At 36.5% G+C, this 72,089-nt stretch overlaps 1 protein-coding gene and 2 pseudogenes across 1 annotated transcript; 1 reads left to right on the top strand and 2 right to left on the bottom strand.

Moving 5' to 3' along the window:
- Positions 1–21,196: 21,196 nt before the first annotated feature.
- Positions 21,197–21,375, bottom strand: LOC121993370 (annotated as a pseudogene).
- A 10,304-nt stretch (positions 21,376–31,679) lies between these two features.
- Positions 31,680–65,893, bottom strand: LOC121985518 (tobamovirus multiplication protein 3-like). Its single transcript, XM_042539020.1, has 11 exons — positions 65,603–65,893; positions 65,313–65,403; positions 65,149–65,201; positions 64,971–65,063; positions 64,801–64,872; positions 46,542–46,614; positions 46,417–46,462; positions 41,070–41,133; positions 40,951–41,004; positions 40,787–40,864; positions 31,680–32,506 (listed from the first exon to the last, which is right to left on the bottom strand). The coding sequence occupies exons 1-11, from the start codon at positions 65,813–65,815 to the stop codon at positions 32,417–32,419; spliced, it is 927 nt and encodes a 308-aa protein (XP_042394954.1). The 5' UTR covers positions 65,816–65,893; the 3' UTR covers positions 31,680–32,416.
- A 1,032-nt stretch (positions 65,894–66,925) lies between these two features.
- On the top strand, positions 66,926–67,100 carry LOC121994322 (annotated as a pseudogene).
- The last annotated feature ends 4,989 nt before the right edge of the window (positions 67,101–72,089 follow it).

The raw sequence follows: 72,089 nt of genomic DNA, 5'->3' as shown, positions 1-72,089 counted from the left end.
CTTCTTAACTCTGAATTTGCCCCCTTTAACTATTTTTTCTTATTTTAATTAATAAAATTATCCTTAAATACTTATCAAGGCCACATTTCATAGGGCTATGAATAGTTAAATTGACTAATAATGTCTTAATGGACAAAAATCAAATTATTTTAACTAAATAAAACATTACAAATCGATTGGTTTCAGTTACCAATTGTTTCTATCTTGTGTCAATCGATTGGCATGAGCTGTCAATCAATTACAACATGTACCAATCGATTGGAAACAATGCCCAATCGATTGACATTTCTGATTTCTCAAATATTATTTTTGCTCGAAATTCAGAAATACATAAATAATTCTATAATATTCGAAAAATCACAAAATTTCGTGTAGACATTACCTATGTCATATACTACCAGAAAAAAAAATATTTTCTATGAAAATACATTCCATTTTCAAAGAATGATACAAAATTATAAACCATTGAAAATTTCAATGTTTTACTCTAACTTTGTAGCTAACTAATCATTGGTGATTCTTATCAACAAATAGATTTCACCAAGATTTTCTAACATAATTTTGAAATGATTTAAAAAATAATTTCCAACCACGATCTTTGGGCTAAATACACATGACTTGCACATAGGTTTTTCTATAATTGAACTTCACAAAATCTATCTATTTTGATAAAACTAAAACTCAAATGGATGCACTAAATTGCACTAAATCGATATCTTGAGCTTTGTTCTTTCTCCTAATATCTCACTTGTATCTAATATATCTCAATACACATACAAGTCAATTCTATGGTCCTTGTAAGATGTAAAAGGTTATTTTTCTCTAAATTAAGGGATCTTGCATCTTTATCTAGACATTTGAACTTTGATCATCCTACCTAGGATGACAATTTATGTCATGGTCCTTAATTTTAAGAAATTAGGAATTTATGCATGTAAATGAATATGACATACATCAATGAGTAATTTTTAAAAGAAAAACTATTATAGCTTAATGATGCATGTATGACATGTAACATTTTTCATAACAATATGTATGTAAGATATGATATCATAGCATGTGATAGGACATATAAAATATAATAATTTTGACACAAAGAACATACCTAGATTTGCTATATATGTTTCAATAACTAATCACTATGCCAAAAGAGGTCTAAGTTACCCTCATCTCCTTATAAACTGTTAAAATCCCAACTTAGCATTCCTTTAAATTTTATTCTATTTGTGTCAATTTGATCAAGCTTAATACTTTAAAAATTATCATTGCCAGACTTTTACTCTTCAAGAGTAAAAATTAACTTCTCATTTTAAAGATGTGACAATACCTTTAAAATTTCCTAAAGTGTCAACTTCACTATGGTTGAGTTAACTACACTTTCGTGTTGACACATTCTAAACTCATTTAGTGTGTAGAGAACACACTCTTAGGAATCCAAAACTTATTGATGCTCTTTGGGTGTTCTAGGTACTCACACTACTAATGACTTTTCTAGAATTCTTATAAACCTTAGTCACACTACTCTCTTCAAAATTAACTTTTGGGATAGTCTCCCTTGTAACTTTGACTTGACTTCTAAACCTATGGTTCGTTCTATAGCTATATGGAACTCTATGATATGATGACACATTATCTTTGGACTTAGGTTTGTATCTCAAACTCTTCTTGTCCATAAATGACTCTTGTCTTCTTAATCCTAATCTTTGCTTCTAAGACCATTTGATATTATTTGTCATTTTCTCTAGATTCTTCTCTAATTTTTCAAGTTTCGACCTTAAAAATTGATTTTCAATCCTTAAATCCTCAAACTTAGATTTTCCATGATTTTCTTGAGCATTTTTCTTTCAAGGCATATATGTAATTTCCTTAGAGTTCTTGCCTAAATTATTTTCTACCTTCCTACCTTTAGATAAGGTTGTTTAGTATGATAGATCTATAATTTTCCTTAGAATTATCATGCTTTCTATTTTCATGATAAAAAAAATACTAAAATGATAACATTTATTTTTAACATGCTTTTTTATCATGACATAAAGAAATACCAATAACTAATGGTACCTTAGGTTTGTTTTTAGAAGCTCCCTCTTGATTTGAACTTCCTCCTTTATTCTTACTTTGAAGCCTCCTCTTTGGACATTAATTTTTTTAGTGCCCCTCGTGATTGCATAAGAAGCACACACAATGTGCTCTTTGTCCTTTCATATCAAAATTCAGGCCTCTTTTGATTTTTTTTTTCCTTTACCCTTGGTGCCATTTGAACCTTCTTCATTATTAATTTGGGACACTTTCTCTTATAGTACCCTTTTTTTTCCTACACTCAAAGTAAATGATATAAAATTTATTTTTAACAATCTAAATTTTTATACATTCTTTACTTGTAGAGGTAGCATATGATTCTTCCTCATTGGCACTGGATGTCGAGACTTCTTCTCATTCTGATGGCAATGGTCTCTCCCCCTTAATCCTTAAGGTGGATGCTTCTTCAATTTCATCTTTGGATAATGAGCACCTCTTAACCTCCGAATCTTCATGTACTTGAAACAAAGAGTTTCTCTCTTTGCCTTTTTTATTACATTGCGTTGAGGGTGAATCTTCATGAAACTTGGAAATTTTGCTCCATAGCTCCTTGGCATCTTTGTAATTTCCTATTTTTCACAATAAACCATTAGGAATCAAACTAACCAAAAAATTGATTATCTTGTCGTTTATTTCATATTTTTAGAGTTGCTCCTCGGCCCACTTCTTCTTGAGGAGCTTTCCTTTGCTATCTATTAGGACTTCTATATCCCTCCATTAGAGCAAACCATTGTTCTATTTTCTTCATAAAGAAATTTTAAACCCTTGATTTTTAAAGATCGAAACTTCCCAATATAAACGGTGGAGGTGCTCGAACATTGTATCTATAGGATCGTAAAGTCGCTAGTGTTGGTGCGGGAAGCATCCGACGATCAAACCCGAGTTTTGATCATGGCAAATGATTCAAAGTTAAGGGGTTTTGTGATCTGACAGCTTTGTTGAGTGTTTCAGGAAAGTCCTAACTGCGGTTAGGCAGGTGAAAACCCTAGGGGGTGGTAACCCTAGGTCCTAGGGGGTGGTAACCCTAGGTGGAGAAAAGTCCTCGCTGCGGTTAGGCAAAGGGAAAACCCTAGGGGGCGGTAACCCTAGGTCATAGGGGGTGGTAACCCTATGCGGAAAGTCTTAGCAGGTCGATGGCTTCAGGCAAAAGTCCTAGGGGGTGGTAACCCTAGGTGAAAAGTCCCGTGTCGCGAACAGTGAAAGACTGGACTAGCCAGCGGATGTCCGCAGAAAGTCCGGAAGCATCGGGTGTTGAGCAAAGTCCATCGATCCGGAGGATCGGTGACAATGTAAATCTCGAGTGGAGTAGGTGAGGACGCGTTCCCAGGAAGGGAACAGTGGCTCGACCTAGGGTTTCCGGTTGAAATCCAAATCAGACTGGATTCAAGACTGTCGTTTATTCCTTACTATGTTTTATCATATTCTAACACTGTCTTGGTGGTATTTTGCTCGACTAACCTTTGTTTGCAGTGAGGAACCGCTGAAAGAGTGTCCGGCGCCCAGTCCGCGACCGGGACCAAAGTTTATCCCCTGCGCGATTTCGCCACGTGGAGCATCCTGGTTGGTTGACCACGTCACACTCCAGGCGCCTGGAAGGGATCTAGGCGCCCGGAACCGCATATAAAAGGAGGGTTGAGGTGCAGCTTCAAAAGAACAATTTTTAAAAGCGATCTTCTGCAACGTGCTGCGAATATGACCATCCTGAAGTGCTGCAAGTACACCCCGACGACCCGGAGCTCAGTCTTTTCGATTCTACATTGTTGTTGGTATATTTTATTAGTTATTGTACTTGCAATCTGTAACTATTTAACGGATTTATAGTTGTTGCCCACCGAAAGCGATCAAGGATCGCGGGCCTTCGAGTAGGAGTCGCCTTAGGCTCCGAACGAAGTAACTCCTTCGTGTCTGTGTCTCTTTACTTAATTTCCGCTGCATTAACTCTTACGTTTTACGATTCCGATAATCGAACGATTTTAGTCACGAGCGCTATTCACCCCCCTCTAGCGCGGTCTCGATCCAACAGCTAGGGGGTGAATAGTGATCTTCGAAAATCTTGATTTAAAATAAGTTACACAGCGGAATAAAGAATATAGAGAAATAAAAACCAAGCACTAACACAAGTAGTTTTTTACTTGGTTCGGAGCCTTCGACGACTCCTACTCTAAGGCTCGTACTCGTCGAGTGTTTTCGTTGGACAATCCACTAATAGTTTAAATGATTACAAAATTTAAGTACAACAACTATAAGAAAATGCTACCAACAACAAAGAAAATAAATAGATCTTGATGACCAGTTGTCGGAGGAGCTTTACAGCATTGTAGAAGCTTTTCTGAAGCACTGCGCAGGAATAAAAGTCATAGCAGATGATCTTCTGAAGTTGCTAGTCGAGGCCCTTATATAAGCCCATTCCGGGTGCTTGGAACCCCTCCGGGCCCCTAGGCTGTTGCTGAATGGCGATCTCTTATCAAAACTTCATCCGTGAAGTTTATCCACTTCCGGGCACCTAGACCCCTTCCGGGCACCTGAACCGTTGACGTGGGTTCAGCCAGTTGTCACGCTCCAACTCAGCTTCAGGATAACTTTTTTAGTCCAGGCTCTGGGCCAACTCCGGGTGCCCAGACCGCCTGGGTGTCTATGGCACACGCTCGGGCGACACTGGTCTGGGCGCCCAAACTTCCTTTTTTCAGCCTTTGAATTCTTGTAAAAAGGAGTTAATCTAGACAGATAAAAATATATTTATCCTGTAAAATAGAGTTTGCACAACATTAATAGAATAGGAGTAGTAATTAGATCATGTCTCCCCAAGAGTAGGATCTAGTCAAGGTCTTAACTTAGGTTTTCCAAATGGACCTAAGTTGGATCGATGCCTACAATTCCCTCAACCGGAAGTGCATCTTCACTGGATCTCTCCTCCAGTTGCTTACCTTCACTTACTACTTGTAGTCGCTTGACTTGCCTTTTGTTGGCGCAGCGGGGCCGACAAGAGGAGGGCGAATTGCCTAAAATAGAAAAATAAAACCCTTCCTCGATCTTCAACTCAGATTAGTAGCACACTTATATAAACGAAGTTAAGCAACTAATAAATAAAGAAAGACACAAAGGAATTACTTGGTTACAACCTAATTGATTGTTAATCTAAGGCAAAGTAAAGTGTTAAAAGATCTCCTTCATGTAGGCAGAGAAGCCTATTACACTTTTCAAAAGCTCAGGAATGTGCTAGGAAATTAAGACTAGAGTTGATACATATTTCCTAGGTCCAGGGGTCTTTTTATAGCCCTTGGAAAAACTTATCCGTAGCTTGAGGGCGCCTCTAGCGAGGTGCAGTGGATAAAGTTTTATCCACTACAAACGACTACTTTAACTAGCCGAAGGCGCCTTCCATACTCATGGAGGGCGCCTTTTACATGAAGGTGGCGGAGGCGCTGGTGCGCCTCGGAGATGCCTTCAACCCTTTTTGAGGGCACCTCCAGCAGTCTTCATCAGCTTCTTTCGCTCTTTTGCTGCTCCGATCGCCCGGTTGATTGCGGCCAACCGAAATAGGACTCACCCGAACCTAATTTCTAGCATTCTCCTCGAGCAGGCTTCCGTTTCGACTCCTCGTCCCTCAAACATCGTGTACATTCTTCTCATCCACCGGTGTACTCTTCTGCAGCACTTTGTCCCTCGAATGCACTGAGCCTGTCGGCTCTCTACCCGTGTCATCCTTCTCGCTAGTTGCATCTTTTGCTCGACTTCCTGTGCTCCTAAGCTCCTGCACACTTAGACATAGGGATCAAAACAAAATATGACCTAACTTTAACTTGGTTGAACACACTAAAATAACCATGGGGACCAACAATCTCCCCATTTTTTATGTTCATCAACCTAAGTTCAAGTTAGAGTTAAAAATGAACAAGTTGTAATAAAAGGAATTGCAAAACAAACATTTTAAGCATAAGTTTGCAAACAAAGAAATTGCAAAAAAAACACAATACAAATTCAAACTGATAGAGTTAGCAGAATTCAAATTTTGAAAAAAAATCTTAACCCCTTAACCCTCCTTGAACTTCTACATATTCCTCCCCCTTTGATCACATAAAAAAAACTAAGGTTCTTAAAAAAATTTAGTAAGGTCAACAATAAGTTTGAGTTTAAGAAAACAAGTTAAACATTTATAATTTTGCTAAATTAATTGAACTGTTCAAACAATTGACAAATATTGAAGGCATAAATATGACATGCTTATCAATTTATCAATTAAATATTCAATTAAGTAATTAGCTTCCAGGCTGTGGCTATGCATTAGACCTTCTTGGTTATTGGATCATCAACATTTTCTAAACAAAGCCTCTTAAAGAATTAAACATTTAATTTCCTTTTCTGAAAGCCCAAAGTAAAATTTAGTTCAAACATGATTTTGAAACCCAATACAGCTTCCTTTCTACTGGGTTAATAAAAAATTTGGGGGGTACATAATTTTTTGAAATTTTCCTAATTTGTCCCTAATGTTTCCTAATGTACCATTTGATTTTACCATAATTTCTAAATTTTGGTTTTTGAAAGTTGTTTAATTTCAAACATGCATGTTCTTTTAAACTTTCAATTTAACTTTTCAATTTATCATTTTCTATTTTTAAATTGTTAAACAATTCTAAGGGACATGTCTTTACTAAGTTTAATTTTAACTCGGCATTTTCTTTTTCTAATTTGACTAAATCTTTAGAAAGAATCTTAATAAACTGAAAGGACTGCTTGGGAGATAGAGCATGTACCTCACTTATCTCATGTTCTGATGCTCCTCCTTCATCATAGCTTTCTTCTTCTGATCCTCCCCCTTCATCGATGCTCATCTCTGAGTTGGTTTCATCTTCTACTTGGTGGTTGGCCAGTAAAGCTAGTCCGGAGAAAGCTTCAACCTCGGAATAAGAGGATGATGGTTCATCCCATGTGGCCTTCAGTTTCTTGTGTTTGGAGGATGTTCGTCTTTTGTACTTTTCCTTTTCCTTCTTCTTTAGTTTAGGGCATTCATCCTTGATGTGCCCTTCTTCATTGCAGTTGTAATAGCGGACCTTCCTTTTGCTTCGATAATCCTTATTTGTCTACGATTTAAATTTATTAGATTGAATAAACTTATTGAACTTTCTTACCATTAGGGCAACTTCGTCTTCATCAATTGATTTTTTGGAGTCGGAATCGTTAGTTCTTGCCTTTAGGGTAATGTTCTGGCTTGGTCTCTTTTGTCCTATACACCGAGATTCATGTAATTCGAAAACGAAAAAGAGATTGTCTAGTGTACTTACCTCGAGATCCTTTGAGATATAGTAGGAGTCTACTATAGATGTCCATTCCGGTATTCTTGGGAACACATTTAATGCATACCTTTGTGTGTTCCGATTCGTTACCGTTTCTCCGAGATTTGATAATTCGGTAATTAGTTTGGATCGCGGTGGCCGGTTAGAAGGAGGGTTGAATAGCCTGAAATAAGAAACAAACCCTTCTCGAACTATTAAACTAACACTTGCATAAATTAGCTAAACAGAAAGTAAATCAGAAAAGACGAGGCACCAGATTTAACTTGGTTACAACCGGGAAGGTTGTTAATCCAAAGAAAATGATCATACTAAAAACTCCTTCAGGCGGAGAAGCCTCTTATAACGATGAAGCGCAGAAAACAGAAGCTTAACTACAGAGAAAGCGTACAAGTGTAGAAAAAATGAATTGCTTGAGTTGTTGAAAAGCTTCTGGACCAAGGCTGTATTTATAGCCTTGGTCGGGGCACCCCGAAGTGGTTCCGGGCGCCCTGGGGGATAAAACTTTATCCCCCAACGTTTAGATCGCGATTGACGCGATCTGGTCAAAAAGTCAACTCTGGACGCCCGGAGGGGTCCGGGCGCCCCGACTGGAAAAGTAAACCCTGTTGACTTTTTCCGGCCCGGGTCTTCTGCTCCGGCTCCATTCGCCTCAGACCGAGTCTTCCGCTCGCTTGGGTGATCTCTGCCATCCGGAATAGGGCTCACCCGAACCCAACTTCCGGTCTTCTCGAGCAGGCTTCCGCTCCGACTTCTTGTCCCTCGGAACCATCGCACGCTTCCTTCTCGTCCGCCTGTGTACTCTGTCGCAGCGCCTCGTCCCTTGGACGCACCGCGTGCCGTCCTTCTCGCTAGCTGCGTCTTCCGCTCGACTACCTGTGCTCCTAAGCTCCTGCACACTTAGACACAAGGTTAAAAACACACAGGACCTAACTTAACTTGTTGATCACACCAAAACAACATTGGGGTTCCAACAATTAGCTCCTTGAGTCTTCTATGTAGTTATGCTATTGTCTCTCCTTCTTCCATCCGGATGTTCATTAGTTGATTCCGGAGCACGTCCCGTCTCGCAAGCTTTGTTTCGGAAGTTCCTTCGTGCAGTTCCAGGAATTTCTCCCAAAGTTCCTTTGCTGAGTTGTAATCTCCAATTCGATTTACTTCCTAGGGTGGAAGTACGTTGAGTAGGTGGAACTCGGCTCGCCCGTTTGCTACAAGGTCTGCTTGCTCCTTTTTGGTTCACTGATATTCTTCTTTTTCTTCGCCTTGGGAGGTTTTTGGAGCTACAAAACTGTATTTAATTATTAGTAAAATTTTGAAGTCAGTTTTGAAGAATACCTCCATGTGTTTCTTCCATGACGAAAATTCTCCTTTGAATTTTGGTGGATAGATCATTTGTCAGACCATCATTTTGATCTTGATGCTTCAGTCGATAGTCAGTCCTTCTGAGGTGGTTGGGCTCTGATACCACTTATTGGCGTAGCAGGGCCGGCAAAAGGGGGGTGAATTGCCTGAAATAGAAACATAAAATTCTTCCTCGATCTTCAACTCAGATATATAAACGAATTTAAGCAACTAATAAATAAAGAAAGACAAAGAAATTACTTAGTTACAACTTAGTTGGTTGTTAATCCAAGGCAAAGGAAAGCGCTAAAAGATCTCCTCCGTGTAGGCGGAGAAGCCTATTACACTTTTCAAAAGCTCAGGAATGTGCTGGGAAATTAAGACTAGAGTTGATATATATTTCCTAGGTCCAGGAGTCTTTTTATAGCCCTTGGAAAAACTTATCCGTAACTTGAGGGTATCTCCAAAGGGCTTGGAGGGCGCCTCTAGTGAGGCGCAGTGGATAAATCTTATCCACTGCGAACGACTACTTTAATTGGCTAAAGGAGCCTTCCATACTCATGGAGGGCGCCTTCTATTCTTATGGAGGGCGTTCTCCACACTTATGGAGGGTGCCTTCCGCCTGAAGGTGGCGGAGGCGTTGGCGTGCCTTGGAGGCGCCGGCGTGCCTCGGAGGCGTCGGCGTGCCTCGGAGGCGCCGGCATGCCTCGGAGGTGGCTTCAACCCTTATTGAGGGCGCCTCCAGCAGTCTTCATCATCTTCTTACACTCTTCTGCTGCTCCGATCGCCTGGGTGATTGCGGCCAACCGAAATAGGGCTCACCCGAACCCAATTTCCGGCCTTTTCCTCGAGTAGGCTTCCACTCTGGGTTCTCGTCCCTCGAACATCATCTACGTTCTTCTCGTCCACTGGTGTACTCTTCTGCAGTACTTTATCCCTCGGATGCACCAAGCTCGTCAGCTCTCTACCGGTGTCATCCTTCTCGCTAGCTGCGTTTTCCGCTCAACTTCCTGTGCTTCTAAGCTCCTGTACACTTAGATATAGGGATCAAAACAAAACATGACCTAACTTTAACTTGGTTGATCACACCAAAACAACCACGGGGAACAACACCTTTGACCCACCAGGTCTTCTTGCTAATTGTCAGGTCCCGCGGACCCAACTGGGCTTCGACTGGTTGTCAGGTCCTGCAGACCCAACTGGACTTCCTGCCAGATATCGGGTCTCGTGAACCTATCTGGACTCCCCATAGCTATCAGGTCCCACAGACTTAGCTGGATTTCAGCTTGGTGTCAGGTCCTTCAGACCTTTCAACTCCTATTCACTTGGTAAAGCAATTAAGTCACAAAATACTCTAACTTTAATCCACTTGTCATTCATCAAAACCTGAGTTAGATTATTAGTGCAAATTGCACCAAGAGTATCCAAATCCATCTCTTGGATTTATTTTGAACTTAGACTCTCTCAATTGATGAGTCTTTTGAGTTGTAATTTCAACTTCTTCTTCTTCCTCTAGCTCTTTACTCCTTCCGATGATTAATCCAATGAAGAGCTGCCTCACTTTAATACTACTTGTTAAGACACGTTTGAGCTAAAGGGGGATGAATAGCTCGCTTTGCTTCTTTGAGCTTGATTTGCAGAGGAAACTCAAAGCAAAGAATCTTCAGAATGCTAATGCTTGGATTTTACTTAGTATCCACCTTCTTGAGGTGACTAATCCAATAGCTCACTCCCCACTCAAAGCTCACTATGAAAACCTCCTTCCCTGAGGCAGGCAATCCTCGTAAAATCTTAAAAAATGAGAAATACAATAAGAAAATAAGAATGTAAATACAAGATACAATCAAGAACGAATTTAGGGTTTATAATGAGGAGTCTTACATTGCTTGCTCTTTTTTTTGCTTTGGATTGTCTCTTGGTAGATGGGAATGCAACACTACTTTGCTCCAAAACTCCCAAGAACTGGCATTGGCTTTCTATTCACAAAACCTCCTTTTCTAGGATTTCTCTCGCGCTAAAAAAACACCTCCCAATCGATTATCCTTATCCATAATCGATTGTCATGTCAGATCGACCGTTCAAAACCTATAGAATGATTCTTTTTTGCTCGTCAAATTGATTGATGAGCTATATCAATCGATTACTAACTTTTAATCAATTAGCTCAATCTATTCTGAAGCTTTCTGCTCTTCACAAAGAACCTCTAATCGATTACCCCAATCGATTGATGAGGTATAAATCGATTGCCCTAACTAATTATATTGCCTTTCGTGCTCACGTGAAAAACCATCCAATTGATTGCCTTAATCAATTGACACCTCTGAATCAATTAGGCTAATCGATTCAGAAGCCTACTATGCTTCGTGAAAAAATAAGCTAATAGATTATCCTAATCAATTAGGGATGTCAGATCTAATTTTTCACAAAAATCTTCATCCAATCAATTGTCAATCCTTGCCAATTGATTATCTTTGCTCAATCGATTAAGCTAATTGATTAAAGTAGCAAACCCAAACTTTAGGGTTTAGGGTTTGCCAATCAATTGCTAATCCTAATTTTAGCCTTTTCAAGATTAAAATCATGTCTTACCTGATATTCGATTGACCTCAACCTACCAGGACTTTCGTTGCCCATCATCCAATCATCTTGACCTATTGGGACTTCTAGTTGTCTAACATCCGGTTAATCTTGACCTGCCATAGTTTCTTCACCAAGTGTTTGGTACTCTTTAACCCACTTAGATTTTTCCTTGCCAACTTTTTGTTAGATTTATGATTACCAAGTGTTTGGTCAACTTTTAACCTAATTGGACTTTCTCACCAAGTATTCGGTCCTTTTTGACCTACTTGAATTTTCTCTTGCCAACCTTTCTATTAGACTTTTCTTACCTAACCTCCAGTTAGAACTAGTCACTCAGTATACTTCTCACCCTTGCCTAATATCTAGTTAGGATTTTTCCTTGCCTAACCTCTAGTTAGGACTAGTTACTCGGTAGAATTCTCACCCTTGCCTAACCTCAGTTAGGACTTCCTGTTGCCTAACCTTCAATTATAACTTTTTATTACCTAACCTTTAGTATGGACTTTCCATTGCCTAACATCGAGTTAGGATTTTTCAATACCTAGCCTCCAATTAGGGTTTTCCCTTGCCTAATCTCAGTTAGGACTTTCCCAATTATGTATCCGGTCCTCCCTTGACCTACTTAACTTCTCTCTCACATATTGTCAAACATTAAAACTCAAACTCGAGTCAATCCAAGCTTAGTCCAGTTGGTCAACCTTAACTCGAGGACAATTGCACCAACATAGCAATCAATTTGGTTTTTTTTTTAAATAAATAGTTTTTTTAAAGGATCAATTTATGTTGAAAACATCATTACTCAATATATTTTGTCAAATTGATATTTGAGGGTTTGTATATAATCAGGAGAACTAGATGAATACGTATAACTTGATTTCATGTTAATCTGAGCTCTCTAAGTCAATTAGCCATTTTCGGCTAAAATCAGCTAATAGACCTAGAGAGCTCAAAATGACATGGAACCAGGTTCTATATACTCTCTAGTTCTCCTGATTATATCCATGTTCTCAAATATCAATTTAGCACAATATATTGAGTGTAGTGATTTTTTTTAACATAAATATATTTAAAAAATTAAATTCATGTCAAAAAATTTATTGCACTCAATATATTAGACCAAATTGATATTTGAGAACGTGGATATAATCAGGAGAACTAGAAGAACATATAAAACATGATTTCATGTTATTCCGAGCTCTCTATATCTATCTAATGATTTTACTTGAAATCGATCAAAATTAGTTGATTAGCCTAGAGAGTTTGGAATGATATGGAACTAGGTCTTATGTGTTTGTCTAATTTGTTGATTATATTCATGTCCTTAAACATCAATTTAGCTCAATATATTTAGTATAGTAATTTTTTAATATAAATTAGATTTTTTAGATACATTCATATTAAATAAAGATCACTGCACTCAATATATTGATTTAATTGATGTTTGAGGGTAAGATATAATTAGGAAAACTAGACGAATGTATAAGACCTAGATCCATATCATTCTGAGCTCTCTAGGTCTATAAGTCAATTTTGAGCAAAATTGGTAAATAGATCTAGAGAGATCGAAATGACATAAAATCAAATTCTATGTGTTCCTCTAGTTTTCTTAATTATATCCATGCTCTCAAATATCAATTTAACATAATATATTGAATGCAATAATCTTTTTAAATATGAATTAGATTTTTTAGACACATTCGTGTTCAAAAAATTACTGTTCTCAATATTATGCCAAATTGATGCTTGAGGATATATATATAATTAGGAGAACTAGACGAATACATAAAACTTGATTTCATGTCATTCTGAGTTATCCAAGTCCATCAACCAATTTTGACCGAAATCGATTGATGGACCTAGAGATATAGGAATGATATGAAATCAAGTTTTATGTGTTATCTAGTTCTCTTAATTATATATATGCCCTCAAACCCTAAATCCTAAATATCAATTTGACATAATATATTATTAGCAGTGATTTTTTTAACATAAATTATTTTTTAAAATGTTAAAAAGTTTTAATAGATTGCTACAATATACAATCGATTAGGCTACGTTTGGTAGGATGTAATCTGCCTTATAATGTTATCAAGATTATATTACAATATTGATTACTTTGTTTGGTATAGTTTTAAAGCTGTAATGTAATATAATCTGGATTATAAAAGGTAACCAAGTTTTATAATCTGGATTAAAAGGCCAACACCATGTAATCCGATTACATTACGAGGTCACCGTTTAACTAAAATTTAAATACCAAATAAATCCCTAGTTCATTTTCGGCATCAACTGGTCATTGACGTCGCTTTTGCCTTCGGGCGTCGCTAGCCGCCTGCCACCCGCCATAAACGGTCGCCCGCTGCTGCCGGCAGGCCGCTCGCAGCCGGCGGCGACGGTCGCCCACCGCCTGCCATCAGCGGCCGCCTGCCGCTTGCCATCAGCGGTCGCCTGCCGCTTGCCATCAGCGGTCGCCTGCCGCTTGCCATCAGCGGCCGCCTACCATCAGCAGCCGCCCGCCGCCTGCCATCAGCGGCCGCCCGCCGTCGTCGGCTACCGCCGCCTTCAGGTGCCTTTGGCCGCCGACCATTAGCCGCCGCCTAACGCTACCGCCAGCCACCGCCTTCAGGAGTCACCATCAGCCACCGCCTTCGGTCGCCACCTCCGGGCACCGTCGGTCATCGCCGGGCACCGTCGGTCATCGCCACTGACCGGCGCCTCCAGGCCGCCACCTCCGGGCACCGTTGGCCACTGCCGCCGACCACCGGCCATCGCCGCTAGATGCCACAATCGGTCGTCGCCTCCGGCAAAGGACGCAGAATATTTTTGTTATTTTATAATAGTACGAATTGCATTTTTATAAAAAATATTAGACATCAAACAAAAGAATGTAATCACTCTTGTAATCAAAGATTACATAAAGTACATTACTAAACGTAGTAATATAATCAAGATTACATTACATTACAAGCTAGATTACATTACACCTATCAAACGTAACCAAAATTGATTGATGGGCCTAGAGAACTCAGAATGACATGAAATCAAGTTTTATGTGTCGTCTAGTTCTCCTGATTATATATATGGCCTCAAACTCTAAATCCTAAACTCTCAAATATCAATTTGACACAATGTATTATTAGTAGTGATTTTTTTAGTATGATTTTTTTTAATTGTTAAAAAAGTTTTAATCGATTGCTACAATTTACCAATTGATTAAAGTTGTTTTTGTATTAATGAATAATAACTTTAATTGATTACTATACTATAATAATTAATTAAAACTTTTTTTAAAAAAATGATTAAAAATTTGATTCATGTTTAGAAAATGATTACCCTCAATATATCGCGCTAAATTGATAGTCGATTTTGACCAAACTAACTGATGGACTTATACAGCTTGGAATAACATGAAACTAAGTTTTATGTATTCGTCTAGTTCTTCTGATTATATATATATCCTTAGACATCAATTTGACATAATATATTGAGAGTAATGATTTTTTAAACATAAATTGATCTTTTTTAAAAAAATCTACATATTTTAAAAAAATAATAAAAATAATCCGAATTGAGTGCTACACTATAGCAATTGATTCGGATAAATGTAAAGGGGTAAAATGGGTATTGGATATGTGATTTGGTAATTTTAAAAGTAGGGTGCATGATTTAGGTATTTTAGAAAGTTTCCTACGTGGTTCGGTGAAAAACTATAGATCATTTCATAAAATTTACTAATAACGATAAGGAGATTAAAACCAAATATAAATATTGTGACATGAATTTTTTTTTATCTATACAATAATGGAATTACAAGCTTGAGATTTCATGTGACTTCATGTAAAAAATACCCTCATGTTGTTGAAACAACTCAAGTGCAACTAAGTTTACAACCAAATGCAAGGGAGGGTGAGGTGTGCCTTCTTGAAAATTTGATCAAATGCATGTAGAAAAGTCTTAGCTAGAAAAATTATAACAGATGAATTTTCTTTTAAATTTGTAGAAGGAGATGAGTTTAAAGTATTTATGGCCACGGTATGTCCAAAGTTTCAAATTCTTTCAAGATGGATGGTTGCATATGATTATATTTAATTATATATAGTTGAAAGAGAAAAATTGAAGAGTTTTTTGGATAACTCATCACAAACAATTTGTTTGACCACTTTTATACATGGACCTCGATTCAAAAAAAATCACTATACGTGTCTACAACTCGATTGATAAAAATGGAAAGTTATAAAAAAAAATCTCAATTTTTATTCAATTACAAGTCATAAAGTCGAGACAACTAGTTTAGTCATTGAAAATTACTTAAAAGGTTGGGAAATTAACATAATTTTCACTATTAATAATGCAAGTTCCAATGGTATTGCTTTTAATAATTTCAGAAAAATATGGCTAATTGGGATTCTATTATTTTGAAGAGAGAATTTATTCATACAAGGCATGTAATTTATTTAATCAATCTGATTGTTGTTGATAGCTAAAAAGATATAAATGAATCTATGATGATGGTTAGAAATGTGATTAAATAAACTAAGCAATTCCCCTCCAAATTTAGCAAGTTCAAGGAATGTGCATAGATTGAAAAATTGAAAGCGAGAATTCTTTATGTTTAGATGTATCAACTAGAAGGAATTCAACTTTCTTGATGTTGAATGTAGCTCAAAAATTTAAAAGAGCTTTTGATAGGCAAGATGAACAAGATCCATGTTTTAAATTAGATCTTTAATATAAAGATCAACATGTTGTGAATGATGATGGAGAGATGATACTTAGATTAGATGATAAACCTAAAAGAGAAATGAAGATTTTTGATGGAAAGCCAATAATAAGTGCATATTGGAATAACGTTGGTCTTTTCACATCTCTATTGCATGTTTTTTATGAGCTAATATTAAAGGTTTCAAGTTCCTTCTATGCCACTCTTAATATTTTAGCATATGAGATTAGTTCTATTCATACTATATTAAAGGAGTTGTAAGAAAGTAATGATCTTGATGTGTATTCAATGGGGATTAGAATGATAAAGAAATTTGACAAATATTGATGAGATACTGAGAAAATGATTAACTTGCTTTATGTTAGGGTGGTTCTTGATCTATGACATACATTGAATTTTGTGGAATTTACGTTAATTGAATTGTATGAAGATGAAAAAGGTGCAAACGTAGGAAAGATAATAAAGGAGACTTTGTTTGCTTTGTACAAGAATTATAAGGAGAAAATGGAGCCTTAAGGTAATACCTCAAGATTGTCATCTTTCTAGAATCAAGTGAATAATGCATTTAGCTAAAAAATATGAGTAAAATGGATTTAAAAAGACAATCAATCCTTGCAAAGTATAAGAAGTAAAAGACATAAATTTTTGGTGATGGTAATATGTTGAAACTAGACAAGTATTTTAATGAAATAGTTGAGTAGTATTGTGATACTTTTGACATTTAGGATAGTGGAAGCAAAATTGTTATAGATTTTCTATACTTGCTTAAATTACTTATGATGTGTTAGTCATTCCAATATCAGCAATTGCTTCAAAATCAACTTTAATATTGGTGGTCGGGTACTTGAATGTTTTAGGAGTTCATTGACTCCTAGGATAATAGAAAGTCTTATTTGTACTCAAGAATGACTTCGTTTATATTTGGAGTTGAAGAAATTTTGGAGGATGTGAAAAAATTTGAAAGTATTAAGTCTTTTTTTATTTTATAGAAAAATATAATTAGATTTTTTTCTTTATAATTATAAAATATTAATTTATTTGACGGTAATGTCATCATTTTTTTTTCAGAATACTTAGAAATTATATTGAACTCATCTTCTTCAATAACATCAATGCATGGATGAATTACATAATACTCGATGATATATTTTAAATATTTTATCTCATTTAGAAGTGTAAGTATCTGTGCTATTTTATCTCATCTTCTTCAATCACTTCTCATCGTTGCTTTGTACTAGTCAAAAAATACACAATGAAAATCTTGCTTTAAACTCGGCTCCACATGCACAATACATTGGTTTACTTTATATCCACCACTTTGTATCCACCTCCTTGATGTGACTAATTTAAGGGTCCACACCAACGATCTTTTTCCACTATGAATTCTCAGAATCTCCAAGAATTGACGGCTTCAAATCTTTATGAAATCCCCTTTTCTAGGGTTGTTTTGGGTTGGAAAACGTTTCTACATTGGTTTACTTTATATCCACCACTTTGTATCCACCTCCTTGATGTGACTAATTTAAGGGTCCACACCAACGATCTTTTTCCACTATGAATTCTCAGAATCTCCAAGAATTGACGGCTTCAAATCTTTATGAAATCCCCTTTTCTAGGGTTGTTTTGGGTTGGAAAACGTTTCTCAATTGATTGACCTTACCCCCAATCGATTATCACATCATATCCGACCGTTCATGTTGAGACTAAAAGAATTCTTATATCTCCACAATGATATGATATTATCTACTTTGGGCCTAAGCTTTCATGATTTTGTTTTTAGACTTATCTAAAAGACCTCATATCAATGGAGATATCTTCATTTTTTAAGCTCATAATCATTTCCATATCTTTCCAATGTGGGACTTTGATTGTATTCCTAGCAATCCTCCCCTCAAATGAAGGACCATCGTTACTCTCATGGTTCGGCCTCCTTGCAAGCATCCGGTCACTCTTGACATGCTCTGGGCCTCTCTGCAAGCATTCAGTCACTCTTGACACACTCCGAGTCTCCCCTAAACTTCGTTCAAGGCCACCCTATATGACATCCAGTCTAGACCATGACTTTGATACAACTTGTTGGGGTCAAAAGAATTCACATTTTTTTTATAATGGTATGATATTGTCCACTTTTGGTCTAAGCTCGTATAGTTTTATTTTTGGACTATACCCAAAAAGTCTTATACTAATAGAGATATTTTTATTTTTTTTAAACTCATGATCTTTTCTGTGTCTTTCTAATGTGACACTTTAATTATATTTCCAATAGTTTAAACATGCAGAATGACTCTTTTTCGCTTGATCAATCGATTGTTGGCTTCTAATCGATTCCGAAGACTTCTGTTCTCTTGAGAAATCACTGCCAATTGATTAACTCAATTGATTAACAAGACTAAATCGATTAGACCAATTGATTTGACAAACTTCTATTTCCTCATGAAACTTCTGCCAATTGATTGCCTTAAGCCCATCGATTACTTCAATTGATTCCGAACCTTACCGTTCTCCCGAAAAAAGCTCTCAATTGATTACTCTAATCGATTGCCCAAATCTAAACTAGGAATCCGAGTTTAGAGTTTACCAATCGATTGCTCCCTCTCACCAATCTATTGGTAACCCTAAATTCAACCTTTTCAAGGTTGAATTCATGTCTTGCTTGGTATTTGGTTGACCTTAACCTACCAGAACTTCCTTTGCCTAACATCTAGTAATTCGTGACCTGTTAGGATTTTTCATTACCTAGTATCTGGTCAACCTTGACTTGTCAGGGCTGTTTCACCAAGTGTCCGATCCTCCTTGACCCACTTGGATTTCCTCTTGCTAACCTTCCCTTTGGACTTTGGATCACCGAGTGTCTGGTTAACGTTTGACCCACTTAGATTTTCCTCTTTCCAACTTTCCAGTTAGACTTTCTATCACTAAGTGTCCAGTCAACTTTTGACTCACTTAGACTTTTCTTTTGCTAATTTCTCGTTGAATTTTCGATCACTAAGTGTTCAGTCAATTTTTGACCCACTTGGACTTTCTCTTGCCAACTTTCCATTGGACTTCTCATGTCAAGTATATGGTCCTCCTTAACCTACTTAACTTCTCTCATATATTGTCAAATATCGAAAATTAAACCTGAGTCAATTCGAGTTTGATCAACCTTAATCTGAGATTGATTGTACTAACAAGAAGCACATTTACTTGTTAATCTTCTTGTTCAAGTGGTAAATAACGAGTTCTCGCTTCTTGGTCATTAGGCACAGAGACAAAGTAAAGCCCCCACACCACACAATGTGATCTTCAACATATACCTGTGGAATTTTTTCATGAAAACCGGTTAATCATCTCTTGATTGACAAAACTTGTGGATTTTAGTTTTGAATCTTTTGATGACCAAGAACTTGTAGTACTTCCTTAGTTGTTAGAAATATCATTAATGGTTGTGTAATTGATATATATCTTCTATGATACTATTTCTTTGTTTTGACAAACTGAAATTTGTTGATGTATTTAATTTTGTGATATGCAAAGAGATATATTTCATTTTTTTTTAAAAAAAGATCTGCTAATTCAGTTTCACTTTGTAGCTATAGTGCTCATGGTGAAATTGAGAACTTGAGATAAGTTGTGTAAGTATCCGGGGGACATTAAGTCCGTGACATGTAGATTGAAATGTCTAATCATCTCTTCCTAAGGAAGGTAAATTATTATATTTATTTTGAGGTATTTAATTTCGTGAAATACAAGAATATAAATCATTGTATTTATTTTGAGGTATTTTATTCGATAATTTCGTGAATGCATTGAGATTAATTCTTTAAATTAGCCCCCGCGTATACGCATGGTACGTGTAACATAATATATAAATATAAGTAAATTATTACTACATATTATACTTAATAATCAAATTTTAATGTATGATAAATAGATTAAAGTTAGATGTATTATTTATCTAATTTTTTATCAAGTGTACAAGATTTGATGGGTCTAGAGGACCTAAACACCAGGCTGAAATCCATCTAGGTTGATAGTTAGTATAAAGTCTAGATTGGTTGAAATCTAGTAGAAGGAAGTTCAAATTAGTTGAGATCTAGCATAAGGAAGTCTAATTCGGTTGACAATTGGCTGAAGTCCAGGTTGGTTGAAATATGGCAGGAAGTCCTGGTGGGTCAAGGGACCTGACATCAAGGAAGTTTGTAAATGAGAAGTGAGACAAATCACTGGAGGAGAGAGTTCCAGTGAGGATGAGTCCCGATGAGACTATAGGCGTGATGTAGTTTAGAGTCATTTGGAAAGTTTAAGCTGAGACCATGACTAGATTCTGGTCTTAGGAAGACAAGATCTAAGTCATAAATTGATCATATTATTATTGTGCTAACTTTGTTTTATAGGATAAACATATTATGCTTGTCTGAACTAACTTTTTTTTTTCCAGGAAAGACATAGATGAAAAAGAGTTGTCCGGGCGCTAGGAAGGGATCCGGGTGCCTGGAGTTGATCCGGACGCCTAGACTAGCTTCGATGAAGCCAGCCGGGTGTCTGACTAGGCACCCGGGCGGTTCGGAGTCCCGGAGTTGCTCCATGCACCCGGACCAGCAAAGTTCATCCAGAAGCTGAGTTAGAGCGTGATGACTGGCTGACCCACGCCAACTGTCCAATAGCCCAGAGGCAGTCCAGGAGCCCAAGGTGGATAAACTTCGGGGATGAAGTTTCGATAAGAGCTCGCCACGTTAGCACAGTCCAAGCGCTCGAGAGGGGCTCCAGGTGCCCGGACGAGGCTATAAATGGAGGCTTCGACCAATATTTCAGAACATTAATTGCTATAATTTTCGTACTCGTACGTTGCTATGAAAAGGTCTCCAAGATACCTAAAAGCTGCATCGACAACCTGTGCTCAAGTTTTTAAAGTTATATTGTCGGTATAATTTAATTCCTGCAATTGTAATTAAGTTATGTAATTGCTTTATGATTATAGTGATTGCCCAACGAAAGCATTCAATGAGTACTCGCCTTGAAGTAAGATTCATCAAAGGCTCCGAACCAAGTAAAACCACATGTATTAGCATTCACTTTTCTTCTCTGTTCTTTTTCGCTGCGTTTATCTTAACTCATGATATTTGAAAAGGTGAAGAACGCTATTCACTCCTCTCTAGTGTCTTTACGATCCAACATAAATTAATACTCTAGGCCCATAAATTGGACTTGGTAAGGGTGTGCCAAGCCCAAGCAGTAGTGCAACACAAAGACAACACTCGAGAACCCCAACAGTAAGATACTGTAGCAGACTTTCCCTCATAAAAAATTAATTTAACTTTTTATATCAGATATTAAACTGATAAGAACATATATTATATTTGATCTTAACCAAAAGGCCAAGAAATGTATGTTTTCTAACGTTGTCAGCTCAAAGTATTTATAGAAGTTTCTTCACTCGTTGTGTTGTCAATCCTAAGATGTGGGACTAAAGAGAATATGATAGTACATATTTTTTATATAAAAGACAAGAAGAGAAAATTACTAGTAAGACTTAAATTTTGAAACCAAGGAGAGCTAGGGGGGTGAATAACTTCTCTCTCTTCGACGAAGATAAATTACAACGAAATACTTAAAGCGAAAAATTCTCCAATATTAACACAAGAATTTACTTGGTATCTACCTCCTCGAGGTGATTAATCCAAGAATTCAGCCCTCTGTCACACACACTATAAAAGAGCTCCTTGAAAATAATCCGGAGGTGGAGAAGCCTTGTACAAACTCAAGAACAAGAATACAACACGAAATAAGAAATAAAAGAAAATACAAATTGAAACACGACTTAGCACTTTGAATCTTGATTTGCTTGAGCTTTTCTTGCCTTATAATTCCTCTTGAAGGTGGGAAATGCAACATCATTTGTCTTCCCCAAAACTCAAGAACTGACATCGAAAGCTCTTCTGAAAAAGTACACAAACACCCTTTTACAATGTTCTCATATGCCTCCCATTAGGCTCACTCCTAATCAACTGCCACATCATACGACCGTTCAACACCTGCAGAATGACTTTTTTTTTTTAACTCTAATCGATTGATTAGCCATCCCAATCAATTAAGAGAGCTTTAATCTATTACCTAATCAATTCTGCAACTCTTTGTTCACTCAGAAGAAGGCCTTAATCGATTAAACCTTCTTGATCGATTTCCTCAATCAATTCCCTCTTCTCACGATAAAGTACTTCCTAATCGATTGACCTAATCGATTAGAAGTGGCTGAATCGATGGGTCAATCGATTCAACCCTATTTTTCATGAATTCCTCTTCGCAAATCTCCTGGCCCTAATCGATTGGTCAATCGATTAGGCTCAACTTAATTGATTGGTCAATCGATTAGACTTAGTCCAATCGATTGACTAATCAATTCAAGTCATTTCTGTATTCTCGTAAGAACCTCCTAATCGATTAGCTTAGAACCTATCGATTGCCCAATTGATTGCTCAACCCTAACTTCCTTAATCCAAGTGTAGAGTTCTCTTGCCCAACCTTAGATCAACCATGACTTGTTGAAACTTCTCCACTAAGTGTCCGATCAATTTTTTGACCCACTTGGACTTTTCTCCTCGTGCCAAGTATCCGGTTCTGCATGATCCACTTGGACTTCTTTTCTCGTGTCAAGTGTTCGGTCCTCCATAATTCACTTGGATTTCCAAGCACCAAGTATCTAATCCTCCTTTGATTCACCTAGATTTTTCAATGTTTGACTTCACTAACTAAGAGTTCCTCATTGTCTAGCTTCATTCAGTAGGACTTTCCATCTATTTAACTTCACTCACTAGGACTTTTCATTGACTTTCCTCACCGTCCGACTTCACTCATCGGGACTTCTCACACCAAGTGTCTAGTCAACATTGACCCACTTGATTTTTCTTCTTCTGTCAATCATCCTGTTGGTTTTGCCCTTATTTAACCTCTAGTTAGGACTTTCCAGATCAAATATTCAGTTAATTTTGACCTATTTGACTACTCTCTCATATCAAACTGGTCAACCTTTGACGACCAATGGAGAATTGTACCAACAATCTCTCAAATGGGCAATTGCACTTACAATTTTCATATATTATCAAACATCAAAACTCAAACTTGAGTCAAATTGATCAACTTTGATCCAAGGATAATTGCACCAACATTAAATTTATTTTCAGTGTGAAAAAAAGACATTAATATAATTTAATTTTGGACTTCACCAAAATTAGTTAGTAAATAATCCAGATTCTTAATAGAATTTATTCAATTTTAAGGATAAAATTCGGTCATTTTGATTGTTTTAAAAAAAGTTTAGTTAATTTGATTTCGAAGAGTTCAGTCAAATTAAAATTTAATTGAATACTCAACTCTATTTGAAGAGTTTTATAGTTAAAAAAAAAAATCTCATTTTAACTAAAACACACAAAAATCTAACTTTCAAAAAATTATTTAGTATAATTTTATAATCAAAATGATATGATTTAAAATAAAAAACCTAGAAATATATCTATGATCGTACAAGTTTAATGCGTCGAGAAACGACTTCCTTGCTAGATGTTGATGATGAGACACTAGCTTCCTGGTTAGATGCTAATGATGAAGCTTTTAGCCGTGGGGGACGAACTTGTTGAGTAGGCAATGAGAATGAGTAGGTTACAAGGCTTGCTTTTGGCAAAAAGTAAAATTTAATTATATCTGGTTGTAAATCTATCTTTTAATCTACCAGCAAAAAGGTATTTTAATTATATATAAAAAATAATTATGTTCATTTCAGATGTCCTTACAGTTCATCCTCATATAATTCATATTATATAAAGGAATGTAAATCACAGGATCAACTTATAGTCGATTGTCAAGTAGTTAGAAGGTAAGAGAAATTTTTTTCCTGAGAACATACCTCAAAAATTGATCACGCCCTATTATAGTAAATCTATCATCATCTAATCAATTGAGCATCCTATGAGGACGAAAAATGTCAGAGAGGTGCTTGATTTAAGTTTGAGAAATTTGCCTTTTCATATCTATAGTTAATAGGGGTAAAAATTAAAAAGTCTCAATTAACTTAAACATATCAACCCATTCCTTTCCTCCAAAATATCCTTGTGTTTTTAGGGATTCCCTTCACTTTTTATGCTTCATTTGAGATAATGGCCTATAGTACTTCATTTATTCAATGAATTCTTGCCATTGAAAACTAATTGCAAGATATGTTGAATTAAAATTGCAATTTTCATAATTCATCATTAATGCAATCTACCAAGATCAAGATCAATGATTGAGAACATGCTAATAGATTCATAACCAACTAGCTAAAGAAATAATTGACTACAAAGGAAGCATATACCTCTAAAATGTTCTTTGTATAAATTCAAAAGTGGTCATATCTTAAGACATTGAGGGCCCATGAGTTGGTCCTAGGTGCACTATCCTGTCATCTCTATGAAGTGATAGGAATAAATGTTTATTCAAATTTAATTATTATTTATAAGAAGTAAAGATTCATGATTTCGACTTGAACATTATTTTCAAATTCTATGAGGCTTTGATATTTTCAAGTAAAGATTCTCTACGAGGTTGGCATATAGAAACTATATATCTCATGCATACACTTAGGTTGTTTCTTTTATAAATCCATCCAAATATCCTCACTAGACACCATGTGCCCAAGAAATCCAACACTAGAAGACAAATAAACCCACTTGCTACACTCAGTATAAAGTTATTCTTTCTGTTTTTTTTCTCAATGATCAATTCATAATGCCCTATATGTTTAATAATTACCTCTAAATAATTTATAGCTGTTTTTTTTTCTCTCAATGATCAATTCATGATGCTCTATATGTTTAATAATTACCTCTAAATAATTTATAGCGTAGATGATGAGCATATGATATCTCTGATATAATAGTCAGGGGTCGATTCTCATGAACTAACGACCTAAAGTTTATCCTATCATGTACCAATGACCTGTGTACCTGTATATACCTCCCTTCATATCTGTGGGATCGACACTAAGAGATCATTAAAATAACAGATCTATCTTTTTTTTACTAAGATAGCATGAGACTTGCTTTTTAGGTAACTTTCAAAATGTCGATCACAACACAATGATGTAACTAAAAGGTTAGCAAAATCAAACTACTAATTTACTATATTTGTGGCACAAATTAACAATTAATCCAAATTATCCATTAGGATAAATTATATTGAAGCATATCCCTAATCAATAGCATATTTCAATAGCCAATAACTCAACTTGAGAATATCAATTGGGTCAACAATTGCGAGTAAAAATACAAAATTATTATTATTATAATTCCCCAATTGAATTATCGGCTAATCATATTTCCAAATCAACAATCCTACTTAATTGCCTTAGTTTTACACTAGGAGTAAAGAATTTTTCTAAGGGGATCAGGATCAGTACTACTATATTTTGTGTCTTTCTAAGGATTTATTGATCCGCGATGAAATTTAAATTGTGTACAAGTAATTTGTTGCATATGAAGAGATATAAAATAATTTGTTGGAAAAAATATAAATGGAAAAGAGTGGTTAGATAGAAGAGATTCTATTACGAATGAAGGTTGAAATCCTACATTGCCTATTTACACTTGGCATATCTGTAACTGTCTGGATGAAACGACTATTGATGAACAATAGTAGTAGGGATAGTAAAAGTCTGGTTAAACCAAATTAACCGATCAATCTGACCGGATTTAAAAGTTCGGTTAGGTTATTTTAGAAATTTATTTTTTATTTCGATTAATTTGATTCGATTTTGATTTTAAAACTCCTAATTCGATTAAACCAAATAAATTGGACCTTAAACCTCAGGAAACCCTAAGTCCTTAATTCCTAATTAACCGATAGAAAGTTCAAATTGAATAGAAATATATTATTGTTGAAAAGTTCGATTAATTCGATTAAAAATTTAATTAACCAATATTTTATCGGTTCAGTTTATTTGATTTTTATTGAAAAGTTCAAATTTTAAAAAAGTTTGATTTATTCAGTTTCGATTAAATCGATTGCTCAACCATAGACAGTGGATAATGATAGTAATTGATCTTTATTTAGCCATTGAATATTGTCATGGGTAGATACTCCTATAAAATAAGGCCACGGTCAAAATCATAAGTAAAAGACACGTAGATGCCTCTTCCACCTTCATTCTCTTCATCTTCTCTCTGTTGTACAATTATCTCTTGATAGACTTCTTAAGATAGTACTCGAGTTTTACTCAGTTCACCAAAAACAATTAGCGTTAGGTTACAATTATGGTTCTGTCGTTGTATCCTGTGAAACAGATGTTATACTTAACTTCGAAGCATCGCCTAGCAGCGATAAATTTATTTTAAAGAAACTACATTAAACATAGACTTCTCTATTTTCAAGCACAAGGAAATCCACCAGTTCGGATCCTCTATCTCGAACATTCTGTGTCCCCGTGTCCCCATGTCAATCGGACGATCATGACATCCTCAAGATGTGTGCGGTCCCCTCGTGATGTGCACGACATCCTTGAGATATGATCTGGTCCATCCAATCGATAAGGGGACACAGGGACACGTGCATTTCAAGACAAAGGATCAAATCTAGAAATCCACTCGGGCTCGGGATTATTTCCCGAGTACACATCGATTCTTGATCGAGCATACATCCTCCTAATATTGTGATTCTATTCCCGGGCACTTGACAACTCATTCAGACTTGCCCACTTCGGTATTCGACATTCGGCAGTCGGACACTCGACATCTCAACTCGGCAACCTATTTAGGCACTTTAGCATCCCGACTTGAAGCTCGATTCACTCGGCTTTGGTAGTCAGGTGACATCTCGACTCGGACTCGACTTCCCATTCATGCTTGGGAAGCATTCGACAGTCAATCAACGATGTCCCTTTCAAGCTCAACAATCCAACAACTTCTTCTTTTCGTTAATAGTTTGAGATTATCAACTCAGATTATCTAACAAATATATCTAAAATTAAATTTATTATAATTTTCAATTCAGAACATCTCATGTATCTCCGTCCAAGATTGTCTGACATAATTAATCTCATCTATTGAAGTTGGATCTATTTTGAATATTCATTTAATATGTCTTTTGCATTATCATTTGCCTCTAGACTACTAGTATGAATCTTAGACGTGATGTTATTACTGGCGAAGCCAACCCAGGTAATCTACCCGTATTGTGGGCTACGCCGATGCCGTCGTCCGGACTGCTCCCTTCTTCTCTGGGTTTTTTTTCTCAACGTAAACTTCATATTTTTTTCTTCTTGACTGCCATCGACTACCCGGGCTATAGCCCGGGTAGCCTAAAGCATAGCTCCGCCCTTGGATGTTATGCATTTATGTTTTCATGGCAACATCAACATGGAATAACTCATTCTAGTCAACTATGGGGTGAAGAAAGATGGTAAGTATAAAATAGGAAAGTTGTCTACACTAAAAAAGTATCTCATTTATTATTCAACCAACTAAAAAAAATCCAAAGGACATGTTAATATGGTTAGACCTTGTGGTTTAACCATACTAATCAAAACAATCAAGAATAAATTAAATAATTAATGTTAATTTAATTTTTTTATATAAAAAAATTAGTGATCATGGAAACTCATAAATATTCCATTTCCATAGTTTGCAATATTCCCGGGGTTAAATGCTTGGCCCTTGTTTCAAAAATCAACTAGATTTCTCACTGGTTAAATGATTTATTGTGAAAAAAATAAATTAGAATGAACTTCTTGTTTTGCACATCCATTAATGCATTCAAAAGATTGTGCCAAACATTAAACTCTTAGTTGGCGCGATAATGACAACACACAACTTGGCCAGTAGGAGTATTAGCCTTGGCATTATGGTATAGCGATCAGATATTTAAGGTTTGATTTTTAATTATGATACATTGTAAGAGTGATGTTCTTTTAATGGGATGACAAACCTAAAAACGCTAGCTATTAAATGTCGTACCATGAGCATTTTTTGATTTATCCTAATGGTCTATGGAACAGTTCCAAGAATTGAATATCTTAATTACCAAAAAAAAAAACATATAGGAGCGGTAACACTGCCCATGCCAACATCTTTAATATGACTTCAAACAATTTACAATCTAAGCCGATGGCAAAAGCACATACATACAAAAGTAGGATTCAGACAAACTAAATGATCATCAATCTTATTATTATCTCAATTCATTTTTTTAAGAAAAAAAAATCCATTTAGAACTCTAATTAAGATGGGTAAGATGTCCATTTCATTTTAAAACTCACAACTATGTAATTAATAACTGTGTGTCCCATTCATCATGTAGTATGAGAGAGACAAAGCACAATTAGTGATCGGTTAAATTACTTGAATGATATTTAAAATTACGTTAATATCACAAAATATTAAGATGATCCTAGCGAGATTCCATAAATAATCCAAAGTGGGAGACCAGAAATGAATAGGACTGGGAAGAAGATAAGCTTAGAAGGGGAGGTTGTGAAGAGGACAAGGGCTGGGTTCCTGCTTGGTCAACATCGATCGACGACCGTGCATGTGACGACCCGCTTCATGCTCCATGTCACGTCGCTATCTCCCATTTGGACCCGAACAAGGCACTCCCAGATGAACTTCTTGTTAATTAACTTGTTGGTGGTTTACTACAACTTGAGTCATGAGTTTTTGATTGCCCTTTTGGAGTAGTCAACCTAGCTGCTTATATATGGTGATTGTTCGACCTCCCTTGTACTAGGATTACTATTCATATGATCAGTGGTCAACAAGCACCTTATAATGCCTATTCGTTCGATCGACAAAAATCCAAAGATGTTGAGACATTGCCAACCCATAAGTTGGGCAAACCTTCCACTGGCCAAGATTGAGTTAATTATTTGGGGTTCCTTGGTATCCACTCAATTTGTGTTAGAAGGTTTTTCTCATTGGGTTTCCTTTCGCCTAATTAAATTGGTAGTAGTCCATTAGATTAGTTTAATTTGCTTGGATCTAATTGTGTAATTTTATTTTACCTTTAAAATAATTCTATATAAATTATCAATTATGCTAACTTATGTTATATTTGTGTGGCCTCATCCTAATCATAAACCAATCAAGACCAAACTAAAATTGCTTGTAGTTTACTCCATAATTCAACTTATAATTGGATATTAACTTTTTTTCACTAGAAAAAATAATAATTTTTACAATAATCTACTTGTTTAACAATCTCTAAACATTAACAAAAGTTTTAAAAGAGCTTGAAGAGCTAGAATTGATTGGTGTGGAAAATAGTCAATTTGAATTAACTAAAGATAGTAGTTGATAAGACAAGTTTTGAGTGGATCAAGCTCTAGTCAACTAACATTAATATAAAATAGCTAAGACAACTTATCTATGGTTGTTTGGAGGGCTATAAAAGGAGGTAAAGGAGAGCTGGAACAAATACAATAATTTTTTGAAAAACTCTCACCTTTTTTTTTTCTTTCTCTCTTTACCAAATTGTCTTTATTGTTTCTTCTTAGTTTGCTTTCTTTTGGGGTTGAGGTCTTTACCACCTTCAAGCTCAATATTTTTGCAATTTTTTTACTACTCTCATTTCATCTCTCCTGTAAAAGTTTTGTATAAAGTTTTTTTTTTTTTTGCCTTTAAAAGATTTCGTGAAGAAGAAAGTTAGAAATTAGTAGCTTTTGAGGGTTAAGTCAGTTTACAAGTCAACATACCATGGCTTAGGGATCAGAGGTTCTAGACTACATAAAAAGTTAAATTTTTTATTATTTTTCTTACTGCACATTTACATTTTCCACTGCCATTTTGCTCAATTATTGTTATGAATTTAATTTTTTTTTTCTATTGCCTCTATTCATCCCTTCTTCTAAATTTTATATTAATTAATGGTGTTGGCATTAGATATGCCGGTCGACCAATCAAATTGGTGGTAAACTATTTTGTGACTCCCAACTTGTGGTAAACCAAATTTTAGGGGAGTTGTAGACCGAAGAAGACGACATGGTTGATTGGAGAAGGTTTAGAATCTTAAATAACAACATGGTCACAAGGAGCATATCTCAAAGGAGGACAACATAAATAAATAAAATTCAAAGAGAGAGGGAGAAAAAGAGAGCGCGCGCAAGAGGAGGATAACATAAAGGTGATGCACACTGAAATTCAAAATTGGGGACTCTTGATTTTAGATAGATGAAATTCAAAACTATTTGTAAAATATAGATGTGTCATACATGGAGTTCTACACAAAATGCCAAAACATAATAGACAAGTGGAAGGTTTCCTATGGTAAACCATGATCACGAGGATTATAACCCTAAAGCTTTGGTGATTGATGAGGAGATAACTATTGGAGCTGATTATGATGATACAATCTAAGCGCAAGTAAAATGACAGTATAACATAGTTTAGGAAAAGTCAAGATTAAAATTGAATTTTATTTTTTAAGACAAATTTATTCCGTATATAGTATGATAGTATAACATAGTTTAGGAAAAGTTGAGATTAAAATTGAACTCTATCTGTTTAAGATAAATTTATCTTGCACATTGTACTTAATTACGAAATGTAATAAGTCTCTCAAACTAGGACGACTTCTGTCCTATGATATCATCACTGCAAATCACAAGAGCTTTAAATGAAAATACTTCTCAAACTCTTCAAAATGCAAGTATGAAATACTTGTACTCTCAATTAAACGAATGATCCTGTAAATTGGTGGGGCCTATAGAGGGGCCTCTTGCTTCAGTCAAATTGATATATTTATCTTGAATCAACGATCCAAATTCCATCCCATCCGGAGGATCACAATTGTGTCCTCATCTGGACGATCTCGATCATACCATATTAAATCTAACAATTTAGATCGCATTCCATCTAAATGATTAGAATTATGTCCTCTCAGCAATCTTGATCAAAGTGCGCTCCAAAGCAGCCAGTGGACGTTCATGTGCTCAGTCTATGCTACACGCCTCGCATGTTGGATCCGGACATGGGTTGAGTTGAATCCAATAAATCTAACAACACAAAACACTATATTTATACACACACGAGTTCAATCCTTTGATATGCAATTTTTGATCTTCTCCTAATCTCTTTCGTTATTTACGATTATGATCAGAATCTGACTAAAATTAACTGTAATATTTTTCCATCTAAATTATAGTTTAGATCGAACCAGCTAATTAACGATGGTTGACCATGGACCATCCATATGATGTGAAGTAAAGCTCTCAGCCGCCTGACTTGACCAAAACTATAACTTAAATAAAAATGTGAATCCAGAAAAGATCATAATCATCAATTTTGATCGAATTCCGATTATGATCTAACATGTAAATTGCAAAAGAAACTAGGAAAGAACCGGATTGCGCACCAAAAAATTTGCTCTCATAATACACAACCCCAAGGTGCCTCAAATAATCCGAGGCACCTCAGATCAAATTTTTATTTTTATTTATTTTTTAACTTCAGGTTATGCCAATGAAATTAGAGTTTAGGAACTGGATTATAATATTAAACCTAAAAAAAATTAAAATCAATTTTTTAAAGGATAGGATATCAAAATTATATGTATATTTCCAACCCCTAATGTTAATTTTTACTTATTTAAAATTTAGAATATAATATTTAGATTAAATAAAATAAAAATTAAAAAAAATAACACTAAATACTAACAGGGTGCTACGGATGAATATATAGGATAATAAAATTCTACATATTTATATTCATTAACATTCATAATGTATCATAGTATAAAGTATATGAATTCTGTTCGCCAAAAAGACATCCAAACTCCTTGTGCAGTTGTCCCAAATCCTCCTAGGGCTAGAGCAGCAAGATGAATACTTTCACAAGTTATACATGCATTGTTACTGTTACTTTCATGGGAATTATAAACAAAAAACGAGCACCTAATATTCTTGCAATTGACTGGTTGGTTAAGAACCACAGAGAGTTCAAAAGAACCGCAAGGTCCAAATAATTGCAGGTCACAAGAATATTCTTTCCCTTCTCATCGTCATTCCCAGAAGAAATCTCCCTTCTCACAACTTCTCGCAGGTATGCAGCTTTTAGCGCAGAAATTATCTTATTACACACGCTGAATCCTTTTGTGCTTCAGTCGCTCTTCGTGCAGAAAATTAAAGAATTATTTCTCTGAAAACTCGAGTAAATGCATCCAAATATGACTGATCTACATTGAACACGAAAGTCCCAACTTATTCATTAAATTTCACAAACCGACGAGTGTTGTACAGAAGCACTACATATCCTACTGGCTCCATCGCACAAGTGCGATACACTTATAAAGCATTCAGTCTGCATGCTCCATCCCACATTGAACCCTTTTTTAGGTTTTTTTTTTCTCCCTCTTCGTTGGAAGTCTTTTTGTGATACTAGAGATGAACTGAATTCTTCAACAGAACTAACACTGGCTAATGAATGGGATGATGCTGAGTAGCACGTTTGGGAGGTAGCTTCCTTAGGATGAATAAGACAAGGGACGAGGGTACAATTTCCACAAGCTGCGAATCCAATATATTAAATATAGAAATTAAATTGTAGCTAAACTCAACAGCATTAGTGAATGAGGTAGTGCCAAAAGGAGACAAAAAAGAACTAACATGGTAGGGAAAAAAAATCACCAATATTAAGATAACAAATTGCTAGAAAGATTCTTTCAAGCTCTTGAATGATCAGTTTGATGATCTAATTTGACCAAATGGTGATTTTCTTAGTTATTAGGAATAAACTTACTCTCAGTTGTAACTTATTGCAACTTCATGTCACTATTCTGTGGTTAAAAACTAAAATGAGGTGCTAGTCTACCATAGGCTACAATAACTTCTTCCGCACATCCTACATTAAATAAAGTTTGTGGATGTTAGATGATTTGGGCTCTCCAATGGCCAACCTGCTTTAGACCTAAATTTTGAAGTTATAACTTGCCTTGAAATAAAGTTGTGTTGAAGGAAAGAGATTTGTGCGGCTTTGCATCTATTCCTTTCCTGTTTATCTTCGATTATTTTTTGATCCATATTAATATTATTACCTTATATTTGGAAATGTTGTTCCTTATAAGTGAATGACCATCGTAAGGTATATCTACATGCTTATTTTGTGAATGATCAATGTATATAAATAGGTATATTCTGAATTGATATGGTGAATATGGAAAACCTCCATATGTCCCTTAAACATTGTGCCCAGGTGGAGGTCAAAATCAAGATAAGTCAACGAGGGACAGATCCACTCAGGTAGCCCTCCTGAACTCCGATCGGGTTAGCGACGCCTCTTATGCCCGGACGGTCCCTGTGATATGGTGAATATGGGAAGCCTCCACGTGTCCCCAAGGATCAAGCAGTGTGGTGGAGGTCAAAATCAAGACAAGTCTAACGGAGGCATATCCGCTCGGATAATTCCTTAAACTCTGACCAGATTCTCTACACATCTCCCCAGTTGGCTCTAATGGAGGCATATCTATAAGTACCCATATTGATTTTGATGTGATCCACCAAGTTGAATTACGCTCTATGTATTTAATGCCTTGAATCTAAGTGTGTATGGACTTAGAAGCGCAAGAAGTCAAGCGGAAGACGCGGATGACATGGGAATCGAGTCGACTGGCTCGATGCATCCGAGAGATGAGAAACTGTAGAAGAGTACATCAGTGGAGCGAGAAGAACTCGCGCGACGCTTCTGAGGGACGAGAAACTGGAGCAAAAGACTGCTCGAGCAGAAGGCCGGAGTTGGGTTCCGGTGAGCTCAACTCTAGATGATTGGAGGATCATCCGTTCGACCAAAAAAGAAGCCGGATAAGTCAGCACGAGGTTGACTTAGACGGGCGCCTAGACCAAGTCCAGGTGCCCGAACCACCTTGGTGCCGAGCAGGCGCCCCGTCGCAAGCCATTGCTGCGGATCACTTTCGGGGCTACGACAACAGCACTCCAGGCACCCGGACTTGGTCCAGGCGCTCGGTCAGTATAAACTTTAATCATTGTATCGTTACATAGTCGTTGCAAGCAGATAAGGTGCAGGGGGCGCCCGAAGCGAGTTCAGGTGCCTGGAGTCGCCATATCAACAAACGGCTATTTTCGACAAGTAGGCTATAAATAGAGCCCTGATCCTCTTCATTTAAAGAACACTCAAATTGTACTCGAATACTTTCTTGTTCTTTATTGTTCGTGAGTTGTCAACGTTTTATATGAGGTTTCTCTGCCTTCGACTTATGTTAAAGGAGTCGACTTAAAGAGTTTCATTTGTCTTGGATTAGCAACCTCCCCGATTGCAAACCAAATAACCTTTTTACCTCGTATTTCTTTTAATTATTGTATTTATTTTTTATTGTAGTAGTTAACGCCGAAAGAAAGAGAAAGGTAGATTCGTCTTAATTGCAGAACTATTCACCCCCCTCTAGCCGGCCAAGACCAACAATATCCACTTGGGTACTCCTTAAACCCCTACTGAATGCTCCACACCTCTCCCCAGTCAGTCCTATCGACTGAACACGCCTCGTTATTCCCTGATCGGCCCAACTGATCGGGGGCACGTCACTCTTATCAATTGAGCTCATTTTGCTCATCTCCACTTAACACTGGTGGTTCGATGCTTGTCCACTTAGCAAACCCTCAACCTCCGACTCGTGATCTCATGGGCCCAAAGGCCTTATGGGCTCCATTATGGAGTATGACGCCTGTACTATGTGACACAGAGAGCATGTGGGGATCATCCCGTATCTTGATCCGCATGATACTAGCAAATACAATGGGGCATTCCCTTTATATGCCCCATCGATAATTAATACACAATTAATACAGAGGAAAGAGATATTCAACAACAGTATTATAAAAGGCATCTACACTTGCGGACGGAGGTACGCTGGCATCTTTATTCATACTACTGTTCATCTTCTCCGTTATTCTCCATATTCTCCACCAAAACTTAATTGAGCGTTGGAGTGACAATGTCGTGACACCATGGCATCTATTTTAACCCAGTTCTCTCCATTTTTCTCCTTCTCAGGATTAGCTTCCTTCTCGGTGGACTTTCTTCTTCTTGGCATTCATCGTCAACATCTTCTTTAGCTCACCAGTGGCTCATCCTTTGAGGGTCTTGGAGCATGAATATGAATAATAAGATGGTAAGAATTTTTCCTAGAAGTTTACAAGCTGCATGACAACCAACCCTTTGGAATCTGTTAAGGTCATGAAATGAAGCCGATTAATATAGAATATGGCCAAAACAATAAGAAGCCATAATTTCACTTAAACCTGCACCCTTTCTGAATTGTAAGTTGGCATCCCACTTGTATAAAAGTCAATTCAACCAAGACACATGAAATACGACGACAACTAAGCATTATCCCATAACTAAATCTTATCCCACTAGATGAGATTAGCTATATGAATCCTTCTACATCATTAGGCTGTATCCCATGCTATATCGTCTATACAACAACAACAACCAAGCCTTTTCCCACTAGGTGGGGTCGGCTGTATGAATCCCTTTACGTCATTGGGCTCTATCTCCTATTATATCATCATCTATATTTAAATAAATTTTATCTTGTTTTATTGTTGCTAACAAAGTCTTTTTTGATCTTCCTCTTTCTCGTTTGATATGCATGTTTATCATAGTTTCACATCGCCTAACTGGAATATTTATTGGTCGTCTAAGTACATGTCCGTATCATTTTAAATGTGTCTCTCAGAATTTTTCCTCAATAGATACAACTCCGACTTTCTCTCTAATGCTCTCATTTCTTATTTTGTCCATCCTCGTATGTCCACACATCCACCTTAACATCCTCATCTCTGCAACTCTCATCTTCTGCTCATGTGCTCGAGTCATAACCCAACATTCAGCTCCATATAACATAGCAGGTCTAATTGCGATTTTATAGAACTTACCTTTACGTTTAAGAGGTACTTTACGGTCACATAAAACACTTGACGCTCCCCTCCATTTCACCCATCTTGATTGTATTTTATATAAGACATCTCTCTCAATTCCTTCATCGTTTTGCAAAAATGATCCTAAATATTTAAATCTTTCAGTTCCGGACAACTCGTCCTCTCCTATCTTAACAATTGTTTCATTACTTCTATTATTGCTAAACTTCAATTCCATATATTCTGTCTTTAATCTACTACGCTTAAAACCTTTCCCTTCTAGTGTTTCCCTCCAAGATTCTAATTTAGCATTTACTCCTTCACGTGTTTCATCTACCAAAATAATATCATCTGCAAATAACATGCACCACGATACTGTGTCTTGAATGTGCGTAGTGAGTTCGTCCATAATTAGTGTAAAAAGATAGGGACTTAGAGCTGATCCTTGATGTAACCCTATCTTTATTGGAAATGCTTCAGTTACTCCGCCTGAAGTCTTTACTCTGATCGTTACATCCTCATTCATATCCTTAATTAGTTCAATATATGTTACGCTAACACTTCTCTTTTCTAAAATTCTCCATATAATTTCTCTTGGGACTCTATTATAAGCTTTTTCTAAGTCAATGAATACCATGTGTAGATCTTATTTTTGCTCCCTATAATTTTCAATTAATTGTCTAAGAAGATGTATAGCTTCTATTGTCGACCTTCCAGGCATGAACCCAAATTAATTTTCTGTCACTGTGGTCTCCTTCCTTAATCTTTTTTCTATTACTTTTTCCCAAAGTTTCATAGTATGACTCATTAGTTGAATACACCTATAGTTTGTATAATTTTGTACGTCTCCCTTGTTCTTATATAAGACAATTAGAGCACTTATCCTCCATTGATCAGGCATTTTGTTCGTTTTCAATATCATGTTAAATAATTTTGTAAGTCATTTAATACCTTATTCCCTAGGCACTTCCATACCTCTATCGGAATATCATCTGGTCCAACGACTTTTCCATTGTGCATCACATTTAAAATTTGTTCTACTTCTGAAGTTTGAATTCTACGATAAAAATTAAAATTTCTATGCTCATTTGACCTACTTAAATTACCTAAGTTAAGTTGGTCACCTAAACCTTCATTAAAAAGTTGATGAAAATACCTCTTCGACCGCTCTTTTATTTCTCTATCGTTTACTAATACCCTATTACATTCATCTTTAATACATTTTATTTGGCTAAGATCTCTTGTTTTCCTTTCTCTCACTTTAGCTATTCTATAAATGTCTTTTTCCCCTTCTTTTGTATCCAATTTTTGATATAATCGTTCAAAAATTTCATTTTTTGCTTCACTCACTACTTTTTTAGCTTCTTTCTTGGCTATTGTATATTTTTTTAAGTTTTCCTCGTTCTTATAAATATATAATTTCTTATAAGCTATTTGTTTTTCCTTCACTTTCTCTTGTACTTTCTCATTCCACTACCAAGATTCTTTACTTAGTGGTGCATGTCCCTTTGACTCACCGAGTACACTCTTAGCTACTATTTTCAAATATCATCTTATCCCATGTTGTATTAGAGTCATCGTATATTTCACCTAATGTTTGTTCTTCTACATTCTCCTTAAATATATTTTGTTTCCTATCCTTTAACTTCCACCACTTAATTATAGGAATCGTATATATTTTCTTTCTATTAATACTATCTTTAAGGCGTCTATCCAACACTACTAACATATGCTGAGTAGTTAAGCTTTCTCCAGGGATGACTTTACAATCTTTACAAATCTTTCTATCCTTCTTCCTAACCATAAGAAAGTCAATTTGCGATTTATTATTCTCACTTTTGAATGTGACTAAGTGTTCTTCTCTTTTCTTAAAAAACGTATTAGCTAATATAAGGTCATATGCTCTCGCAAAATCTAATATAATTTTCCCTTCCTCATTCCTCGTTCCAAACCCATAACTCCCATATACTCTCTTATATTCTTCATTTTTCACTTCGACATGCCCATTTAGATCATTTCATTTGGTGGAATATTTTGTAATATTTCATCTAAGTCCTCCCAAAACCTTGATTTGGTAGCTTCATCTAATCCTACATGTGGTGCATATACGTTAATTATGTTTATAGTTTCTTTCGCCACTATTATCTTAAGGGCTATAATTCTATTCCCTTTTTTAACTACTCCTACAACTTCATCATTTAACAAACTATCTACAATAATACCTACTCTATTTCTTGCTTTACTCTTTCTAGTGTACCATAACTTAAAACCCGAGTTCTCTATCATCTTTGTCTTCTCGCCTGTCCATTTTGTCTCTTGTACACACAAAATACTAATTCTTCTCCTAATCATCATATCTACTACCTCCATTGATTTACCAGTGAGAGTGAGAGTTCCTATGTTTCATGTTCCAAATCTTAGATTATTAATTTTCCTATCATATTTGTTCTTATTCAACCTATGATGTGAGAACTTTTACCTATTTAACACTACACCCAAGTTCTCATGGAGATGTAGCGATCCTTACTGAAACGTTACAATCGGACCCTCTAACGCAAATTCTTGTATATTTAACATTACACCCGAGTTCTGGAGATGTAGCGATCATTGTCGAGACATTACAGTCGGATTCTACAACGCATTCCTTCTGAGGAACAATCTAGCATTAGCACAATAGTTTAATGGCTCCATTCATTGAATATTTGTTATAGTTTTGACGCTGGCTGACAACCTAACGCAACCCTCCTCCTTTATCCGGGCTTAGGACCGGCCATGACCGATCGTCTATATTTAAATAAATCTTATCCTGTTTTATTATTGCTAACTAAGTCTTTTTTTATCTTTCTCGTTTGATGTGCATATTTGTCATAGTTTCACATTGTCTGGTAGTACATGTCCATACTACCTTAAACATGTCTTTTTGAGTTTTCCCTCAATAGATACAACTCTGACTCTATCTAATGTACTCATTTTTTATTATGGTCATCCTCATATGTCCACACATATATCTTAACATCCTAATCTCTACAACTTTTATCTTCTGCTCATGTACTCGAGCCATAGTTCAACATTCAACTTCATGTAACATAATAGGTCTAATCGTCATTTTATAGAATTTTTCTTTAAGTTTTAAAGGTACTACGATCACATGGAACACCCGTCTTTCAATTTCAATCATCCTATGTGTATTTTATGTAAACCATCTCTCTCAATCCCTCCATCCTTTTACAAAAATGATTCTAAGTACTTAAAACTTTCAGTTTCAGACAATTCGTCATTTCTAATCTTAACAATTGTCTTATTACGTCAAATATTACTAAATTTAAATTTCATATATTTTATCTTTACTCTATTAAGTCAAAAATCTTTCACTTATAGTGTTTCAGTCAAGATTCGAGTTTATTGTGTACTCCTTCACGTCTCATCTAACAAAACAATATCATCTACAAACAACATACACCACAGTTGGATGTGTTCAGTGAGTTTGCCCATGATTAGTGTAAAAAAATAAGGACTTAATAACCCTATCTTTATGGAAAACACTTCAGTTAATCCACCTAAAGTCTTCACTCTTGTAGTTACATCCTTATAGTTCAATATATGTTATGCTAACATCTCTTTTTTAAAATTTTCTATATATTTTTTTTAGAACTCTATCGTAAGTTGTTTCTAGATTAACAAATATCATGTGTAGATTTGTTTTTGTTCCGAATAGTTTTCAATTAGTTGCCTAAGAAGATATATAGCTTATATTATTGGCCGCATGAATCCAAATTGACTTTTCAATCACCGTAGTCTCTTTTCTTAATTATTTTTATTATTTTTTTTCTAAAATTTCATAGTATGAATTCTTAGTTTAATACCACTATAATTTGCACAATTTTATACATCTCTTTGTTCTTATATAAGGGGACTAGAGTAATTACCCTCCATTGATCAGACATTTTTTTTTATTTTCAATATTAGGTTAAATAACTTTATAAGTTATTCAATACCTTGTCTTCCTAGGCACTTTCATACCTCTATCGGAATATCATCTGGTCAATAACTTTTCTATTTTGCATCATATTTAAAGCTTGTTCTACTTCTGAAATTTAAATTCTATGATAAAAATTTAAATTTTTACTCATTTAACCTACTTAAATTACATAAGTTAAATTGATCACCTAAATCTTCATTAAAAAGTTGATAAAAATAGCTCTTCTACGACTCTTTTATTTTCTCATCATTTACTAGTACTATCTTTAGTACATCTTATTTGGATACGATCTCATATATTCCTTTCTATCACTTTAGTTATTCTATAAATGTCTTTTCCTTTTTCTTTTGTATTTAATTTGCAATATAAATATTCAAAAGTTTTATTTTTAACTTCATATTCGCTGTTTCTTAGCCTCTTTCTAACCAAGACATGTGAAATAAATGTTGATAAATGGATCCTTCAGTTAACTGTCGTGCTTAATAGTTCAAGAAACAATTAAGTAGCAGTGAATGATTCCAATGTGAATAAAGTTTTCAATTAGTCCTTTACTTCCAAATGAACAATGGTTTAGGATTTCACTATCTTGGAATTTTAACCACCAGGCTAGATTTTTTCAGACATGGTTTCTATCTAAAGTTTCCAGAATTTTAAAAACTCTTTGATCCTAACCTCAATTAAACAAGAACTTACAAAACCTACAATTGTCGAAATCATGAAACTGGAATATCCAAATATGCCAAAAGCATCAACTAAAGTCAATTTCATCAACATGATAAACTGAAATGGCCCACTGTGATTATGCAGTTACTTAGAATTAGTATTGTTTGCATAAAAAGTGTATGCAAACAATTAGAAGGCAAGTAAACTAATGTCCTTGTGATTTACTATACCAGCAAGTAAACTAATTCTAAGTGAAGAAGGCAAGTATATACCAGATAATATGTAAGGTTCAGAATAGGATGATCAAGAACATCAAGGTCCGCATCTTTGTCATATGCATTCAAGCACATCTGCAAATCACAAACCAATTTATTTAATAGTTGTCACTCGAAAAGAAATCAAATACAAAAGCATTGAACTGCAATATCATACTTACCATTATGCATCTCACCAGAAAACAAAGGAAACATATAGTTGCCACATAGCCAACCTATGAAAGCAATAGATCATTAACATGATAAAAAAAAGCTCAAATATAAGTAATCATAGATATACCTCCTGTAATTTCTTCCTCCTTCCTCTTGATTCAACAGGGAAGTGTTGTAACATCAGGAAAAGCCTAATTGTCAATTAAATAACACTAGTTAAAGCTCTGATGTGGAAAAAACATTTGCACAGGTCCACAGAAAATCTAATTATCAAAGAAAGTAAATACAAAGCCTATTGAAATCATGCTGCTTTGTCAGTTATGACAAACCAGTGTATTAGCCACAAATATTTGTCTTTTCAACTATCATCCCAGTAAAAATAAGCTAGATGCTAGACCAAAAAGTTACATGAATTTTATTCAATTAGAATTAAAATCTTGTTCATAACTTTAGATCAAATGAGGTAAAAAGGAAATGAAGCTACATAAGAATGTTACATCGGATCTTCTCATTGAAGTTTGGAAGAGTATAAGATTAGAGTATAATTCAACAAAATTTTGATTTTTTTATTAAATGTCAAATTAGTAGAGGAAATTATTTTAGCACTAAATTACAATAAATCTTGAGAAAAGATGTTAAGACAAAAGTAAGAAATAAAATAGATATTTTTGAAAATCAATTTGATTTTGTTATTGGAAGATCAACTACATATCCTCCTACATGCTTTTTCACCAGTTTCAAAGAAACTGAGGATAGAGTCTCTAGACAGTTATTGTTATAAGTATAGAGGACTGAAAATCAATTTGATTTTATTAATGGAAGGTCAACTACATGTACATGTTTCTTACTAATTTCAAAGAAACTGAGGATGGAGCCCCCAAACAATTATTGTTACAAGTTTAAAGGAGAAAAGAATTGAGTAATAAAGTCAATGTGCTAAAGATATGTACAACAATATAATTACTAGGGTGATGACTATTTGGAGTAAAATGGATGATTTTCCTAAAACTATAAGTTTATATTAGGGATCATCTCTAAGAGTCTATGTTTATGCATTAGTCACAGAAGATATTGTGCTAATTGAGGATATAATAAATAACACAAACTCTAAATTAAGTAAAAAATCAATACCAAATTATATAAAATACTGTTCTAATAATGAGAAAAAATTAATAAATAGTTATATTAAGCAGATAAAAAATTCAAACACGAGTTTTAGATATCTTTAGTTTGAAAAATTCAATGAGATGTTGACGAAGATATGACTATTAGGAAAATGATTGAATTGTTAAATTGGAAAACTTCTAGAGCTTAGATGATTCCATGTTTCTGTCATGCTAAAAGGAATATTTTAGAAGTTTATAATATGATATGCCAACCAACTAACAACTAGGAAACATATTAGAGTATATACATCATAGACATTAGTCAATAGATGTTATGATCAAGGTTTATAATTTTGAGTTGTGTCAGAGTTTGGGTTTATGACCAGAATGAGTATTGTATCACGTGGTGCTAATACAGTTTCGATGTTTTTTAAAGTATAAAATATATTAATTAAAAAAATTATTAGTATTTGATTGCTATAGATATTTTTCTAAAAACTCATCTCCACCAGGGCTATAAACAAGCCGAGCCGAGCTTTGGGATATTCAAGCTTATTTGATAAGATAACCAAGTCAAGCCGAGCCTAAAATGAATCAAGCCTTTGAAATGATTGTTCAGGTTTGACTTGGTTTATTTTTTATGAACTTGAACTTGGTTCATTTAGATGCTATCGAGCTCTCAATTCAAGCTTGTTTGATTGTTTAAAAGTTCTACTTGTTTGATTGGTTATTAAATTTGATAATTCAAATTTATTTTATTATTCATTTAGTATATTGATAAGAGTTTTATTAATGAATATAGTTCGTAAACATTGTTCACGAACGTTGTTCACGAACATTAATTAGTTGAACACATATATGTTTAAGTTTATTTGTTTAGTTTAATGAGTCGTTCAAGCTTATTTATCTAATTGATCTTGTGTATATTGGACGAACATAAACAAACTTTTATCAAGTCAAACACCAAACTTGTTCACGAATGTTTAGTTCATTTACAGCCTAATCTCCACCTTCATTCTTAAAGAGATTTTTTTCCCTTAGTCTATGTAGCAAACTTTAGTCTTAGTTAATTATTTTTTAAACAGATGGAGGAAAAGAAACAAAAATATATTACTAGAGGAAAATGAATTAATTGGAAAAAAATAAAAACGTCAAAAGAGGAAAAAAAAAATCAACTACTCTAAATCCTAAACTCTATAAATATCTTATAAAACAAAAAAACTAAATCCGAAAGAAATTATAAAAAAAATAGCCATGGCCACGCAAGGCCACTAGGCGAGGTTGCAACAGCCTCATGACCTCACTGAGACCTCCGTGAGGCCGCTTCCGCTGTTGGTGTCAGCGCCGAATGGTTATCGGTGTCATACCCATATCAAATCGATAAAAATCGCCTATTTCGGGAGGCACAGGTCGACATTTGTGTCCCCTCCACCCTTATGCCTCTCTTTTATATATATATATATATATATCTAATTAACACCATCTTATTTCCTCTTCAATTGATCTCATTTTGGAACAATACATCAACATTTCCTTATGCTAGATTTGCTTGGCACTTCCATCTATTATCACCCCTATTACAATCAAAATTCAAGTCTGTCACTTTTGTCACCCCTTAATGAAAGGAGACTTTGTCAAACCAATATCTTGTGTCAAATCCTATAAAAACATTACATTTCATGTTGTCAAGTCCTAAACCTCTCTTTCTCCCCATATCTTTCCAACCATTAACCACTATCCCACCTGTCTAACAAACATAGCTGATAGAATCCCTAGTAATGTTATCTCCCTTGACCACTTATGAACATCTGCAAAAGCATATCAATCATAAAATTATTTAGTGCAACCTCATCCATGCCCCCAAGTGAGAGCTAATAGTATCCTCCAATGGGTTTGACCTTCTCAAGGATAAGATTGAAGGTTCCCGCCCACGACTACTACCTCTAGATTAAATAAACCTTGCTCATTTATCACTAAAAAAAGGGCAACCGGTGCACGAAGCTCCCGCCATGCGGGGTCCTTAGGAAGGATCCATTGTACGCAGCCTTACCTGCTTTTTGCTTTTTGCAAGAGGCTGTTTCTAGGATTCGAACCCGTGACCTTTTGGTCACATGACAACAACTTTATCGTTGCGCCAAGGCTCCCTTCCTCATTTATCACTAAACCGAAAAGTATATCATAAATTTTTTAAAATGTGTGAGACTACTAAAAAATATTTTAAAAAATCAAATTGAGAGAAATAGGATAAGATGGTATGAACATTTAAAATGTTAAAGAAAAAAATAATCGAATTGAATAAAGTTGAAAGAGTAAGGGGTATAGGGAGATAAAACAAAAATAAGTTTCATTAAACATAATTCAAATATCAATATTGCTAATAAGATATAGAAATTCAACAAGGTATAAGATTCATGTAGGAAGACTGTACTTGTGATACATTACTTGCATTTCTTAGTATGCTTCCTTACAATTTATCTATTTTAAAATGAGTTCTATTACAACTGATGTTATAGTAATAGAAAACTAGAATCCTAGTCAAGTTAGTTGTGAATCATAAATCTGAAAAAAATTAATAATTCCGAGAAGCTCTGAAAGCAGGGTTGTGTATTCAATTAAAATCGAACCGAACCAAATTAACATAAACTGAACAAACCAAATTTTTTTTTGAACTAACCGAACCGACTGAAATTTCTAATAAAAAACGAACAAATCAAACCGATAAAATATCAGTTATTTCAGCTAAAAACTGAATTAACTAAAATTTTCTAATTATGATCTAAAAATTCATCACAATCACAGTGGTATTGAATTTTGATATCCAACACCATAGTAGGGCTAGTTTTTGAAATCCAACACCATTGTTATTTATGATGAATTTTGTTCGGTTCGTTTTTTTTTCAGTTTAACTGAATATGGGATAAAACCAAACCTAAACCGAATTAACCGATGGAACCCATTTTTTTTTTTTAAAAAAAAACAAAATTCTGAAATAATCGAACCAAATTTTTAAATTTGGTCGGTTTGTTTGATTTAACCAAACTTTTGCTCACCCGTATCTGAAGGTAGGTTGAGTCAAGCAATCCATCATGAGCAAATACAAGTAAGATTATAAAAAGAAGAGGGCCAAGGAGGAAGGTGAAATATATTACTATTTTTTAGATTTCCTATCACCATCTATTGAACTATTTATCTCCAGTTCCTCTGCACCTCAAACCGCATTTAGTTGTCTAATTTTATACTCTTCTATGGCACCTTTTGCACATTCATTCAGCCTACTTGTCTAGACATGACACCCTTTCCCCTTTTGCATTATCATCTACTTCCCTTTCTTTCCCCACACCCCTTCACGCATGAAGATCATCATATGCATGTTTAACTTTGGTTTCTAGAGCAATATCATAGGCAGGAAAACATTATAGCAAGATCAGTCACCTAGACAAACCGACCTTCCTCCAAAAATCATTGTGCAACCACCTATAGAGCAAAAACATTGTTTTGCATTTATGATAGCATCAAGAATTCTTATATACAATTGAAATCAATTATTCTACACCATCTAGTTAATAAGAATTCAAATAGAAGATTAAAAAGAAAGATAAGGGAAGAGAAAAAGAGCAGAGGAGAAGTAAGAGAGAATTAAAATAGATGAAGGAAAAGGAACAAGGGAAAAACCTAGTATGCATTGATAAATCTATTCTTATATCTAACATTGTCTTAAAATTAACTCGAGTCATGGAAGCATAAATCTGCCATGCATAAGGTAATTCATTATATGTATTTTTATTGTATGCTCAACTAAATCCTGTTAGCCACAATTATTAAATTTATTATGAACGCACATAAGCATAAGATCAAATGTGAAGATTATGGGCTTTATATCAAGCCCAACATTTTGGCTAGGAACCTCACTTCCAAGTTAATTGGATTGCAGAGTTCCCATAGGCATTCAACGTGGAGACAAATTAACAGCAGTGTGAATTCATACTGCTAATCTCTAGTCACCGTTGGCAAAGAATTCCAAAGCATACAATTAACCGTGAGACATTGAGGATCCTCTATAAACTAGAAATTGCCTTTTTTATTTCTGATAACAATCAGAAGAGACACCTGTCAACATCAACAATCCAGTAAGCCATTTGTTCTGTCTTGAATTTTTAGGTCAAGTACACGGATCAATATCTCCATTGAATTCTATGCACGGTACATGTAAGCAAACACTAGGTTAGAGGTTCACTGGATTTTATTTACTATGTACTCTAATTTGTATCCCGAGGTGTTATAATTGACATTGAAAGGTTACAGATGTCATGTACTTTAAAAGATTGACTGCATCATGTGTCAGATAACAATATAATTAGAATCTTTTACCTTCCTCCATAAAGAAGAAATCCAAGGGCTGCAAATAATGAGACACCTGTTGATACAAATTGGATTAGTTAATTATTCAATAAAAGATGCATTAATTTATTTATTATAGCAATATTAAACTCCACCTGCAAGAAACAGCTTTGATAAGATAATCACAGGTCGAATGGGCTTCCACCAAAAAACCAGCCAGAAGGCTATCTGTAAAAACTTCAAGTTAGCTTAAAGAACTATATCTCAGTTCTACTATAGTAGTTTTCCAAATGACTGGAGGATTATATAAAAACATCAAACCACATTTAGAGTTAATTGAACTACTCAGGTTTTTGAATTCAACGCAAAAAGGGGGGAAAAAACCCTCTGCTTTTGCTTATAAGAATTATCCAGGGTTTATCCAAAATTTGCAACCAACAGGAATACAAAATACATACGAGAAAGAAAATGAACAGAAAGGCATGGTCCTCTGACCACAAAAACTTGAAAAGGATAATAATTGAAGAGTTTAAACAGAATTGTGGATGTAAGCTCACCTGTGTATAAACTTCTTAGTTTAAAGGAAAAGAATGTATTGGAAAAGAAGTTCAGACAGCAAACTCAATTCAGACAAAGGAAATCACATATTTTGTACATGACCGGGATTCCAAATGGTTGATAGAACACCATATTTTTTTTCCACCAGTCCTTCCAAAATTAAAGAGAAGATTGCATCATTTCAAGGAACTACTATCTAATGATTGACAAGATCTGTCTTCCTGCTGTGAGAGGAACAATGTGAAATTTATAAGAAAGGATATTTTTTAACTAGTAATTGAGTTAATGTAACCAGGGATTTATATGTGGCATTCAGCCAGTAATCTCATTGGGTTTGTGCCTCATTCAAGTTCTCAGGGAATTCACTTCCGGCACTTATTTTTGAACTTCAAAGAATTTGTTTGATGTCATGCACGTCTTCAACAATCTAGATCTCTAGATACTTATCCATATCTAGGAGCCCTCTCGAGTGGACCTGTGTTTGCTATAAGCTTCTACGGAAAGAGACAAGTACTTGTGTATCAAGTTTTATAGAGGGAAGCAAGGCTACCGAAATTGAAGAAGTACAACTCATGGGAAAATTGATAAATGAATATGGAGGCTTAAATGTTCTTCAGTGAGCTAGCAACTCCTCTATGTTGAAAATCAAACTGACTAATGTTCAAATGGGTTAGTAGGTCAATGTGCATTAAAACTAGTTTTCGCATATTATGGAACATGGCATGAAATCTCTTGGAGTTCTTAGGAAAGAACTTGAGCATATGCATATAAGATTAATAACTCCTAAGCTGTACAATTTTATCCTACACTGTGCGTCAACATTTACTGCATAATTGCTATTACTAGTGCAATTCTTTTCTACATCAATGCATATCTCTATCACACATTCAGCAAACTCATAAATACTCAAATAGAGAGGAGAAATAGACAAAGAAATCATATCAATAGGTTGATGGCTTGGGTAACCATAAAATCGTCAGTTGAAAATTTATCATTATATTTGTTGATACAATAGTAGTGAGACAGTGTCCTAAAACCTAGTTTTTACACCAACTAGGCATCTATGCAAGTTTGCTAAGTAATGTTTGACAACCCTAGTTCAACAATCAATTTGTAAATGATGTGCATATGAGAACTTGAGCTAGATCCTGGACATTATATATAGAATTTTCTGTTTACAAACTTGACCTCCATATCTGACATAATACATGTAAATAACATGTGCAACCTAATAATACCTTTTGTTGAAATAAAGAGTTTTTAATATTCATCATATTTCAGGAGAATTACATATGTTTATATAGCCACACAACCCTAAGCATCAACTTATTAACAAAAGATAAAAAGACTTATCTACCCTTGCTTCTCACAACATGTTGAAATAAAGAGTTTTTAATATTCATCATATTTCAGGAGAATTACATATGCTTATATAGCCACACAACCCTAAGCATCAACTTATTAACAAAAGATAAAAAGACTTATCTACCCTTGCTTCTCACAACACTCCCCCTCAAGTTGAACATATATATCAAACATGTTTAACTTGCTAAGAGAGGAGTCAAACACAACTTGGGGTATAGCTTTTGTAAACATATCAGCAAGTTGATCCTCAGACTTAACATAAGGCAGACATAGCTCTCCAGAATCAAGTCTCTCCCGAACAAAGTGACGGTCAATCTCAATGTGTTTAGTCCGGTCATGTTGTACTGGATTATTTGCAATATTGATTGCTGCCTTGTTGTCGCAATACAACCTGAGAGGTAATTCAACCTTTAATCCTATGTCTATCAACAGAAAACTCAGCCACAACATCTCTGCAAGACCATGTGCCATGGCTCGATATTCAGCTTCAGCACTAGACCGTGCACAAACATTTTGTTTCTTACTCCTCCAAGTTACCAAGTTTCCTCCCAAAAAAGTACAATAGCCAGAAGTGGACCTTCTATCATCTCGAGAACCAGCCCAGTCTGCATCAGAATAGCATACCAAGTTCTTCCCCTTTAGGGGATCAACTAATTCCCAAGTACCATTTCTGTTAAGAGCCTCCATTTCTTCGTTCATTGCTTCCTGCCACCTTGAATCCCTTACAACTTCATAATAGGAAGAAGGTATAGCATGGTTTGATAATTGTGAAACAAATGCATGATATGAAGGAGACAAACGAGAGTATGAAACATGGTTGGAGATAGGATGTTGAGTACATGACCTGACACCTTTTCTAACAGCAACCGGAAGGTCCTGCTCGTTCATATTTAGAGGTGCGGTTGGCTCAACTGATGAGGATAGCTGCTTCACAAGATCAGGAGCCAGAGCATCCGATTCAACCAGCCGATCAATAGGAGGTTCTTGCTTGTGTCTTCGTCGTTTATAAGTAATAATATCTGGTGAAGACTGTGCTCTCAGTGATGGAGCATCTTTTCCCAGTGATGGGGCATCTTTTCTATTTTCTATGACATCCAATGGAATAGGAGAAGAAACCACTTGAGGAACGACCACTTGAGGCACAAAGGAAGAGGTAATATTCTCCCCCTGAGGATGAGACTGAGGAGAATAACAAGACTCAGACTCAAAGAAAGTAACATCCTTCAAGATATATCTCGTCCTAGTAATAGGATCAAAGCACTTGTAGCCTTTCTGGCAAGTGGAATACCCTATAAAAACTCCTCGTATAGAACGAGGATCAAGTTTAGAGGATTTGGGACCAAGAACATGTATAAAACAAAGTGAACCAAAAACCCGAGGTGTAAGGGAGAACAACTCTACGCTAGGATGAAGAATAGTAAGAGGACATCGGTTCCCGAGACCTTTAGATGACAATCGATTGATGAGATAAGCAGCGGCAAGAACAGCATCAGCCCAGAAATATTTGGGTAAGTGACGTTGAAATAAAAGTGCACGGGCTGTTTCAAGAATATGACGATTTTTTCTCTCGACCACTCCATTTTGTTGTGGTGTGTAGGGACAAGATGACTCATGAAGAATTCCTGAGTCTTCAAGAAAAGTATTTAGAGACTGTGCAAAGTACTCACGGGCATTGTCAGAACGAAGAATCTTCACCTTTGAGTTAAATTGGGTTTCAACCATTCTACAAAAATTTTGAATGAGACGAGGAACTTCTTCCCTGGTTTTCATCAAATACAGCCATGTACAGTGGGTGTAGTCATCAATAAAAGATAGAAAATATCGATAGCCATCCAAAGTAGTCACAGGAGAGGGCCCCCACACATCCGAATGAACAAGATCAAATGGAGACAAACTCTTCTTTAAATACTCAAAAAAATGTGTTCTACAATGTTTGGATAACTGACAGATTTCACATTGAAATGACTGAAGAGAAACAGAAAGGAACAGACTAGGGAATAAAATTTTCAAAGACTGAAAAGACAAAGGTCCCAACCGAGAATGCCATAAAAGAATTTCTTGATGCTTAGTTCCCAAACACTTGGCTGCAGATTTCAGAGCAGATGTTGTTTCAAGCTGGTAATAATAAAGACCCCCTACTTCACGGCCAGTCCCAATCGTCTGCTTGGTCTCGAGATCAGGGAAAAAGGTTACGGAGCAGTAGTTGTTTAGTAATGCTACTAAAAGAAAGTAAATTAATAGAGACGGAAGGAACGTGAAGTGCAGAGGATAGGAAAAAATGATCTGTAAGTTTTATGGAACCTTTGCCAGCAATAATGGCTTTGGTTCCATCTTCAATGATCACTTTCTTTTGCCCAGAGGATAAAGAATAAGAAATAAAGGAGTTAGCAGCATTTGTCATGTGATCCGTAGCTCCTGAATCAATGACCCAGGGGCTGTAAGAACTGGGACTAGTAACACTTAATCCCAGGCCACGGATACCTGTGTGCGCTTGAAATGGAGTAGAATCTGCAGGAGTAGAGGCCGAAGATGAAGCCTGAAGCCGAGAGAGAAGATGCTAGAGGTTAACAATATCAGTAAAAGACAATCCCGTGATAGAGGACACAGAGGAACCAATAGTCTCTTCACTTTCTAACTTTTGGATAGCAATATTACTACTGTTAGGAGCCTTCTTAGCATTGTGCTTAAATTTTTCAGGTTTCTTTTCCGGATATTTTTTCCAACAGAAATATGAATCATGATTAGTGCTCTTGCAGTGCCGACAAAATTTGTCCCCTTGTCTTTTAGTTCCCCCAGGTCGGAACTTGTTTGCAGAACCAATAAAGACAGAGGTCTCCCCTATCGGAGGGCCTACAGCGGAAATCCCCTTGTTGTTCATGGTCCTTTTTCTACCTTCTTCACTTAGAATTTTGTAGTAAACCTGTTCTAGAGAAGGAGTAGGATCAAGACCAAGAATTTGCCCTTTTAAACTCTCAAACTCTGCAGTAAGTCCATCTAAAAATTTAATAATTCTGTCTTTTTCCAGAAGCTTTAAATATCTCTGATGATCATCAGTGGAACTCCAATTTTCCATCCGGTAGTAGTTAAACTCATCCCACAGTCCCTTCAGAGTAGCAAAATAGTTGGTGACTGACATAGAATCTTGTTCAAGTTTGAAAATTTGACTACTGATCTGATAAGTACGCAGCATATCATGTCGACGTCCATACATCTGCTCCAGTGTCTTCCACATGTCGTACGCTGTTTTGTTATGAAGAATGACTTGTTTGATGCTAGAATTAACAGAGTTAAGCATCCAAGTCATTAATTGAATATTGTCACGTCGCCAAGTGCGAAAACTAGGATCCTTTTCATCTGGTTTCACTTTAGTGCCATGAAGAATATCAAGTTTATCATGGACTTCGACATAAAGTTCAACAGCAACTGCCCAAGATGCATAATTTGTCTCAGACAATTTTTCTGATACTATCTGAAGACCGGACCCTCCAGTGCCTGCCATTGTGAAAACCGGTTGTACCTGTCCTGAAGAAGACATAAGGTTCGCAGAAATCCCCGAGGTTTCGCTAGCGTTGTCCGCCATTAAAAATTTTCTGGAAGGGCGCGGCAGTAGACTGGGCTGAAGAAAAAGAATTCGAGAGAAGGTGAAGTGCAGGAATTCAAGCTGCTGCGGTGACCAGCAGATCACTGCAGCTTTGGCGGTGAAGTTGGGGCGGTGGCAACCTTGTGGGCACCTTCGGGAAGAAGATCTGCACGTGGCAGCGAGAAGGGAAGAAAGCTTGGTCGGCGCCAGGAGATCGCGATGAAGAAAGGAAGAGGAAAGCTTGGTCGGCGCTAGGGCAAAGAGGAAGAAGATGCGCCAACGGCTAGGGTTAGGGTTAGGGATCGGAACTTTGCTCTGATACCATGTTGAAATAAAGAGTTTTTAATATTCATCATATTTCAGGAGAATTACATATGCTTATATAGCCACACAACCCTAAGCATCAACTTATTAACAAAAGATAAAAAGACTTATCTACCCTTGCTTCTCACAACATGTTGGAATAAAGAATTTTTAATATTCATCATATTTCAGGAGAATTACATATGCTTATATAGCCACACAACCCTAAGCATCAACTTATTAACCAAAGATAAAAAGACTTATCTACCCTTGCTTCTCACAACACCTTTAAAAATCAATCTTCGCTATGGATGATGTACCATTGATTTTGCTACGGGGAAGAAAGTATGCCATTTTTGGAAAATCTATCCATGAACACTAGAATGAAATCGCCACTTTAGTCTTAGGCAATTTTGGAGGGACAATCACAAATAAGGTATTCTAAGCCTCGGAGGAATAGGTAATTGTTTGTAAAGCATGCCATTTTGTTTGGTGGCTATGGTCATCTAATGTGTGAGACATTGAAACACATTTTTCGTAACATCTCTCCTTAGGGATGGATAAAGAATTTATCTTCCATTGGTGTTATAGTCTTATCTTTTTCTAAATGACACTCTCTTATGTTTTGTCTAAAATGACTCTCAAGATCATCTGCATGTGATTCCAAAATATGTGGCCTTAAATAGGTAATCATTATGGAGCACAGTGTATCCAGGTATGAATGTATGATGGAACACATCTTGTGTCTCCAGAAAAATCATTCCAAACTAATGAAAAGCAATGAAGTAAACCATTTAGGTAATCAAAACCTATTAGCAGTGTCCATTTTATGTAAAGCGTAAACAGCCTTACAAAGTGTTGAATAAGTGTGAATGGAGAAAGAGGTGGAAGAGAAGAAGCTCCATTGTGAATGGGACTTTAGTCCCACATTGAGAGTTTTAAGGCACTTTTGTTGGTTTATATTGATTCACATACATTGAGGTTGTGAACAAATATATGGGGAGAGGCTCTCTCTCACGCGTGGGTGCGCAGGGGGGTGCAAATCCAGGGCCCGGATTTGCACTGAACCAAGTTGACTCGTGTGCGAGCGCGACCTGCGCACACAAATGCCGGACCGGACAGGGCAAAAATTTGCCCAAGTGGAACAACCAACATTTTGCCACGTTGATCTTTTTGTTGTTGTGAAACGGATGCATTAAATTCGAGATTAATGCAGGACGTTTCGTTGCTTGGTGAGTAATGATCATTAATCGATCATTAATTTTTCCATTCATTTGAGCTCCTATAAAAGGAGGTTGTGACTACAGGCAAAAGGGTTACGCACACAGCATAGCAAAGGCTCTCCACCTTATTCCCCTCCTCTATCACGCAATTCCTGCTCGGCAGAGTGCCCGTGATAGCATTCGGGTACCACTCAGTTCGCCATGACCACCAGTGCTTGGTGGAGTTCACGGTCGACCGTTGTATTCTGGGAAACAGACGACCCGAGTAAACCTCGAAGCACAGCCGGGGGTGGGCGAATCTGTTTCAAGATTGTTAGAAACCAAACAATCTGTTGTCGGAGATTTTAGGGAACTTAGTTGAATTTAAAACTTACACGGAATTTAAATTCAACTTACAGTCGAAATGACCTGAGCGGATAATCTCAGGCTGCCAGCAGGGGCTGGTTTCCGTAATGCAGCAGAGCTGAGCGACAGGGCAGGTCTGCAGAGCGGTAGAGCAGGTCTGCAGAGTGGCAGACCAGAGCGGAAGACCAAGTCTACAGAACAGAAGACCAGGTCAGAGCGGCAGACCAGAGCAGTCGAGTAGGTCTGCAGAGCGGCAGACCAGAGTGGCAGAGCAGGTCTGCACTACAGAGCAGAAGACTAGGTCTGTAGAGCGACAAACCAGAGCAGTCGAGATTCACGGCAATGGTGGATCGATACTGGAGCCACCAGACATGTCTGCTGCAATAAGGAGTTGCTCCATAACTTTGAAGAAGTTACTGGAGACAAGCTGTTCATGGGGAACTCAGCAACCTCGGACATCATGGGCCAAGGAAAGGTGGTGCTGAAGATGACCTCGGGCAAGGATCTCACTCTGAACAATGTGCTGTATGTTCCAGAGATTCGAAAGAATCTAGTATCCGGATTACTGTTAAGCAAGCATGGCTTTCGCATTGTCTTTGAGTCGGACAGAGTTGTACTGTCCAAGAATGAAGTGTTTGTAGGAAGGGGCTATGTAATCGATGGGCTATTATGCTTAAGGTTAATAAAATTAAAACTCTTCCACTTATATGCTTGAATCTTCGTGTTTATGGCATGGTAGACTAGGACATGTTAACTACGATGTATTGCGTAGATTAATAAACATGCAAAGCATACCTACATTCCACCTTGACCCAAAACACAAGTGTGAGATTTGTGTTGAAGTGAAAATGACAAGGTCATCATTTCAACATATTGAAAGAAGTAACGAACCACTTGACCTAATTCACACCGACGTATGCGACCTTAAAGGTACACCAACACATGGTAGGAATAAATACTTCATCACTTTTGTAGATGATAACACAAGATACTGTTATATGTATCTTCTCAAAAGTAAGGATGAAGCTATAGAAAAATTCGCTCTCTATCAGAATGAGGTTGAAAATCAACTTAATAGAAAGATTAAGGTGGTTCGAAGTGACCGAGGTAGTGAATATGTATCACTGTTCGCTGAGTTGTGTATTGAACATGGAATCAGACATGAAATAACAGCTCCTTATACTCAGTAAAATAGAGTTGCTGAGCGTAAGAATCTAACTTTAAAGGAGATGAAGAATGCTCTTCTATTAAGCTCTGGACTGCCAGAGTTCATGTGGGGGGAAGCTCTGTTAATAGCTAATTACCTTTTAAATAAGGTACTCTGTAAGAAAATATATATGAGCCCTTATGAGTTGTGGTATGAAAAACAACTATCCTATAAATATTTATGAATGTGGGGGTGTCTTGCTAAAATTTTGGTGCATGATGCGAAAAGGATTAAGATAGGACCAAAGACTGTTGATTGCGTATTTATTGAATATGCATATAACAATAGTACATATCGATCTTTTGTGTATGAGTCACAAATATTGCATATACACAAGAACTCGATAATCGAATCGAGAAATGCCTCGTTCTTTGAGCATGTATTTCCGTATAAGACCCGAGAGGATGCTAGCTCCTCAAAACGGGCATATGAAACACAAGGCGAAGAAGAAGATGATGAACCAGTTGAGGTTGAGCTTAGACGGAGTAAAAGAGCTCGGGTAGAAAAATCCTACGGATCGGATTCTATCACTTTCATGCTGGAAAGTGAGCCCCACAGTTACTTAGAAGCAGTAAGCTCGTCTGATGGACCTCACTGGAGAGAGACAAGTACATCTGAGATAGAATCAATCTTGCAAAATCACACTTGGGAACTCGTAGATCTTCCTCCGGGAAGTAACCCACTAGGTTGCAAGTGGATCTTCAAGAAGAAAATGAAATCAGATGGTACAATCGATAAATACAAAGCCAGATTGGTAATCAAAGGATACCGACAACGAGAAGGCCTTGATTACTTCGATACATACTCTCCGATATCGAGAATAACTTTCATTAGAGTATTGTTGACTATTGCCGCTCTATGGAATCTCGAAATACATCAAATGGATGTAAAGACAGCCTTTCTAAATGGTGATTTAGAAGAGGAAATCTACATGGACCAACCTGAGGGGTTTTCTGTGCCAGGACAGGAAAACAAGGTTTGTAGACTGGTGAAGTCATTATATAGCTTGAAACAAGCACCAAAGCAGTGGCATGAGAAATTTGATAATGCCATAAAGGAATGTGGATTTAAGATCAATGAATGTGATAAATGTGTCTATATGAAAGTCACAGAGAATGAATACGTCATCTTGTGCCTATATGTAGATGACATACTTATCATTGGGAGTAATGATAAGATAATCAAATCCACTAAAGATATGTTAAACTCAAGATTTGACATGAAAGACATGGGCCTAGCTGATGTGATTCTAGGAATCAAAATTCTTAAAACGGCAGAAGGACTTGTTCTTAGTCAGTCTCATTACGTGGACAAGATTCTTGAGAAATTTACCAAGGGTGATACTGCGTTGGCACGAACGCCGATAGATACGAGTCAACATCTATCGAAAAATCGAGGTGAAAGTATCTCTCAGATAGAGTACTCTCGAGTAATTGGAAGTTTGATGTACTTGATGAGTTGTACATGACCAGACTGGGCCTACGCAATAAGCAAACTAAGTAGATACACGAGAAATCCCGGTGTTGAGCACTGGAAAGGGATAACAAGAGTACTGAGGAACTTGAGGTATACTCATGAATATGGACTGCACTATACAAGATATCCTGCTGTGATCGAAGGATACAACGATGCGAGTTGGATATCTGATATAAAAGACTTTAAGTCTACGAGTGGATATGTCTTCACTCCAGCAGGTGCAGTCATTTCTTGAAAATCTTCTAAGCAAACCGTAATAACCAGATCCACGATGAAATCTGAGTTTGTAGCTCTTGACAAATGTGGTGAAGAGGCTGAATAGCTACGACGATTCTTAGAAGATATTCCACGATGGTCGAAACCAGTGACGGCGATTTGCATACATTGCGATAGTCAATCAGCAATCGGTCGGGCACAAAGCCATCTGTATAATGGCAAGTCTAGACATATACGTTGACATAATACCATTAGACAACTACTCTCAACGGGAATTATCAATGTTGACTATGTGAAGTCAAAAGATAACCTAGCGGATCTGCTGACCAAGGGGTTAAATCGAGAGTTAGTTGCAAGCTCATCAAGAGGAATGGGCTTGATGCCGTTGTCAGCGATCAGTGCAGAGGATACCCAACCTATGCTGACTGGAGATCCCAAGAACTAGGTTCAAAGGGACAACTAATCTGCACTGACTAGACACACTGAAGGGGGATAACCCAATGAAACAGTAACTAAACCAGGGTAAGCCGATGGGCTTTTAATGATCAAGAAGAATAGATGACAACTCTTGAGGGATCACCTATATGAGAAAGAAGTGGGGTCGCTTCGAAGAGAATTGGAGGCACAATGCTTAGAGCTTCTCACAGAACCAGGCGTGTTCATGACCAAGAACGAACACACTCAATAGAACTGAGTTGTATCAGGGAGAGTCTTGAGTGAGATTTGTCACTGCTTACACAGACGACACTATAGTTCAAGGACATCGTGTCTACTATCAGTCAGTAAGCAACCAAATCTTCACAAGGGAAGGTTCAAAGGGTAAAACCTACCTATCCTATACTTGACTCAACTGTTGAATGCTATCACTTACCCTATCTCCATTCGTGTGGGGGATTGTTGAATAAGTGCGAATGGAGAAAGAGGTGGAAGAGAAGAAGCTCCATTGTGAATGGGACTTTAGTCCCACATTGGGAGTTTCAAGGCACTTTTGTTAGTTTATATTGATTCACATACATTGAGGTTGTGAACAAATGTATGGGGAGAGACTCTCTCTCACACGTGGGTGCGCAGGGGGGTGCAAATCCAGGGCCCGGATTTGCACTGAACCAAGTTGACTCGTGTGCGAGCGCGACCTGCACACACGAATGCCGGACCGGACAGGGCAAAAAGTTGCCCAAGTGGAACAACCAACATTTTACCACGTTGATCTTTTTGTTGTTGTGAAACGAATGCATTAAATTCGAGATTAATGTAGGACGTTTCGTTGCTTGGTGAGTAATGATCATTAATCGATCATTAATTTTGTCATTCATTTGAGCTCCTATAAAAGGAGACTGACTACAGGCAAAAAGGTTACGCACACAGCATAACAAAAACTCTCCACCTTATTCCCCTCCTCTGTCGCGCAATTCCTGCTCGGCAGAGCGCCCGTGATAGCGTTCGGGTACCACTCAGTTCGCCGTGACCACCAGTGCTTGGTGGAGTTCACAGTCGACCGTTGTATCCTATAAACAGACGACCCGAGTAAACCTCGAAGCATAGCCGGAGGTGGGCGAATATGTTTCAAGATTGTTAGAAACCAAACAATCTGTTGCCGGAGATTTTAGAGAACTTAGTTGAATTTAAAACTTACACGGAATTTAAATTCAACTTACAGTCGAAATGACCTGCTCGACTGCTCTGGTCTGCCGCTCTGCAGACCTGGTCTTCTTCTCTGTAGTGTAGACCTGCTCTGCCACTCTGGTCTGCTGCTCTGCAAACCTGCTCGACTGCTCTGGTTTGCCGCTCTACAGACCTGGTCTTCTGCTCTGCAGACTTGGTCTTCAGCTCTGGTCTGCTGGTCTACCACTCTGCAGACCTGCCCTGTCGCTCAGCTCTGTTGCGTTACGGAAACCAGCCCTTGCTGGCAGCCTAAGATTATCCGCTCAGGTCATTTCGACTGTAAGTTGAATTTAAATTCCGTGTAAGTTTTAAATTCAACTAAGTTCCCTAAAATCTCCGGCAACAAATTGTTTAGTTTCTAACACAAAGTGCATGGTGAATTTGATTTCCTCAAGTTGATGCTTAAGGACAAAAATGTATTATCGGATTAACTTTACATATATAGCATGTTTAGCATTCAACTTATTTGTGATTGGATAAAGCCCACACAACCTTATGATCAGTTTAACACATTTATTTTTCCATAGTAAGTAAAATTTCCAATATCTCAATCATAGTTTCAGGGTTTGAAATGTCGTTCTGTGCCGCCCGACACAGACGGTTTTTACCGTTCCACCGGGCGACCGAAACCGGCACGGGAGGCGCCCCCGTCTCGGCGGCGCCGAAGGAGACGCGGGATGCCTCCGACGGCGTCCCGCGACGCCTTCGGCACCGAAGGCGTCGTGCGTGACGCCTTCGGCACCGAAGGCGTCGTGCGTGACGCCTTCTGCGACGCCGAAAGCGTCCGGCAAGGTCGCCGGACGCTTCCGGCGACCCTTAAGGCGCCGCCGGACACCCAGTGGGCGCGGGCGCAATCTCGCGTACGCAGGTACGTGATTTTTTTCCTTTTTTAATAATTATTTATTTTATTTAATTAATTTAAACAATTCCTAAGGAGGATGTGTGATATTTCGAAGAGGCTTTTATAAATCCTAATTAAATTATCCTAATAAAATATATAAAAATATATTTAAAATTAAAATTAATTAAATAAATTTTATTAATTATTATTCTGAAAAAATAATATTTTAAATTTCATTTAAAAATTTTAAAAAATATATAATAATTCTTATTTATATTCTAATATATTTTTTATTATTTTAAATTTCATTTTAATTTTTAAAAAAATTCTAATAAATTATATTTATATTCTGATATTTTTTTAAAAAAATTACTTGATACTTTTTACTATTTAAAATATAATTATTTAATTAATAATTAATTAAATGAATAAATAGTTAATTTATATAATTATTATTAATATAAAGTAATATCTTGTATTAATTTATATACTTATTATTATTATTATTATTATTATTATAGATACTTCCATTTTAATTTGAATTATTGACATATCAATTCTATTTAAATAAAACTATTTTTAATTATTTTTTTTAACAATATTAAATTATTCAATAATTGAGAATTTATAATAAATCAATATACAACTTATTTTTATATATACAATAAACATATTTATCTTATAATTACTATAGATAAATAAAAAATACCGAAACTGTATCGACACGGCATGATACGATACTGAAACCGTATCGTTCCGGTCTGAGGCCGAAACCTCGGCACGGGTCGAAATTTTAAAACTTGCATAGTTTACTCACTAATGTAAGTTGAGTAATTTTGTGATTGCACTAACTTTTCACTATTTGCTAGAATTGATTATCCTCCTTGATTTAAGGTGCCTTATCTGCCTACCCACACTTAATGCCTCGTCAGTAACTTCAAAAAGCTTTGGAAGATCAAGATGGATTTGTGATTTTTAAGCTATGTTAATTGAGAGGATTGCAATTGGAGGGAGAGGAGATGAAGAAAGGAAGCGAAGGGGGAAGGAGAGAAGGTTGGGAGCGGAAAGAAGAAAGTGTGTACTGGAATTGATAGAATATAGGGATGAAAAAGAGGATGGGAATACAATGACAAAATACCCCAGATACCACAAGCAACCCCAACAATGATAATCAAATCTCCAAAATCAACGCCCTAAGCATGTGGTTTTGATATTTGGGCAAAATTTAAGTTAGTAAGATAATTATTGATCTCACATGTGTGTCATGTATGCCTACAAAAAAACTACATGTGTTGCAAGTGCAACAAGGGAAATCAAAATAGGTTGAGGATCAAATATTTGGCAAGATGAAGCCCCAACAGGTTAGGGAGGCCGGATTCTAGACAAGGACATAAAGTGCTAGAGGCAAGAACGAGAAAGCTTCTTGGCACAATGAAGTCCTGGAGGTATAGAGAACCTCTTGGCATGCATGTAAAACTCTATGAGGAAGAGTTTGAATGTATATATACTCTGGGAACGAATGAAATAGACTTAGCTGCGGACTCAGAATTGACTAGGGAGTCAACTCATGGCTGAATAAGAACATACAGAATCAGGAAGCATTCAGGAGGCACTTGACTGATGTTGTTGGCTGATGTATCCTTTAGGTTGAAGACAAATTGAACTTCAAAGAGATACATCAGCTGACTGATGTATCCTTTAAGTTGGAGACAAATTGAACCTCCAATTTCATTATTGAGAAAGTGTTGTTGGTAAAAGGCTTGAAGTTCAATTTACTAAGTGTTAGCCAATTATGTGATGTTAGATACAATGTCGAGTTCCACTCAACCAAGTGCCTTGTGAAACAACAATGAGCTAGATATTACTATGTTAGTAGGACATAGGAAAGACAATATATTTAAAGGGTAGCCCAGTTAATGAAGCTCCCGACAATGCAGGATCTCGGGGAAGGGTCTATTGTATGTTATCATACCTTGCTTTGTAAAAGGTTATTTCCGATACTCAAACTCGTGACCTCTAAGTCACATGGCAGCAACTTTACCGTTGCACGAAGGCTCCCCTTCAGGAATGACAATATACATAGTATTAATTTTTCTTATATTACTAACATCTCTACCAAGTGTCTCATAACTAAGGAAGAGGAAACTTAGCTGTGACATAGAAGATTGACACAATAACATAAGGCAAATAGTAAATGTAGCTAAAAAGGAATTTAGTGAAAGGTTTGCCAAAGATTCGGTACCACAGTCAAATTGTGTAATGAATGCTAAAAGGGTAAGCAAACCGCAACCACCATAGATGTATTACTTTAGTTAATACTTCCATGCCTCTTGAACTTTTGTATTTGGGCTTATTGATAGTCATGGAATAATCTCTTTGAATAATAATAGATATTGTTTTGTGATAGTGGATGATTACACTAGATTTACTTGGATTTATTTCATCAAATATAAGGATGATGATACCTTAGAATTTTAATTAATTTTTGTAAAATAATAGATAATGAGAAGAATCTTAAAATTTAAGAAGGAGAATTTGAGAACTTCAATTTTAATAAATTTTACAAAGAACAAAGATATGCACATGAGTTTTCTTGTCCTAAAACACCTCAACAAAATGCGGTAGTAGAGAGAAAAAATAGTGCCTTACAAGAGGCAACTAGGTCCATATGAATATTCACTACCTAGTTACCTTTGAACTAAGGCAATTAATGCCACTTGTCATATCCAAAATAGGATTTATTTGTATAGGTTTATATGAAAGACACCTTATGAGCTTTGGTTTGGAAAAATTTATGCAATTAAGAATCTTAGGGTGTTTGCTTGTAAGGTCTATATATTTAATACTAAGGATTATTTAGGGAAATTTTCCTCCAAGGTGGATAACGGTATCCTTGTTAGATCATCAAGTAGGGCCTATAGGGTATACAACAAGAGGTCACTTAGAGTTGAGGAATGCTCCAACATTGTCTTTGATGAAACAACAAACTTGTACCTAAAGCAATATCCCATTGATAAGGATATCGATGATGACTTAAACATGAAAATCGTGAGAAATTAAACTTAGAAGACAATGTTTACAGGGGAGCTAGTGGAAATTCGGATGATGGAAGAAAAAAGAAAGAATAAATATTTTTGAAAGTGCGGCGGGCACACTTTGACCATCTAGGACACCTAAGATCTATTCTAATCGCCCCATTGAACAAATTGTGGGGCATATTTCTCAAGGGGTGAGGACTAGTTCTTACATACATTAATATCTCAAATAGAATCCAAGACTATAGATGATGCATTGCTCGACCTAAATTATGTGTTAGCCATGCAAGACAACTTGGCCGAGTTTAGACTTGGTTCAAAGAACTCAAGAAAGTACAATTATTGATATTAAATGGGTCTTTAGAAATAAGTTGGAAAACAAGGGAACAGTGGCTAGACTTATAGCCCAAGGTTTCACCTAAGTTAAAGGGTTAGATTATGATGAAGTTCATGTACCCATAGTTCGTCTAAGATCCATCTAGATGCTTTTAGCATATGCCACTCATGCAGGATTAAAATTATTTCAGTATTCCTAAATATTTTATTAAGGAAAAGACTATATAGAGCAATCAGTTGGTTTTGAAAATTTAGAATTCCCAAATCATGTATACAAACTTAAGCAAGTTTTATATGGGTTGAAACAAGCATCCTAGGTTTGATATGAAAGGATCTCAACCTTTCTTATTTCCAAAAACTTTGAGAGAAGATAAATAGATCCCACCTTGTTTATTAAATCTAATGGAAATGATATATTTGTTGCCCAAACGTACGTGGATAATATTACTTTTAAGTCAACAAATAAAGATGTTTGCAATGAATTTATTGCTCATATGGAGAGTATGGTTGAGATGAGTCTAGTAGGAGAACTGAATTTCTTCCAAGGACTTCAAATCAAATACACTAAGGAGGAAATCCATGTCCATCAAATAAAATATGCCAAGGAGTTATCAAAGGTAGCTTGTAATACGCAAAATGATGCAATACCGGAGGTGACGGAGTCTCTAGGCATGGAAAACCTAGAAGCTAATAAGTTTATGCACAAAGGTAAGCTCCTTATGAGAAGAGACGAGTGCACTTGTATTTTAGGGTACAAGTGGGACTAGACTTAGGAGCTGATTTGACCTTAGAAATAGTTGAAGTTAGGAGAACAATCGACTGAAAGATTCCTTCAGTCGACTAGTTAGTCAACTCAAAGCCCAACAAAAAATGAATGGTAACTTTCTGTTCACGTAATAGTCTACTAGGTAGTTGACTAATACTTTAAAGCAATTGTTTCACCAAACCCTAAATTTCAAAGCATGAACAGAACACGGTATTCTATTTGTATATTAGTTGACTAGGCATCAATGGAGTGATTCCTTGGATAGTCAACTCAGCATCAAATAGAAATGAACATAATGTTTCTATTCAAGAGCTAATCAATTGATCGATTAACTAGATGACCAAAGCTGACCAGAGCAATCGACTGATTTGTACCAATCGACTGATTTGTATTAGAAAAAGTCATTGATCTAACAATAATTGCTTGCAATAGTTAAATACTTAAATTCTTACTAGCTATTGTTTAAAGAGTTGACTAATGAGATGACAAAGTCAAGTTATCAATCGATTGATGAAAGGCTTCAGTTAACTTATTATGATCTAGAAAAGCAAAACCAATACAAAACTGAAGTTGAGGGCTTAAGGCTATAAATAAGGGGTAAGAGGCTTTAGAATAGTTATTAAAATTGCTCTCATTTGTGTACTTGATTTCTAGAAGTGTAAGAGGTTTCTCCACCATCAGAATCTTGCCCAGAAAGAAAAAAAATTAATGGAATGTTAAGAGGTGATTCACCAAGTTCATAGGCTGTGGAATAGGAGCCAAAGGCCACCGAACCATGTAAAATCATTTGTGTCAGTTTGTTTGTTTATTTTTGCTTTAAATTGGGTTTTTCCACTACACTAACTCTTTGCAAAGATGAAATTGATTTGGAGCGAAAGGCTATTCATCCCCTCCCTCTAGCATCTCTCGATCTAACACTTTTATGGTTGCAATTTCAAAATGTACATTTGCCAAATTAACTTCCACCTCGCACATTTGGTATATCATACTATTGAACATAATTTCTAAAGGAAACCAAAAATGGCTGGCATTTTCTTAATAATTTCACAACATCCATTTACAAAATTAACTTTAGTTCACTGGTTTTCTATGTTTTCAGATACTTAGCTTCTAGTGGATAGTTAATGAGTCAAATAAGACTTAAGAGTTAACCAACATCAAAGAAATTTCGTAACAGTATGCTACATTTTAGAAGGTTTGAGTAGTAGGAATAGCTAGTAATACCGTGACAGATATAACTATGGAGAAGAAAGAGAATTTTTTTTTGTCTTTCAGCTTTATATATAGTAAATACGTAGTCCTCAAGCAATGTGTGTAGACAATACAGCCAAAAACATTGGTATAAATTCCAAATATATATCCACATGGAAAACTTTGGCCAACTTCCTTATGCTTTCCAACTTCTGTTGATATTTCTCTGTTAAAAATAAACTACTCATCTCAAGAACAAAAGATGCAAATTCAAGGATTCTATCATCCAGATCTACAAGTAATCAAATACCTGTATGGTGTAAAGCACTGCATTAATTGTGTAGAAAGTTGGCCTTAGTCTATCAGTCGAAACTGCACGTGCCTGGTGACATTTCAATGCAAAGATACAAAAATAACAAGCAATTGAGCGTTGGACTGATTGGACGATATGGGAACTGAGGAAACTTCATCAAAATAAACCTGATAATATATCTCAGCCCAGAACAGCACCAGAAGTGCATAAGTAGTGAAAAAAGCCAGGCTGGGCAAATCAAGAACAACATGTTGAAAGACCTGACAGACAGCAAGCGTGACAATTTGCTAGCAATACTATACTAGAATCCAGAGGAAAGGGGGAAAAAACAAGTCTAGTAAATACCTCTGGCCTTATATGCTGGACGCCCCTCCTTAAGACAAAGACAACTGACCTCACTGCAATCAAGTAATAAATCAAACCGTACCACCGTTAGGGAGAGACCATTGGTATGTGTTCTAGTAATACCACCAGATCCGCAGGAAACAATCAAAGGGAAATTTACATACCACCATTTACCAAGAAGTTCAAGAAATGGAAGACCTTTTGCGTCGTCCAGCCAAAATCCGGAACTCTACATTCTATTCTGATCAGCTGAATCTGCAAAAATTGATCTTTCAGTTCAATTTTTTGCACCAACAAGCATCCACTCAATAATACAATAAGCCATACGGAACACCACTTTCCCTAAAAACTAAAATGCAAAAAATATTCTTTGATAATTGAGCCATCAAATATAACCTAGTTCTACTCCTGCCGAACTTCGTGAAAGCGAGATGCAAGAAGGTTGGAAAATTACAAGGGCAACGGCGGCAACGATGCCATAGAGGACTGCAAGGGTACGGAAGATCCAATCCTGCAACAGGACGGGGGTTTCCGCACCATTCCACCAGCTGGAGGCTCTATTGAGCGCGATTGCGGCCACTTCGAGCACAGAAGAGGCCACCGAAGTAGCTGCTTCGGCCTCTCCTGGCGAATCCAACAATCCACGAATCAATGGGCGGGAATCCATCTACCAGCGCCGCAGATCGGAGAAGAAAGTGGCAAACGGAGTTGATCGGATCCAAATAAGGAGCTAGAAGCCAGCAGCTGTAAAAAACCACGACGCCAAACAGAGAATCAAATTGGATTTAGCCGGCTGGAAGCAACCAGCGGACTGGGAGCGCACCGCACATTTCACTCACACGTTACCCTGCATCTTATTCGAGCTAATGGGGAGTCCAAAGCAGGGCCCATATCATCTACCCAACCATTTTACGGGTTTATCGAAGATGGTGAGACAACGGGTGAAAAAGGAAGTCCCTGTTAAGGAGAAGAAGCAAGGTGGCACGTGTTGGTGACGGAAGGAACAGCGAGGACTGGATGAGACATGACACGTGGCATGCGCACGTGAGCCAAAGGCGGCAAATTTCTTTTCACTTGTTTAAAATTTATTGGTGCACACAGACAAAAAAAAACTAATTGGTGCACAAAGAAATAAAGATGTGCTCGCCATTTAAATTTGATGGTCTAATATATCCTGTTATTTTATTAAAAATTTAAATATTTTTTTTTCTCTTGAATGGTACGATGATTAAAATATAACATATTATCACATGAGATCTTAAATCAAAACTTAATATATTTAAGCATGCTTCCTTTCATGTTTTACTATCTATATTAATGGCTAGTAATCATTCGTGATTTATCCTTTCCGTATTGATCTAGGGACGAATTGACGAGAACGTTGAGCGAGCGAATCATCTTTTTCCACGTAAGAATCTAAATATTTTACTAATTAATTTTGATGAAATCTAAATAAAATTATATTAATATCTTTTTCCACACAAATATAATTTTAATTCTTATTAATAATTTTCTCTAATTTTTTTTTTATAAGAATTTGTATTCTTTACTAACTAGTTTTTTTTTTTTGTTGAAACCCAAAATAAAATTACATTAATATTTTTTTTTCTTTTCACACTAAAAATAATTTTAAAACTTATTAGTAATTTTCTCTGGTTATTTTTTTATATAAAAATATATATTGTCATGGTTATTTTTAATCTCATATCTTAAAATTGGCAACGCCATAAGTAGAGAAGTTTATATAAATACCTTTGATCGACGACATTAGAAATAAAATGTTTTTCGGCCTTTTGGTTAAGATCAAGTGTAGTATTTATTTTTATCAATTTAATATTTGATATAAAAAATTAAATTAATTTTTTTATAAGGAGAAGTCTATTACAGTAGCTTATTGTTGGGTTCTAGAGTTCGCCCATATGTTGCACTATTGTATGCCCTAACATACCCTTATCAAGTTCAATTTATAGGTCATACCCCTTTACCAATTTCAATTTATAGATATGGGGTACTAAGTTACCAGCCCAGATCCTGGTCCACTTTTTACAGATTAGATAATGAACCACTTGTATGTATTGATGGGGAGTCATGACCCTCATTTGTAAAATAGGTGGGGACTCTGACTCCCCACTAATGCATGTAAGTGGTCCTCTCCTGATTTATAAAAAGTAGATTAAAAGATCTATCCTTCTAAGTTATATGTATCATGTATTATATTATACATATAATGTGTGCGCGTGATGACTAGTATTTCGTAATTATTATGAAATAGGATTAAAATTGGAAAATAATGAAAAAGGCGTCATTTTTATTGGAATTATAAAAGACGTGTTCATTTTAAATTTTCATTAGAATGACCGCTCCTGTGATATAACATAATTCTCGTATATATCATTTGATATTATTATTTCACGTCATTTGTATTAAATTATAAATTGGTCATATATTTTATAATAATTATAATTTCATAGCTAGTAGTATAGATATTTTATAATAATTATAATTTCATAGCTAGTAGTATAGATTTGACATGTTCATTTAATATTTATGTTATAATAGCTATAAATTTATAGCAACTATAACTGAATATTTATAATAGCTATAAATTTATAGCAACTACAACTAGATATTTTTTAACAACTTAAGTATGTGTTGTAACAACTATGATTTTGTAATTATTATAACATGGATTCGACTTGTTTACCTAACATTCACATTGTTGTAGCTGCAAAATCATAATTACTTCAACTCAGACTAGTTCTGTTCAACAATATTCACATTGTAATAGTTATGAAACTATAGTAACTATAACACATCCGATCGATTCAGGATTTAATGCATGTGACAAGAAATAATAATATTGAACGAAAAATGATATGCTCAAGAAAAGAATTTCAAATAAATAATCAAGGATAGACACATAAAATGATGGGACCTACAAAAAGTGAAATGGTGGACCATAAATTTATGTGTCTATCCTTGAGCATTTCCTTAAGATTTTTCCTTATGCATATCATTGCTCATATTGAATAGTATATTTGAAGGCAGCTATGTTATTTTATAAGGCTGATGGAGTGGGGGTGTAGTGGTGTTAATTTGAATGAGTCAAGTAGGTTTAGGTCAAGTTGAAGCAAGGGTATTACAAAAAAATTCCCAACTCAAATCCGATCCGAACCAAAACCAACCTGAAAATTATAACCTGACCCACCCTGATTTTTTTACAAAAAAATATGATTCTTTGATTCTTTAATAAAATAATTAAATAAAAATTCAAAACACATAATAATAATAATAATAATAATAATAATAATAATAATAATAATAATAATAATATTTTAGTAATTTATCGAACAACATAGTTAGTTTTTCATATTACCCAAAAGCATGTCCATTTTAGAATTGAACAAATCATATATCCCTTCTCATTTTCTTTCCTATAATACCCCCCTTTCATCTTTTTTACTATTCATTTGGAAAAAAAACTCCGAACCATTTTATTTTTTTCTTAAAAAAAAAATCTAATCTCCTCTTTCATCTCTGTTAAAGAATTCGCTTACGGAGCAGGTTGATGGCTTGCTCTCTCATGTGTTGAGCTTCGTCTAAGAGTCTACGATTGTCACTCAAGGTAGGGCTGTCGTCCCTTAGGCTACCACCGTGACCAAGTGTAAGTGCCCAATGGTAGTTTTGATATAGTCAACCAAATTAAGTTATATCATATTTGTCTTTGATGTCTTGTGTCTAAGTGTACAAGAACTTAGGAGCACAAGAAGTCGAGTGGAGATGCAACGAACGAGAAGGATGACACGGGAAGGAAGCCTATGAGCTTAGTGCATCTGAGGGAGGAGAAGGTATAGAAGAGTACAACGGTGGGAGAGAAGGATGTGCATGACGTTCGAGGGATGAGAAGTCGAGGACAAAGCCTGCACGAGGAGAAGGTTAGAATTAGATTCGGATGAGCTCAACTTTGGATAACCAGAACATTACCTGTGGGATCGTGAACACGTGAAGGGGGGGGGAGTTGAATCACGTGATTTTGAAATTGTTCTTTTATTTTAAAAACATCGAGTTTGCAGTGGAAATAAAGTTAAGGAGAAAGAAGGAAAAAAAGAGAAAGACAACCGCTAACACAAGTAATTTTTTTACTTGGTTTGGAGTCTTCGACGACTCCTACTCTAAGGCTCGCACTCATTAAGTGCTTTCGTTGGGCAATCCACTAATAGTTTGAAATGTACAAAAATAAAGTACAAGAACTATAATGAAAGGTTACGACAACAGAGAAAGTAAATAGGACTTGATTAACGGTTGTCGGAGGAGCGTTACAGTGTCGTAGAAGCCTTTTTGGAGCAACGTGCAAGAGTGAAAGTTGGAGTACTTGTTGTGTTAAAGTTGCTGGTCAAAGGCTCCTTTTATGGCCCCGTCCCGGCACCTGGATCTCCTCCTAGGCGTCTGGACTATGCTGACATGGCGAACTCTCGTCGAAACTTTATTCTCAAAGTGTATCCACCTCTAGGCGCCCAGACCCTCTCCAGAGGCCTAGACTGTTGACGTGGGTTCGACCAGTTGATGCCCTCTAACTCAACTTTTAGATGATTTTTGCCGGTCCGGGTGCCTAGAGCACCTATAGGCATTTGGACCACCCGGGTGCCTAGCCAAGCACCTATTCGGGAGAAACTAGTCCGGGTGCCCGGATCCCTTTCGAGCACTTGGACAACTCTTTTTCAGTCTTCTCTTTCATGCAAAAAAGAATTAGTACAGGAAACAAAAATATATTTATCTTGCAAAATAAAGTTAGCACAATTACCTGTAATAGTAGTAATTAGATCATGTCTCCCCAAGACCAGGATCTAGTCATGGTATCAGCTTAGGTTTTCCAAATGGACCCAAGCTAGACCAACGCCTGTTGTCCCCTCAACCAGGGCGTGCCCTCACTGAGTCACTGTTCTCTAGTGACTTACCTCCACTTACCTGCCAAACATATGGTCCTTCAGACCTATTTGGACTTTCTCTAGCCTTGCTTAGTACTTGCCTACAACACTGAGTTAGTACAATAAATATAAAATGGTAATAAAAAATAGTGTTAGCATTATTAATAATTCACTAGTATGGTCGATCGCGCGTAGCCTATCAAAAATCAGTCGGTTACATATTACCTAGGGTTAGCTCCCCCTAGGGTTACCCAGTTTCACTCACTAGGACTTCCATTGCCTGACTTCACTCACTAGGACTTTCACCACCTAACTTCACTCACTAGGGTCCGACTTTACTCACCTGGACTTCCACTACCTAGCTTCACTCACTAGGGCCTGACTTCACTCACAGGACTTCCACTACCTAGCTTCACTTACTAAGGCCTAACTTCACTCACCATGACTGCCACTATCTAGCTTCACCCACTAGGGTCTGACTGTTGGGACCAATTATGTAGCTAGAGGGGAAGGGGGGTGAATAGATCGGCGCGATCTTCGTGCTCTTCGTTGCTTGTTTCTTCAAAGATATGCAGCGGAAATACAAGAAACAACACATACAACGCTAACACAACGGATTTACTTGGTATCCACCTCAAGAAGAGGTGACTAATCCAAGGATCCACATACTCACACACCCTCCACTAATAAAACACTCCTTTACGGTAACTACCGAAGGCGAAGAAGCCCTACAAGCTCACACTAAAAAAAAAAAGAAGGGAAATACAATACAAGCAAAAGCTTACAAGAGATGCACAAAAACTCTAACCCTAGCTTCTTCCTCGCCTCTTGACTTGGACGTGCAGCAGTACAAGCCTCCAAGAACCTTCAAGATCTGGCGTGAGAGCTTTGTGGAGTTGTTGTGAAGATCTGGGATGAAAGTCGTGAGCTTTGGAAGTTCTACTGAAGACGAACGCACGCCAACAGCTATATCCTGTGCCAACGGTCAAATCCCGATCGATCGGACTGCTCCCAATCGATCGAGGAGGCTTTGGATCGATCGGTCGATCGATCCATAATGCCTCTGTGCTCTCGGGAATTGCCTGGATCGATCAGCTGATCGATCCAGGGCTTATCATGCGAATCACACCTCCCAATCGATCGGCTGATCGATCGGAGGCTCCCGATCGATCGGAGGCTCCCAATCAATCGGCCGATCGATTGGGAGGCTTTCTGTTCGCGCGACACTTCTCCCCAATCGATCCACTGATCGATTGAGAGGAGGCTTGTCGCGGGGACTCTCCCAATCGATCGGCTGATCGATTGGGCATGAGCCAATCGATCGGCTGATCGATCCAGCCCTTGTTTTTACCCCAAAACAAGTCCAAAGTCCTCTAAACCAACATCTGGTCAACCATGACCTGTTGGTACATCATGCCTAGCATCCGGTCACCCTTGACCTGCTAGAACTCCCTCACCAAGTGTCCGGTCAATCCTTTTGACCCACCTGGACTTTTCTCCTCGTGCCAAGTGTCCGGTAATCCTTAACCCACTTGGACTTATCTCTACCAGGTGTCCGAGCAACCTTGATCCACCTGGATTTCTCGTGCCAAGTATCCGGTCAATCCCTTTGACCTACTTGGGCTTCCCAACACCAGATGTCTGATCAAACTTGATCCATTTGGATTTCCTGTGCCTGGCTTCACTCACCAGGACTTTCCTTCTGCCTAGCTTCACTCACTAGGACTTCTCATTTGCCTGGCTTCACTCACCAGGACTTTCCATACTACCTAGCTTCACTCACTAGGTCTTTCACCTGGCTTCACTCACCAGGATTTTCCAGCTGCCCGACTTCACTCACCGGGACTTTCCATACTGCCTAACTTCACTTACTAGGTCTTTCACATGGCTTCAGTCACTAGGATTTTCCAGCTGCCCGGCTTCATTCACCGGGACTTTCTATACTGTCTAGCTTCACTCACTAGGTCTTTCACCTGACTTCACTCACCAGGATTTTCTAGCTGCCCAGCTTCACTC

This window comes from Zingiber officinale, chromosome 1B (assembly GCF_018446385.1).
Source record: "Zingiber officinale cultivar Zhangliang chromosome 1B, Zo_v1.1, whole genome shotgun sequence".
Taxonomy (NCBI): domain Eukaryota; kingdom Viridiplantae; phylum Streptophyta; class Magnoliopsida; order Zingiberales; family Zingiberaceae; genus Zingiber; species Zingiber officinale.
This window is presented reverse-complemented; position numbering and strand designations above follow the sequence as displayed.

What these genes read in the sequence shown, in the direction of transcription:
- LOC121985518 (XM_042539020.1), bottom strand. Translation starts at nt 65,815, where the DNA reads ATGGATTCCCGCCCATTGATTCGTGGATTGTTGGATTCGCCAGGAGAG. An exon ending in ATCAAAGCTGTTTCTTGCAG is followed by an intron (nt 46,463 to 46,541) that starts GTGGAGTTTAAT and finishes TTGTATCAACAG; the next exon opens with GTGTCTCATTATTTGCAGCC. An exon ending in TTTCTTCTTTATGGAGGAAG is followed by an intron (nt 41,134 to 46,416) that starts GTAAAAGATTCT and finishes ATTGACAATTAG; the next exon opens with GCTTTTCCTGATGTTACAAC.